At 37.8% G+C, this 68288-nt stretch overlaps 11 protein-coding genes and 1 pseudogene across 12 annotated transcripts in view; 4 read left to right on the top strand and 8 right to left on the bottom strand.

Annotated features, from left to right (window-relative positions):
- LOC130723223 (inactive beta-amylase 9-like) overlaps window positions 1–456 on the top strand; it is a 2985-nt pseudogene extending 2529 nt beyond the window's left edge. Inside the window, exon 3 of the transcript XR_009014225.1 lies at window positions 1–456. This exon is cut by the window's left edge and continues 751 nt beyond it. The product of XR_009014225.1 is annotated as an inactive beta-amylase 9-like (transcript).
- Window positions 457–2238: 1782 nt separating this feature from the next.
- On the bottom strand, window positions 2239–6139 carry LOC130723180 (tubby-like F-box protein 3). Its single transcript, XM_057574136.1, has 6 exons — window positions 5519–6139; window positions 4114–4201; window positions 3842–3971; window positions 3577–3756; window positions 2669–3153; window positions 2239–2570 (listed from the first exon to the last, which is right to left on the bottom strand). Exons 1-5 carry the CDS (start codon window positions 5822–5824, stop codon window positions 2682–2684), a joined length of 1176 nt encoding a protein of 391 aa, XP_057430119.1. The 5' UTR covers window positions 5825–6139; the 3' UTR covers window positions 2239–2570; window positions 2669–2681.
- A 6159-nt stretch (window positions 6140–12298) lies between these two features.
- Window positions 12299–17736, bottom strand: LOC130724725 (uncharacterized). The gene is made up of 11 exons (XM_057576015.1): window positions 17497–17736; window positions 17293–17323; window positions 16382–16439; window positions 16034–16144; window positions 15630–15746; window positions 14851–14962; window positions 14555–14643; window positions 13632–13730; window positions 13311–13525; window positions 12791–12998; window positions 12299–12527 (listed from the first exon to the last, which is right to left on the bottom strand). Exons 2-11 carry the CDS (start codon window positions 17293–17295, stop codon window positions 12475–12477), a joined length of 1065 nt encoding a protein of 354 aa, XP_057431998.1. The 5' UTR covers window positions 17296–17323; window positions 17497–17736; the 3' UTR covers window positions 12299–12474.
- A 2571-nt stretch (window positions 17737–20307) lies between these two features.
- LOC130724646 (ubiquitin-like-conjugating enzyme ATG10) lies at window positions 20308–22345 on the top strand. Its single transcript, XM_057575924.1, has 6 exons — window positions 20308–20582; window positions 20991–21169; window positions 21256–21391; window positions 21482–21574; window positions 21896–21993; window positions 22107–22345. Exons 2-6 carry the CDS (start codon window positions 20993–20995, stop codon window positions 22296–22298), a joined length of 696 nt encoding a protein of 231 aa, XP_057431907.1. The 5' UTR covers window positions 20308–20582; window positions 20991–20992; the 3' UTR covers window positions 22299–22345.
- Window positions 22346–22608: 263 nt separating this feature from the next.
- LOC130725744 (vesicle-associated protein 1-3-like) lies at window positions 22609–26221 on the bottom strand. The gene is made up of 8 exons (XM_057576947.1): window positions 26170–26221; window positions 26014–26084; window positions 25838–25919; window positions 25530–25741; window positions 23648–23729; window positions 23341–23537; window positions 23063–23236; window positions 22609–22650 (listed from the first exon to the last, which is right to left on the bottom strand). Exons 1-8 carry the CDS (start codon window positions 26219–26221, stop codon window positions 22609–22611), a joined length of 912 nt encoding a protein of 303 aa, XP_057432930.1.
- A 607-nt stretch (window positions 26222–26828) lies between these two features.
- Window positions 26829–29962, bottom strand: LOC130725743 (vesicle-associated protein 1-2-like). Its single transcript, XM_057576946.1, has 5 exons — window positions 29824–29962; window positions 29665–29735; window positions 28724–28805; window positions 28306–28577; window positions 26829–27542 (listed from the first exon to the last, which is right to left on the bottom strand). The coding sequence occupies exons 1-5, from the start codon at window positions 29960–29962 to the stop codon at window positions 26829–26831; spliced, it is 1278 nt and encodes a 425-aa protein (XP_057432929.1).
- A 1703-nt stretch (window positions 29963–31665) lies between these two features.
- On the bottom strand, window positions 31666–33682 carry LOC130725742 (uncharacterized). The gene is made up of 6 exons (XM_057576944.1): window positions 33678–33682; window positions 33280–33559; window positions 32628–32709; window positions 32146–32510; window positions 31933–32058; window positions 31666–31830 (listed from the first exon to the last, which is right to left on the bottom strand). Exons 1-6 carry the CDS (start codon window positions 33680–33682, stop codon window positions 31666–31668), a joined length of 1023 nt encoding a protein of 340 aa, XP_057432927.1.
- A 1575-nt stretch (window positions 33683–35257) lies between these two features.
- On the bottom strand, window positions 35258–39142 carry LOC130724644 (uncharacterized). Its single transcript, XM_057575923.1, has 8 exons — window positions 38938–39142; window positions 37603–38649; window positions 37296–37346; window positions 37101–37208; window positions 36097–36192; window positions 35808–35906; window positions 35672–35731; window positions 35258–35573 (listed from the first exon to the last, which is right to left on the bottom strand). The coding sequence occupies exons 2-8, from the start codon at window positions 38623–38625 to the stop codon at window positions 35508–35510; spliced, it is 1503 nt and encodes a 500-aa protein (XP_057431906.1). The 5' UTR covers window positions 38626–38649; window positions 38938–39142; the 3' UTR covers window positions 35258–35507.
- A 2007-nt stretch (window positions 39143–41149) lies between these two features.
- LOC130724648 (acyl carrier protein 1, chloroplastic-like) lies at window positions 41150–43498 on the top strand. The gene is made up of 4 exons (XM_057575926.1): window positions 41150–41439; window positions 41854–41967; window positions 42237–42359; window positions 43203–43498. The coding sequence occupies exons 1-4, from the start codon at window positions 41383–41385 to the stop codon at window positions 43326–43328; spliced, it is 420 nt and encodes a 139-aa protein (XP_057431909.1). The 5' UTR covers window positions 41150–41382; the 3' UTR covers window positions 43329–43498.
- A 1734-nt stretch (window positions 43499–45232) lies between these two features.
- LOC130724647 (classical arabinogalactan protein 26-like) lies at window positions 45233–46071 on the bottom strand. Its single transcript, XM_057575925.1, has one exon. The coding sequence runs from the start codon at window positions 45954–45956 to the stop codon at window positions 45516–45518; it is 441 nt and encodes a 146-aa protein (XP_057431908.1). The 5' UTR covers window positions 45957–46071; the 3' UTR covers window positions 45233–45515.
- A 10816-nt stretch (window positions 46072–56887) lies between these two features.
- Window positions 56888–63184, bottom strand: LOC130723256 (serine/threonine-protein kinase RUNKEL). The gene is made up of 10 exons (XM_057574231.1): window positions 63010–63184; window positions 62812–62901; window positions 62567–62619; window positions 62192–62267; window positions 61855–61916; window positions 61686–61764; window positions 61504–61563; window positions 59728–61377; window positions 58626–59495; window positions 56888–58291 (listed from the first exon to the last, which is right to left on the bottom strand). The coding sequence occupies exons 1-10, from the start codon at window positions 63055–63057 to the stop codon at window positions 57176–57178; spliced, it is 4104 nt and encodes a 1367-aa protein (XP_057430214.1). The 5' UTR covers window positions 63058–63184; the 3' UTR covers window positions 56888–57175.
- Window positions 63185–67199: 4015 nt separating this feature from the next.
- The window catches only part of LOC130722201 (chromatin structure-remodeling complex protein SYD-like), a 21904-nt gene continuing 20815 nt past the window's right edge, over window positions 67200–68288 (top strand). Inside the window, exons 1-3 of the mRNA XM_057572857.1 lie at window positions 67200–67462; window positions 68006–68120; window positions 68227–68288. Coding sequence (XP_057428840.1) covers window positions 68016–68120; window positions 68227–68288 — 167 coding nt within the window. The 5' untranslated portion in view covers window positions 67200–67462; window positions 68006–68015. The remainder of the gene's footprint in view (window positions 67463–68005; window positions 68121–68226) is intronic.

Here is a 68288-nt window from a genome sequence, read left to right as displayed (position 1 = left end):
TCACAGAGTTTGTTCGAAGCCTTAATCAACCGGAACTGCACTCAGATGATCTTCCTACCGTAGAGGAAGAAGGCACTGAATCTGCAGTTAATAGTCAAGAATCAAGCATAAGCATGCAAGCGGCCTAAGTGCATGGTTGGAAATCCCTCTACAATTGATTCTAAGGCCATAATTAATTTTGGGGAGAAGATTCTTTGAGTAGCTTCTGAGTTTCAGAGTTTGTTCTGAAAAATGAGAAGGTGATTCAAACATGTTGTAAATTTGTAATGATAATAATCATGTATATAATAATTAGTTGTGTCCTTGTAATTTGTATGGGACGAGATTGTTGTAGGTCATTATGTAAGCATAGCAAGATGAGGATTCCTATTTCTGGTTAAACCTCAAGCAGAGTTGCATTCCAATTATTCCTTATAATGTATCGAAGTTGTTGGGTAGCAGATAACCTTTTTATCATTTGTGCTTTCAATCTATTTTCATTCCTCTAAAAAAAGTATAAAACTAATCACGGTGAAACTAAGATCGCAGTGGACAGCCACAAACCAAGGGAAGTTGTTTCTATTTAGTGATTTTGTCTCATTGTGTATTAAAACATCCACCAAGTACACAACAATCACCCTCGCGGTTTAACTTTTGGTAGTTACTGATAATAACATATAGCTTCCATGAGAGCAATAGATAAAGTGTGGTGCATAAGACCAAATGAATGGCGATAAACAAAATTTTCAGAACTCAGAAAATATATCTGAAGTTCATTTTAACTTGAACCTGTTTTAACTGCATGATGGACATATTTGACATATAATTTTAGGATAGATAAACTATCTTTTTCTCAGTAGATGGATGGTTTTCAAGTTTGTATACGATGTTCCTCTAAATGTTTCTGCTCACAGCCTTTTGTCTCTTGATGAAAATTTCTTACATTGAACACTCAATTCTCTGTCTGTTTGTTTTTCCTTTTCTCTTGTGGTATCATGTATTTGTCGTTTAATTTAGTACATATATTCATTGACATTCTAACAAGTTCATTTATTTTGCAGTTAACTATATGATATTATTGGCAATTTAGTTGCCCATTTGACTATTTTAGATTATTACTGGCACTTTGCTGAGCCATAGTAATCATAGGATTAGGCTGTTAGTTTACATTATATCACCGTAGGCTGGTGTATCTGTTTCATTGGATAAAGTGTCATGTTTTTCCACCCAATTTTATAAGATTTAGTTCTACATTTTGCCCCTACTTTAGTTTGCACTTATTTCATTCATAATCCAAGTAAAATGTATATCAAAAGTATAAAGAGCTTATGATAGATAGTTGAAAAATCACATTGAAGTATTTAACTGAAGACTTTCTAATGGTGTACATAGTACTTTAATCATGATCTTTATGTTATTTAATTTCTCTAAGAACACATATTAATCCCTATTTATTTATTTTTTTTAAATACTCACTTTAACTGTTGATCATGAGGTATACTTTTTTTTATTTTATTTTATTTTAGCACAAATAAATAAATGTTAAAAAATTGTAGTGAACAACAGAACAAGTATATATACCACAATTATCAAATAAGAATGCCACTTTTTATACAGTTTAAATCACTATTTTATTAATATCTGTGACTTAAATAAAAATATTTTTAGGGAAAATGCTGTGGGGCACGACCTTGGGGCTCGTGCACCACGCACGAAGCATTTTCTGGCGGTTAGAAACCGCCAGAAACCGTAGCTTTTCTTTTTATTTTGACAGTTGTAATTTTGTGGCGGTTTTGAACCGCCAGAAATAGTAGGTTTGCTTTTTTTTTGGCAGTTGTAATTTTGTGGCGGTTTAAAACCGCCACAAAATTACTCTCGTACTATATAGCATTGCTCTATTTTTAGAAGATGAGGGTCAAAAATAATTATTAAAACCAATAACTAAAATTACACATTAGCAATTTTACAAGAAAAAACATAATTTACCCAATAACAATATATAAATGCTGTGTTCTATCCAAACAAATATATAATGGATTTTAATTCTATATGTGGCGCTGGTTATATCTAGTTTTTAAAATTCTTAGTTCACAGTTCACACAAGGCCTACCTTATGTGTTACTGCTTTTGAAAGAGCACGTACTACATTATGTTGAACAAGATTCTGAGCTTGTGTTCATTTCATCGCATGTATTAACATTATTATGTTCTCATGAATGGATAAAGCATGTCACTACTGAATGTTGAGGCTGTCCAAAGTTGAACATTGAAAACATACAAATGTTAAAAGCAGAGAAGATAAACAATGTGAGAGTATTTATGTACAAGGTGACCAGAATAAACAAATTGGGAAGAAGAGGGGATAAAAGATGTTTCAAGTATTTCAAGGATCTTCCCAGAATGGATGAATCATGATTGCAGAAACTAACTAAAACACTCAATGTGCAACACTGTCTTTGTCAGATTCAGTTCACACCATCAATCCACCTTCCCAAGCATTTTCCAAGATTGCTTCCCGACATGACATCCGACCTTCAAACCATGGTTTTCTACCAGCCTTAGAGAAACAGCAATATCATTGTGGATTGAAGCTGGAATGATTAAGAAGCAAATTAATGATAAGCATTTAGCATTGTTACCACACACAGCCATATTAGAAGTTTAGAATAGTGGACATTCAAATGAATACCTGTCTATACACGTCATTCACAAGCAATCTTGGTATCAAAGCTGCTGAGGCAGATTGCAAAAGCCTGAAATGCTGAGATAGGGTACCGGTAATCCATTGTAAACAAATCCTTCCCAATTTTCCCAAATTGTAGGATAATCTTATCATGTTCTGGTCCAGCAGGTCCATTTTCCGCAGAAGCTACCAGCTGAAAGTTTTTCACCGAGGCAACTGTCACCCGTCCATGAAAGTTTAAGCACCAACACTGCAGCTGCTCATGCCACCTGGGAGACTTGTTTTTCAACACGAGTGTCCCGTCTTTTTTATCAGCCAAAGGTCCAGATAAAGAGTTTTCAGCACGACTTGACTTCGACCGGAAAAATGGGAATGGGGGGAACATATCTACGTTGTTAAGAGAAAACTCGGTCTGTGTAGGGGCTACCCCTCCTGGTTCAATTGCAGAGGTCGGAATGGAATCCATGACACAATGCATTCGCCTAGGCCCCCTGCTTGCCATACATAGATGGTAAGAACAGCATATTAGGCATATAAGAAGAGTGCACAGTAAGCTAGAATGTATTCAACAAACACTTTGGCTGCTCAAAGTCAAAACATTATTGTCCACCAAAAGAAAACTATGGATGCAGGACAACATTTATGCATTGACAATTATAGTATATGTTAGATATCTTGTAAATAAGTAGGATATCTTGTATTCATTATAATTAGGTAGCATAATCATTGTAAATAGGGTAGCAATAATTTTGTATATCAATTGCATCTATTATATATAATACATTCCATTGTGTAGTTGAGACACACAGATTCAGTCCAAAACCTCTTGATTCCTTCTCATTTAACAGTATAAATGCAAGTTGTTAATTTCATGCAGGATGATATATTTACAATTTGTATTATCTTAAGATTACCTGGAACCTAGCACATTCAATTCGTATGAGATGTGAGCTATTGGATAGTTTCCTGTTGGGACCTTGGGTGAAACTTGTTTTAGATTCACCAGTCTAGTCGAGCGACTTTTTGTAATCTTTGCCCCAGCATGAGGTGGCTGGCCATCATAGATTGTGAACTTGGTTCCCAGAAAATTTGATCTGAAAAGGGGGAAGAAAAAGGTATAAGTATTCACGCCGATAAAAATAAAACAACAATAATCACAGAAATTGATTAGCAATGCACCTGAGTTTCCCAACATAGGCGTTGCTTCCCCTTGACATATCATCTGCATGTAAAGAGATGATATAATCTGTGCAGGTGGGACGTCTGCATTTGCGTGCAGCGAGAAGGAACTTTCCATCATCACATAGTGCTGAATTGAAGAAGACAATAACAAAAAGGAACACGCTCAATTAGAAGCTTGATGTCAAAAAGGAAAGTAAAGGATGAAAGAAAACAAACAAATTAAAGTTTTTCTAGGAAAAATTAATCACAAAGTTGTATCATACACTCACCACTAGTTAAATTGAGATACAAATAATATGTTTGGGTGGTCCGGTTGCGGCTTATAAAGCACTGGAGGAGATTCTCCCTTGGACCAGGCTGCGAAAATATGCACCAATCATGTTAGGTCATGCCAGAGTGCAGGAAAACAATTACATTGATTACTCAGCAATAAAAAGACAAGCATGACAGTCACATTCAATCATCATGCCCATCCACGAGCAAGGGAATCTTCAGAGGAGTCATACTATGGACAGTAGGAAAATAACATATCAAAGTATTCCACATCAAAGAGGCATCTTCTGAATTCTGATACTCACTAAAAGGGTTGCCTCTACTTTTACTTTTGGGTTTGATATATTATATGTCAACAACAATGTAGCTTCAATCGCCACTAACCAACCATAACAACATATATCCTTGCTAAACCAGTAGAACATAATTGACTTAGAATAAGCTGGCACAAGAAAACACAACTTGGATGTAAGAGACCTAAGCTGCCAATAATAACAGTGATTATACCCAGGTGCTGCATAACCTGGTTATTTACAAAGTCTAGGAGGAAATTACTCCCATGTAAAGTTAACAATCAGCTAAAAATAAATTGACATCAAAATTCGGTCCCATCCTTCTAGGTAATATTGAAAACATAATTCTGGTGAGGTAGGAGAGCTATAAGCATCTAGTATTATGCCAAAACCCCAAACTTCCCAACAAAAAAACAAGGGCCAACGAAAATAACAATTTTCTACAAAGAGAAAAAAGAAAATTTGAGAGGGGTTTTCAAAGGATAAGCAGGAACTAAGCATTTTCTTTTCTCCAGGAGATAGTATAAAAATCACGAATCAAAAGGTAAATGAAAAATAATACAAAGGAACAGATAATTACACCCCAAATAAACGAAGTTAACATTTAATTTAGTTATATCTTGGAAGACTCCAAAAATGGAATGACTAGTTCACCTCTACTACTACTACTCACAGCTAAATGCTCCCTTACCTACATACACATGGTCATGAATAGCTGCTTAATCTGTTAAAATAACCTTGAACACAATTCATTACAACACCAAGCTAAATTGCAATCAATTTTCACACACAAACAAAAAATGACACAGGATTTAAACTAACAAAGAAACAAAATAATATAGGAAATTGGAAAACCTTGTTTCACTCATTCAAGCAATCTTACTAACCAAATTGGGAAGTCAAACCCCAATTAAGCTCAATGCCCAAAACAATTAATCAAAACAAAAATCTTCCCAATAAAAAGCACCCAATCCAGCAGAAAAATACAAAGACAAAATTAGCTTTCAGAAATTCAACTCACACAAGAATTAAACAAACAAACAAGTATATAGCAAAATAAATTTCTATAAAACCCATGTAAAAATTGGAGATGGGATTGGTGAAGAACCTGCTTAACAGAGATGGGGAAGGTTAACTTGGATGAAAATTCAGGTTTCTTAACGATGTCCTTGGTGATCTCCCTCCAGCTCCGGCAAACTCCGGCACACGCCACCACACTCTTCCTCGCCGGCCACTTCTCCTCCGACGCCTCGATTCGGAGAAGCACCTCACGGAGAAGCTCCTGCGGCATGTTAGCCCAGCAGCTCTGCCTCAACCCATCGCCGACCACCACCGCCGCCGCCGCGTCCTCCTCCACCACCACCCTCTGCGACCTCGATCTCATATCCTGAATTAAGCTCCGTATAATCGCCATTCAGATGCGGAATTCACAATGAAAATGCTTCAAGGTTCAGAGGATAAGAGTATTAGTACTAGTTCTAGAGAGAGAAAGAGTAGGTGAGTGGTTTAAGGCTTTAAGCGTTGTGATTGCGTTGATTGAGGGGAAATTTTTAATCTTTTTCTTCTGGGGATGAAGAAAAATTGTTTCTTTCTTGGTGGGTATGAAGGGAAAAAGGTAGAGAGAAAGAGAGAGGTTCTGATAAAAAGGTGAAATGAAATGCAGTGTGATGATTCAGAGAGAGAGAGAAGGTGAAGAGAGAGAGAGACTCAAATAGTGGAAGTCAGGTTCATCATAATTGATGATTAATTGATTGATGATTAATTGATTATCTATCTGGTTGAAATGTTCATTGTACTCCCTCCGTTTCCTATTATAAGTCACATTTTTTGAAAAAAATTTGTTACAAAATATAAGTCACTTTCTAATATCTAGGAAGCATTAAATAATTTTTTCCAAGCTCACCCTCATATTTAATATGAAAGAGATGATAAACTTTAGAAGTATTAACTTGGAGAGAGAAAATCATAGGAAAGTAAATAAGGGTAATCTAGGAAAGTAAATCATTTTTTTACAAATTTATTACTAGTAACTACTTTTCTTAATCTAAGAGAATTAGTTATTTGTGACTTATATATAGGAACGGAGGGAGTAGTATCTATCATGTTTGGTTGGTTGTGTTTCTAGTTTTTACTGGTTTTTGTTATGCTTCCTTTGTCACTGAAAATTAAGATAAAAATTTGGGTGTAATGCACTTAATTAATGTATTCAAACATACATTAATATGGTTTTTGAAAAGTGAAGTGTGTGGTGGTAGGTTTAAATAACAAATTAACAATAATACAATATAATAATATGAAGATATTTTATAGCTGTGATTATGTGTATTAAATCATTAAATTATTTGTATTATAATTTATAAACAACTCTTTCCATTCTGAAATGTCTCTACTCTAATGGAGGTGGCGTGGTCATAGTGACATAGTGGGAATATAGAAATATATGCCAATATATCATCAGGGCCGGTCCTGTACATGTGCAAGCAGGCCCACAGCCCAGGGTCTCCAAAAAGAAGGGGCCTAAAAAAATTTCTCATTAAACTTTCCCCTAAAATAAAATTTAGTTATAATAATTAATGTTCAAGTTATTATTAATGACTTGAGCTGGTTTAGTGGTTAGTAACTGTGTATGTTACTTTTATGTACCGGGTTCGAATCTTGTCTAGGGCCTCCAAAATGTCGGGACCGGCCCTGTATACCATGTTGGATTATTGTTCGAGTTAATATGGATTTACACTGAACTCAACATTGTAAAATTATATTATTAATATTAAGTACGTAAGTTCATTATGAATAATTTTAATTTTCGCGTTGATATATTGAGATACGGTATGTTAACGTTTGCACAAATGTCACTAAAATCAAACATGCGCAAGTGAAAATAAAGGTATATGTTATCTAGTTTTATACCTTTTAAGTAGATTTTTCTTTTTACAATCACCTTGAAATATAAATTATTCATGTAAGTTATTGTATATGTTTGCATTGAGTGCATTGATGGGCTCAAAATGTATTGTGTTCAATATCATTTGAAGTGGATAAGTGTACATAAGTGGACTTCATGGTGATCAACAGAGGCGCTGAGAAACGAGTCACACCTCGTCCAACTTACGACCGAGCAGACATAAGTCTAATATCACGGCAAGATTGTTTATGAGCAATCATCATCTCAGAAGGTTTGCATAAAGACTTCACCAATGCATAATGCTTCGGGTATGATCATTCACTACACCAAAAATGGTCTTTTATATTACCATACCTAATACAGATTTGATCTGATCCTTTATCTATCACATTGTTTTTTCATAACTTTGAGTTTCCCTCTGAATACTCTCATTCTGACTAGAGTGTCAAAGAGCTTTTACTCTCTCCCACCGTGTAAACTCATGACTATCATTCTAGAAACATGTACTATCTCGAGAGACTCATAACATCTTGCAGCTCAAATTTTAGAAGAACCCTTGGGCAAGGGGAGGGGAGGTTTGGGTGAGGTGAGAGAAAGCTTTTATGTGATGGTTGTAGAGGTTGGGTGGTGTTTGAGAGGGGGAAGATAATGACCTAAAGTGATTAAAAATGTTAATAAAAAATATTTTCTGTATAAAAGAGGCAATTACAAGTTAATTTCTTAAACCCTAAACTTTAAACTATATTTCATCCTCATATATTTTCTATCTTTCAATTATTTTTCTATGAAATATCATCTATCATCTCTGTTCTTTTCTTATCCTCGCAACTCTACTAGATCAAATCTAGAATAAGATAATCTATCAAGAATTATACTTTCGGCACGGGCCCATAGCTTTTTCCTTTTCATTTCATACAGTTATATCTTTATTATTTTATGATTTTGATCCAGAATATTCTTCCACATTCAAAATCAAAACTGTTCATCACAAACAAATAGATAACTTCGCCCAATGCATATTATAGTAGCAGCACATAGATTTAACATTCTGCCGTTTTGGGGTATTAATATTAATTAAATCACCACTAATCATAAGCGGGTAGTAGTTGTTAATATATATACTTTTTTTAGTAGTTAATATATATACTTAATAGATGTATATTATCGCATAATTATCATATCTTAATTCAACAATAAACATATTTTCAAAAGAAAAAAGACAACAATAAACATTGAACCTGGACTAAACAAAATAACATTACCATAATCAAGTATCGTGCGACCCACACATAGATACTACGTACACTGGAAAATTACAAACGAAGGTTATCCATTAACAAAAAAACAGTATAATTGTGTGCATGATAAACGAGAAATTTAAATTATATTTTATATTTGTAGTTATGCTACAATCCATAAAATTGAGAGTACAAGTTCGAATTAAAAAAAACATTTGTTAAACGAGACAAATAATTATTCATAAACAAGTTACCATCAGTGTACATTGTATTTACACAAACTTCCAATTAATTTTTGTTAAATTCCATCAAAAATAAATTAATTAGTTTTTGTTAAATCAAAAATATGTATTTGCATTTTAATTAAAATTTAAAATAAATTTAACTATTCTTCTATTGTTTTCCCTTAAATGAATCACAGTAAACCATTTTCCAATCGAGCAAAATCGTTGAATTGAAGGAAAACAAGATGTTCATATTCAATTCAACAGATAAACAAACATTAGAGTTGTAAGCGGTTGGTTAGAGTATAGTCAAAACCGATGGCTCAGATCAATGATAACATTATAGTGAAGAAAAAGAAACTAAACCTTGTGTCCTCATCCAAAAGTGGGTGGATATATAAGCTTAATTTGTGGCACTGTTTAGGCTTCTAACCACAGCTTAGCAGTAGGTAGAGCAGTATTCCTAGTCCCACCATACCAATATCAATACGCAAAAACAATGATTTTCAGTACATTGTTAGGGCCCATTTCAACCAACCACTTAGATTAATTTGCTACCCAATTTTGCTTTTCACACGCTCAAGTTTGTTATAGATATCAATCATCACCTTCCCTTTTATAATTATAGGGTTGAATTCCATTTTTCTATACTCCCATCAATGTACTTATCAACTTCTCATAAGTCATAACACTTCCCATTGAATTAGGCTAATGGAACCAATCAACATGTTCTGCTACTTTTTTCATCTTTTTCCAAATTAATCATACTATATAGTAAAAACTGACCTCACAATTGTAGCGTAGATTAGTTTTACATAGGCATCTAATTATATTTTAATATTTTTTTTATATTATAGTTTAATTAAAATAAAAAGAAAATTTTATTTAGACATTTGTGGGAAACTTACGTATGTGTATAGTTATTAAATTTTTTGATAAATTTACTAGAAATCATATCTAAAATTTTCCAAAGTAGATAAACACAATGTATAAGTCTACATTAAATAAAAAAACTTGAGTGGTTCTAAATGGTACAACAACAAAACGCAAGAAACATAATAATAAAAAAACACTAAGATTCATGGAGTTGCACCCAGATTTAACCAAAAACGTGGGACTTGGGTTGCTGTATTAAATTGAAAAGATATAAAACAAGTTGCATAAGTAAGACGCCATGGCTCATTTCTATGTATACGTACCTGAACAATATAATTTATACTTCCTTTCTCTATGAAAAAAGCTTTTATTGTTTAATCTCTAACATGAATTTCTTATGGTAATCCTAAATTTTATTCGTTACATTTGAAATGTATTTTGAACCTTATCATAATAATAAAAAAATTGAGTTGAGAATTTGAAATCCCTTCAACAAAATCAAGTCGCCGGCTTCAACCGCAATTGTAATACCTTCAAAAAAACATACAAACTAGTTGTCAATTTTAGAAGATACAAACATCCAATAAGACTTACATAGTTTTCATGATTTTATTGATGACCAAAAACATCATTTGTTTTTTAATTGCATAAATTATACTAATTAATACCTTTGACCGACATGTAATTTACCATTGCAAACTCATTCTTTCTCCTTGTTGGAAAATTTCTAGAAAACATTTGACACGTAATTAGCAGAAAAAGAAATTAACATGTTTGTAATGTCCTTATGTCATTAGCAGATATGAACAAATAGAATAGAGACAATTCTTAAAACTTAAAAGACAAAAGGGTTGATTTAAAAAAATGACATAAGTGTTAAAATGATTTAACAATAGAAAGTATCTACTCTTTTTTTGGGTCAAAGAAAGTATCTACTTCAAGTTCATCAGTGCAAGCATTCACATCTGAAGAGAAACAGGGACCTGGCAAAATTCAACACACTATTTGGCATGGCGCCTGGTAACACCGGTGAGAGAGACTACTTGCCTAGTTCTTATGATATCCCATTACAAAATTGCGTATGAAACTTTGTTTTTTACTTTAAAAGCCATTTTTAATAACACTTAGTTTACATTATTTAAAAATAAATATCTTTAGAAAGAAAAAATATTTTATTTTCCAACTAATCTTTTCCTTTTGTTTTTGGTCTAACAAAAGCAGATTGACCTAGTTGGAAATCCATTGTGCCACTACGTGAAATGGAGCAATCAGATATTCAACACATTATTATTGATATTTTATACTCCAGGTGGCATAAAAGGAGAAGCTGCTTTTAGATATTAAAAAAAGATATGAAGCAAGTATCACCAAAAATCCCCCCAGAAGGGACAAAAAGCAGTCATGTCCATGACTAGTATCGAATTAACATATGCGTCCACTTAGAAATTAATCAAATTATAATCTCCGTTGACAACATACACACTCACTTCAATTTTAAAATGCTTGAAACAAATACTCCATTCTTAATTGAATTGGAGCACCCACTTTCCACTTCCATCCAACCTTCGATACGTAAAGGGAATGGTACTCCCTCCGGTCCTATTTATAAGTATGAAAGAGAAGAAAAATCTTGGTCCTTTTTATAAGAACCAAATGAAAGTTTGAGCTATATTAATTAATTTTTTCCAATGATGCCCTTATTAATTCTAACTTGTAAAATGTGTCTCATTAATTATTCTCTCTCTTTTCCACTTTCCAACACTAATAACAAAGGGTAATTTTGGAAGTTCATTTTAATTTAAGACAAATTTAATGTATTTTATCAAGTTTAACTACATTTCTTAAACTATGTGAATTTTTTTTTTGTTGCTTATAAATAGGACCGGAGGGAGTAATTATTTATGGCCTTTATAAATATGCTTTAATGTTCTCCTAACACGTTGAATATTTAACTTTTTCTATAAATTCAAAATATACATTCTGAATTCTACATGTACGTCTCTCACCCTCAATTTATTTTAAGTTGATGTTTGAAAGTCCAAGGAAGAAACGTATGAGTAGGGTTTTGGTTTTATAAATGATTCAAACATGTCAAGCAGCAAAAACGTGCAGGATTTCTGCTAGTCCTAAAAGAATTCTAATCGATATGACAAATAATTATGGGAAGAGTCCTGCCAAATGAATGTAGGGATAGGCGATCAGATTGAACAGTAAATGAGATATACAAACCCATAATTTTGATATGGATGAGAATGAGATATCTGCACATACAAACTGACAATCATTCATCCATACCTTGCACTTACCAGACAAGTAGTGGCCTCAGAACAATCCCAAAAAAAGGCTAACTCGACCTATAATTTCGATCAATTTGACAATCGAGCTCAAAACTCTCCATCAGTAACAGCTAATAACATCTTAACCTTCATGTCCAATTTATAAACATGTTCTTATACTGGGAAACCTTGTAATAGCATGAATGATGCAAATCTATTTTGCAAATGGCTGCGTTCATTAAGGATTATGGAAATTTAACTATTAACTATTTTTTCTAAAAGAAGAGTTTGGTATAGTAGTTAAGAACAGCCAACAGATTAGAGAAAGCACCCTTACCGCAGTTAACCATGAAAGCATGAAATTCGATCAGAGAATTAAAAAAATCTTCATTTCCATCCATTATATAAGAAGTTTTCGTTTACAAAGCAGATGCCAGGATAAAAAATTTGAGTAATTTTCTTTATCAGCTTCAAAAAGGGAGCTTAATCCTAACCTAATGTATTGGTTACCTGTACTTTGCCGAGCCAAAAATTTCCCACCAAGGTTACTAAATAACAGAAACACTCCCGTTTGGTTGTTGTACTGTTCCCAGTGGATTTCCTACAAGAGAAAACACATCAATCAGAAGGAAGGTATCACAGCGACGACTTTGTTTGCTTCTTGTCAAAGCTTGCACTTTAAAACTAGTCATATCACCAGTTAGCATTAAAATGATGTGTGAACCCATTAGCAATATAGTGAAACACTCTTTTATTGATTAATGAATTTTCTTAATTTAGTATATTCCATAGTGGTGCTGATGCACATGCAGCTGAGTGTAAAAGTGAAACCAAAAAGACAACTTAATTAAATCAACAGATTACCTGTGTTGCTTGCAAAAGTATAAGACTTTGGAAGATAGTTGCTTCCTGTTAAACCAACATGAGAGGGTGCAGACCTTGAAACATTATCAACATGAGACTGATTTGACAAGCCACCACTAGGCAGCCCTCTTGCTTTGAGCGAGCAAATTTCTGAGCTCTGTTCAAGACTATGACCAGATTTTTGAGCTGCACTCATCGTTGCCTGGCTCTGATTGTCAAAATAAATAATGGGTCAGTTTTTAATCATTAGCATGGAACTTTGCTTTTCTTTTTGTGGAAAGAGAGTAGCAGGCAACGTTTAGACCTTAGTTTCTCATTATTTTCTTCCTTCTCTGTTTTAAATAAGACCAAAAGAAAAAAAACAAAGTACCTAAACACAAAAACATGCAAAATATTGAATTATGTCCATCTGATGTATACATCTAACAGAATTACATCCAAGCAACATAATTTAGGTCACAAGACTCATTCTATACTACAAATGGTCAGCCTTGGATAATAAGAGTGAAGATTGACATACCTCCTTGTTGAGCACAGTGTCCGTTTGTTCACATGAAAGGTCCCTTTGAGATGAATCTTGTAATGCAACCATCTCTCCAGATGATGTCTTTGGACTTGCAACATCAGTGCCAAATTCCTCACTTGAGTCCTGGAAGTAAAGATGACGAATCGTGGCACGCAATCGATTGGTCCTTTGTGAACAATATATCTTTGTAGCAAGGGGTGCAGGAAAATCTAAAGCAACAAAAACACATAGGTTAGGGTCTTGTTAAAGGGATTCTGATCCAAAACATTGCAAAAAGTGACTTGTTAAACTGAAAATATATATTTATTTTTATACCATTCTTCATCACATGTTGGTGTTGAACATGGACCTGCCCAAGGGTTTTATGGTTAGGGTCTGCATGTTCTGAAGCAGTCCTTTGAAGCAAATCCTCAGCTGAACAGATTCAGGATAAATAATTAGGTTATTTTTTTCCATATACAGCCCCCAAACCAAAGACAAAACAGCATAATAAGGTTTTTTTAAAATTAACCTGCATATAAGGCAAAATCAAATGTGTACTGCACTACTGCGCATACTTACATATAAAAGTCAACACGAAGACAAAGGCAAACAAGAAAATGAGAAAAGGATCAATTCCGTTAATTACATTTCATAATGATGAATATATAACATGGTAAAAAAGATCTGGAAGGCTACATTTACCCAGACTGCCAACAAAGAAGGCCTTAGACCATATTTGGAAGAACACTATGAAATAAGCAACAAGTAGTTTCTCAAAATAAAATTAGATATACTTCATTGCAAGATACAATGGAAGTATGAAATGAATTTTTACATTTGAACACGATTTTTATATCTGATGGTTACATTTACAGGATAACTGTAACTTAGGAGACACACAGAGATGAACAATTACTTGTACTGCATACGAACTTAAATTTAAGAATGCAGAACAACTTGATTTGATTAACTCAATATTTATTTAATTGTAAATAAAAGGAAATTTAGATTTTCATGTTGCCCCTTAATTTAGAATTGATTGATGTTCTGAAACTAAATGTGTGTATGCATGCACGCCCATGTTCTAATGTGCCTAAAACAACTAGATATGAAGGAAAAATGCTAATTCCGTTTGCACATCTAGTACAGCATTTTTTTGTCTACGAAAATCCATTAACCGAATTTTACAAGAGAAAGTTCATCTTGGTAGGTCCTGCGAGAACAAATGACTTCAGCACACATAATGTCACACTTACGAGTAATCCCATCTGTGGAACTCACAGTTCTTATTACTCCAGATTCTGTTTCATTGCTTTCTAGTCCAGGTAGATGTGTGCTTGCCATTCTACAATAGACATTATACGTTCAGAGCAAATTTGAGAGTGATGCTTGAAAGCTACAAGTGGGAAGAAATAGTGAATTCTGAACATGATTTTTTTCACATGAATTAACCTCCAGATAGGATTTTTTACCAACTAACCAAGATTCATACCACAACCAGGCAAGACATATAAATTATAGTTTATCCAGTGGTTAAACTAAGAAAGCATACAATTTGTGACGTTTTGTAGGAGGATGCATTATGGAAGCATGGCGATCCTTATTTCCAGGATTAATTCCAGTACCATCCATCATAGATGCTGCATCTACACAAGTTGAGTTTCCTAAGGAAATCAGAATTAAAATGAAGCAAGTTTTCAAATTGATTAGCACATAAGTATTATGCACAGCAGACATTGGTATCCAAGAAAGTAAAGTACTACTTCCTTGAAGCAAAGTGGTACACCAAACCATACTACCAAGAAAAAGGTTAGAACAAGGATAAAGTCTAGCTTAACAAAACATCAGTAATTAATTGTCTAAATTATCTGTTGTATTAAATATTTGCAAAAATAAGTAAATAACCACATTCACCGATATCACAAGAGATTTTATATTAAATTTTGAAGACAGAAAGTTTACCATGCAGAACAAGGGCATTAATTAATTTTCCAAGAGCATGCAGACAATAATAATGAAGAGGCTAAGTTTTAGTTCCAGAAAAACATCATACGTGACTAAGAGCACAGTTAATGTTATTTGGTTGTGAAGGCAGGTCTGAGTGAAAGCCAACATGAAGTAACAGAAATGGAATCAATTAACTAAAAAATCATACTAACATCAAGATGCCCTTAATTGTCCAACAAATAATTAACAAGTTGATTTAACCATAGAAAGCCTTATTACAAATAATAATTTTGGTTAAAAGAAGTGAAGGGATGAGAAAGACATACATCAACTTTTGTGTGAGAATCGCACAAAATCAGAACTTACAAAAAATAGAGCTTTTACCTTTTACCTCAGTGGAAAAGGAAGTCATTCTAATTTGACTATTCGATTGGGATTGCACCACAATACTGTCAATATTATCCAGAGATTCAGACCTTCTCCGCTCCCCAACTGCAGTAGCTTGATTATGAGGGGTTATGAGGCACAAAAATTAATAACGACAACCTATCATTAAAGTGAAGAATTAAAGGACTCCCTTTAAAGGGACCTTCTCTACTCCCCAACGGCAGTAGCTTGGTTATGACTTATGAGGGTTTACAAGGCACAAAAATTAAACTTTACCACAACCTATCATCAAACTATATTCAGAAAATGATATAGTACTCGACAGTGCAAATATTTGACAGTGCAAACATAGTATTGGAACATGTTTGCAACTGACAAATTAATTTTTGTTTTAAGGATACTTGTACGAGTTGATGACTTCTTCCTTCCTTTCCTAGGAGGTTTTCGATTCCCTTTACTTCCATCAAGCTTCGAGCTAGTTTGCTCAGTGTGCATTAATGATCTACATAGTTCTGACAAGAAGGGGGAAGGGTGACAAAAAAACAAGGAATATTCAATATTAATTCCTTTGAACCAACGGGGGACCTAAAAATAGATGCTGGTAAAAAACCAGCAATGTATGCAGATCAAAATGGAAATTAACAGGGTACTATTGAGATAAAGCCGCATGGTAAATGATCGCCAAACATCAAATATCGCATAAAGAAGGACCAAAAAGTATTAAACATATGGAAAAGAGACCCCCAGACCTGCATGAGCAGCAAATTGGCTGTCCTTGATTCGTTTCTTGCAAATGTTGCAGCATACCTAAAAGAGGATACCAAAAACAATCAGTCAAATGAATTGATTCAGATCATATTTTTCATGCAGATAATGCCAGCATATGTGTTTATAATATGTACATCAACTTCACAATTTAGATATTCGATGCAATAAGCAGAAATGGTTTCTAACTAACAATTAGATGAACCATGTGCCCAAGAGAACAATACACCACATCCTATAAAAATGAACAAAAGTAAAATTTGAAATTCATTTTATATGGACAAATAAAATGAAATAAAAATACAAGTACAAAGAACAACTCTCAACTTTACAAGTGGCAGTTGCATATTAGAGAAAAGAGGAAAAATAAAAATAAAGCAAAAGGTTAAAGAGGCTACAACTCATGTCCCCGTAAGATAGCTCAAGTGGTAAGAGCTGGGTGACATATGGGTTGGGTAGGGAAGGTCCTGAGATCGATTCATGGCAGGTGCAATTTATCTTTCCGGTGTACCAAAAAACAAAGAGGCTACAACTCATAATGCTCGCTTGGCATGTTAAACTAGATAGAGCAATTAAAGACTTCAATCAAGTATTACAATAGTTATATAATATAAGCTCACATAGTTAGAAGATTTTGAAGACTTCAATCAAGGATATATTATGTACTTTGCCTCAATTCATACATTGCATGTGCAACAAAACAGATATATAATCATATTATTCACTGCAAATACCATATAAATGACAGAGAGGATCATATAGTGATGATGAATAGAATTTAAAACAACACCAAATGACAGAAATTAGCAGATTGAAAGACTAGACTGAAAATGTGAAACTATAATGTGCAACTTCCAGCAGACAGAAGAAGCCTTGCCATGACCTCCATCCATACCATTGAGAGAGAGGGGAGGAAAACAGTGTATCTGCAACAATGTCGATCGTGGAATTGTCAATTCTGGTAGAAACTAGCAACACACGAAATATCTATGCAGTAATGCAAATTCAAATCGGTGTTGTGGAATACGAAAGGCGCAGCAAACGGACATTCGCGCCGAAAATGGAAAACGATCGTGAAAAAAAAACAGAGGAAGCTTACCTCGAACGGCAAGTGCGACGATGGAAATCAAGGAATTGGAGTAAGATTGGGGGATGGAGATGATCTGAGAGCAATGCCTGTAGAGAAGAGTGCGAAGGAGCTTGGGGTGAGGTCGACAATGGCAGAAGAGAAAACCCTAGAAGAGACGAAGACGAAGAAGAAGAAGAGAAGGCAAAAATAGGAAAAGCTTTCCACTGTGTTTGTTTGGGTGTAAATTGGAAGGAGAGAAAAGGGAAGGGAGTGGTTATGAGTGGAAAACACTGTTCCACATTGTTTGGATCAAAGTTGAAAAGGGAGAGGATGAAAACGTAAAAGACAACAGTGTCCTTCATTAAAGTAGGGCATTTAGGCAATTTCTTTGGTACCCTTTTAAAAGTGGAATGTTTCATACCTTTTAGTCATGTTTTCTCTATAATAAACTTTTTAAAATTTACAAATACGACATTTGTATGGTAAAAAATGAACTAAAGGGTATTGTGTCTTCTTATTTTTAATGGGTACCGGAGCAATGCCCTTAGTTTTAACACCCCTTTATTAATCTCACACCTTACTTTTTTTTAAATTTCTTTAATACCCTCTCTTATAAACCAATAATTCTAACCCTAAACCTTGTGAAATCAGATATGCCCCCCTCTCTCACCCACACCTTCTCTCACAAACTCTAATCTCCCTCAAGCCAGCCACACACTTCCGCCATCCACAATTGTTTCCGCCGCTGCAAACCACTCACACCTGCCTCCGCCACCAGCAACACTCATTTCACACTAGTGTGAAACACAAATCATTTCACACTGAAGAATATGAATGGACCAACAGTTAAGAATTTTATTTTTTAAATTATAATTTTTCTCACTAGGAATGTGAAATACAATTATGTTTCACAAACACAATTCAATTTCACACTCAAGGAGGCGTTTGTTTCAAGGTTTGAGATCACATTCCCAGGAATAACAGAATATGATTACCGGGTATGCTATTTCTGGGTAAATTTTATAAATGTGTTTGGTAAGTATTTTGTATTCCTGGGAACATTTTAAAATTTTCTTAATTTAAAAATTAAAAAAAAAAAACTTAAAAATAGAGGTAATAATGATAAATTGTGGGAGAAGTGGGAAGTTACATTCATCTTTCCCATGGGAATGTAAGATTCCCAACCTTTTTCATGGGAATCAATATGAAGGAAATCATGGGAATTGTGGAAGTTATTTTATTCCCGGGAATGATTGATACCCAGGAATCATAGTTTCCAATCTTGTAACAAACACAGGAATGTTCATTCCCAACCTTCATATTCTCGGGAAATCTCTTTCCAAATCTTGAAACAAACGCCTCCCAAGAGTATGAAATAGTTGTCCAGTTACTTTTGGGTCCAGAAAACTAGAACTTGGCAAAGAGTAAGAGAAAATTGCACTTTAGAGTGTGAACAAAACAACAATTTCACACTCCAAAGTGTGAACTACGAACTAAATTCGCACTTTAAAGTGTGAAATATGAACGACAATGATAAAATGAAATTTTCACACTACTAACTGTGAACATTTTCACACTCATTAAATGTGCAAATGTATCACACTCACTAAGTGTGAAACGCTTAAACGAAAGGTGAAGAGAGAATGAACATACATCGGTTCACATTTACAAAGTGTGAAACGTAGCAACGAAGAAAACCATGAGATGAGTGTGAAAGTGAAGAGACGACGATGATAAGGTAGTAAAAGGGATATGTTTGGAATGAAAATAAATTTTAAGGATATTTGAGTCATTTTAGTGTAATAAAAGAGGGTGTGAGATTAATAAGGAGGTGTTAAAACTAAAGCTCATTAAAATATCATATAAAATAGCCACGCACTCTCACAAGGGTGTAATTACCATAGAACTAGGTATGTTTAATTAAGTTTAAGAAAACATTTTATGTTTTCGTTTTCTGAAAAAAAAATTCATTTTCATTTTTTTTTAAAATTTAGAAAATATGTTTGTTTTAACTTTATGTTTTTCATTTTCATTGTCGTCATCGCTATTACCACCACATTAACGGTGGTCGCCGCTGCCACCTCCATCGCTACCAATACTGCCACCACCTTTGTCACCACCACCACCAAAACCACTTTCATCTTCTCCTCACCCACCATCGTCGTTGCCACCACCAGCATCGCCATAAGCATAACCAGGGCCGGTCTCGACATTTTGGAGGCCCTGGGTTAATAATAAAAATGGACCCCTAAATTTTTTTTTGAAAAAGTTTAATAGGAACACTAAGCCAAAAAAAAGGCCTTTTACAGTGCTTCGGACCTCTCACCGCTGTTAAATAGTATACAATGGTACGTAGCGCTGTAAAAGATTGACTATTTACAGCGCTTTTTTAAGTAAAAACCCTTTAAAAAGTATTTGAATTTTTTTCTGTGACCCTTCTTTTTTGGAGGCCCTGAGCTGTAGGCCTGCTTGCACAGGCCCAGTGCCGGCCCTGAGCATAACAATCAACCTCCAATATCGCCGCTTTTTCATCTCACTATCCGGTGGTCGTGGCGGGATAAAAACAATTTACTACACCTGCAGAGTTTTCCACCTACACGAGTAATGATATATACACACATTCTTATTTATACACTTCATTTCCACCTATTTTTATTTCTATCTCTCTCCTCTTATCATCTATCACATCTTATACTTTCTCTCTCTTACTTTTTATTTTCTTCCTATCTCTCTCATCCTCCACCTCTTTCCACCTTATTTAAAGGTGTAAACAAATCATTATTGATATTGAAGTGCCTCTTTATTGAGTACATTGTTTATCTTAGAAAACAGAAAAAAACACTTCGTGGACTGTGTTTGTCATATAAAACCAAGTTGGGCCCATTTGTTTCAAGGTGGCAAAACACGCGGCGGGTGCGAGATGATGTGGTCGCGACGGAGCTGAATCCGGTGACCGCGCTCGGAATACTGAAAAATCACGAACCCTAATCTTCGACCAATCTCATCAGCACAGTATTTCTCTCTTTCATTACGCGATTCATTTCGTCTGCACCCAATTCACTCCTCTACTACTTGTTCTGGAAGTTGCAGACTCTATTTTTTGGTGGATTTGAAAGGTACATGATCATTTTTATCCAAACAAAAATCTGTATACTTAATCATCATATGCATTTTTCATTGAGTACTCATATCAAACTTGTATGATTGTCTGTAAATGTTGCTATTTTATACTAGTATTGTAGGATTATGGTGGAGTTTGTTTGCCCATAATTTGAGATTTTTCCTTGATTTGTGTTTTGGAGGAAATGCTTGATGAAATGAAAGGGGTAGAGGGATCAGAGGGAGGGTTTGGAGATACCTAGAGTTCTATTAGGATGAGGGTGATATACATTCATGTAAGTAGGAGTAGGAGGTGTGAGAAGAGTATAAGTTTTTCATTCTTCACTTTGAGAGTTACAGAGGATTGTCTTTCATGGTCATCTGATTTCTACTTGAATCATAAGAAATGCATCTCCTTTTTGTAGGTATGGACTTAAAAGAAGAAGCTGTGAAGGACATAATCTCATGGGATGGGACTCTCTCTTCAAGTGATTTTTCCCTTTCTGCTTCCACATTTTCTGAAAAGTGGAAAATGTTCAATCCTTCCTTTCCTCCATGGCTGTGGATTCCATGTCCGAATCATCATGTAGTTTCTTCTCATAACGTAGGTCTTTTCTCATTAGAGTTTTGATAATTCCACTACCTTATTTATCTGTGCTTAGCAGCTTTTCTGATTTTCATTTATGCCAGGTGGAAGGATACTTATCACTGGAGAACATGTGCCTTGTCAAATCACAGGAAGAAGAGAGTAACAGAACTTTGACATGGAAGGTAGAGAGCAACATTTCACAGAAAGATGAGCCCATTGATTATGCCACTTTAGAATGTATGGTCTAATTGGTATTTCCTAATGTAACTTACTATAGTTTCACTTCTCTTCCTTAGTACTAACAATGTGTTTCCTTCATCCTACTAGGTCCGGAGCATGAAGTGAACTACTATGATTTTCATATTGTCTACAGTCCTTCTTATAGAGTTCCAGTGTTGTATTTCCGTTCATACCATAGTGGTATGTCCACATTTCTATCTATGGGATTTGAATGTGATAGATAGATATCTTATCTGATGAATTTTTATAAATTATACTTTTCATTCTAAAAAACCAAGTTTGAAAACCAAGACTGGTTACTTTGAAGTAATCCATTGATCCCACTACAACTTTCAGTTGTTAGATGTGAATACTAGAAATGTTGGCTTTCCTGATGGTGCTGGCTTTCTAGAATAGAAACGAGTTTAAACTTTGATTGTTCTGTTTATACTTAATGGCTATGAAAAATAACAGTTTCTTTCTGTATGCTGAATGACACTATGATGCTATTTGACTGTGTAGATGGACAACCTTTGCTGTTGAATGAAATTGAAAAGGACCTTCCAGGTCATTCTGCAAAGTTACTATCAGAATCCAAATGGACATTTATCACACAGGAGGTAAATCACTTGTTTTCATCATTTTCTTTTTCTTTATAGTGTTGCTATTTTCATTAATTTTCAAAAGTTTTGTTCATAACCCCTCTTCCATACTGGATGTTCTATCTTTGTAGGAACACCCATATTTGAACAGGCCATGGTTCAAATTGCATCCATGTGGGACGAGTGAGTGGATGAAGCTGCTCTTCCATAGTGATACGTCTTTGAATAAAAATGGGTTAGTTATTGAACAATATCTGGTTTCCTGGTTCTCGGTCATTGGACAAGTAATTGGTCTGAAAATTCCTTTTGGGATGATGGATTAATGAATCCCCTCAAACGAATGAAAGTAATAAAATTGACTAATTCTATCTGGGCAAAGTCATTTTCTATGAGCTTGCACCAAAATTGTTAATCAGAAATTGAAAAATAACATCCATACTTTGAAAGAACAAGGACTGTATTACCTTCCCCTAAGCTAACACAATTAGCTAACTATCATATACCAAGTTACATATGATTAACAAATGTCAGTATAGCCATCATCATGAACAATTATATCCTCTATGAAAAGTGATTTGACTTTGAGACCAACTGCCATTCATTAAGACATTAATTTTTCTTCACTTCCATCCTTCAGCTTGCAAATGATGAGATCGTTCTGTTCTTTGCTTCCATCTGTGAAGGTTGAGAAAAATTAGAAATGTCAAATAGCAATCTAAGGAGAACCCATTGATGAAATCAGTTTTGATTTTTTAGCTCCCCAATAGTACCTACCTACCTTTCATACACTACATTTTTCTTTTATCTATCTTTTTCTATCACACCATATATAATATATATCACTTATCTATTAATTTAGGTTTCTCCTCATACACATGTTATAAGCTAAAATAATGCAGTAACTTGCTCAAATGGAAAAATAAAATTAAAGCAAAGTTATGCATGGGGAAAAAACATGCTTTTGTCTACTCTGGATCATACAAAAATTGGTTTACAAATCAAAAGAGCTTCTTGCAAATTCACTTTAAAAACATGGTTCGTGGATGAGCCAGCTTTGGTTAAACATAGAACTGCCCGAAAAACATACCTCTCTTAGTTTTAAATCCATTACACTCATCTTTGACTTCATTTCTTCAACATCCTTCTTCAGTTCCTCAATATTCTTTGCCAAGCTTAGTTGTTGTGCAGCATTATCATTTTGATGCTTCATGAATAATATCCTTATCGGTTCTATTATCCTCGTCGACCATGTCAAAGGGGACTGCAGTTTTTGTAAACTTTTTTCCATCAGACAAAATGTTAAGAGATAAAATAATTCAGTATTCTTGAATTTGTTTGATTTGGTTTTAAAGTGATCAATTGAACCTGATCTGAACCAATTCGCTTGATTTCATCATATGGTGGAACAAGCAACACTGCCCTCAGCTTCTTCTCCTCAACATGCTTATTGCCGCCACTATTTTTCGAAAAGATGTCATCTGGGGAAGCAACAGTGCTTTGAATGAGGAATTTGTTTTTGAATTGAAAATCAAGCGGAGCTGTATACTGAGCTTGCATGGTTACTGCATCCATCCAACAAAAGAAAATTAGAAACACAGGTATAGAATCTGAGTTAATAGTAATGGCATTAACTAACACAACACTGATTAGGATTTAGATTATGAATCAATACCAGTAACATCACACGTTCCTTGTGGTGCAATGATGCCGATGTTTGGTATGACGCAGAAATTGTTAGGATTCGTTGTTTTAAACTGCAGGATAGATTATGAATTAGTCATTTGGTTTGTTTGTTTGTTTGATTTCTGAGTTGGAATGATTACGGACATGGAAGAATGAAATTATGCGAAAATGAACCTTAAAGGCGACATAGTTGGTGGTCTTGTTTGTAAGATGAAGCGAGCATGAACTCTGTTTCATTAATTCATCTGCAAATGAATGAGTTAGTGAAAATAGAAAATCAAGGAAGAGAAAGAAAAAGAAGTGTGAATGCTTTTGCTTACAGTGAAATCTGAGTTGAGATGGCTCAACTTGGAGAAGCTCTGTATCTTCCATGACCAACATAGAGGGAGTGAGAGGTTCTGTTGTGCGTGCATGGGTGATTGAGAAGTTTGTCACCTTTCGTTTTTTTGGTGTAAGACGGGTGTCCTCCTTCAGAGGCGATCTTGTTCGAGCCGGGAACATCCACATCATGGTGGAGCTAACTCTCTCAGCGAGGTTTTTCTCCATCCACAATACTCGAATCTGATACCTTGTTTAAGGGGAATCAAGCATGTACCACTTGAACCAAGTTTGTCACCCCCCTTCTATAGCTTCTTAGATCTCAAAATTTTATCTCATTTAGATAAGATTTATAATTCACTTCTTAAAGTTAAAAAGTAAAGAGAATTAATCACAATATTTTGTATATCTCAAAAAGATTTTTAATGACTTTATATCTTTAAGATAAGGAAGCTTATTGTTTAAAAAAACCTAAAATTTGAAGTAAATCAATAATTGATCAAATTCATCTTTTATTTTACATTTTAAGAATTGCGTGATAAATCTTATTATAATAAGATAAAAATTCAAAATTTTTGTTTAGATAAATGAACTATTTTAGGATTGATCTTTTAATATTGTATTTTTGACGGGAATCTTTAATATTGTAGTTCAAAATGATCTTTAATATTGAATTTTAAGAAGTGGACTATCATCTCCTTTAGATATTTTCATCTCCTACGGATAAGATTTATAATTCACTTCTTTAAATTCAAAAAGGTAAATCCTAAACTATTTGATTTATCTAAAAAGATTTTTCTAGATTTTTATCTTAAGATAAGATTTATCGTTTAATTTCATAATTTTTTTTATAAAATTAAAAAAAATACAAATATAATTAATTGTTTTTTTAAATTAAATTTTGATTTTTTTTTTATAACGGTAGTTTTCATGATATGATATTGGGAAAAAAAAGAATCTACACAATATTCTGAGGACCTAACAATTAGTTATTCAGTTAAAAAAAACAATTAGTTATTCACTTAAAAAACAATTAGTTATTCCACAAGGGGAGAAGGCAAAAACTGAATAAAATATTATTATCTCAGAACTCATGAATAATAATCAATTCAGACATAATCTAAAAGCTTCGCAAAGCTGTGCTACCCAAAATCGATTTTGGCAACAAGAATGAAGAAAACTGTATTCAACGTGACACAAAATCAAACATCAAAGGAATTATATTTGATGTAATATGTAATTTGCAGTCACATTTGAAACTAGGGATAAATAGAAGCTATATCTTGAGCTAAAATTCTAAACAAATTAAGGTATGGTAATGAAAAGCTAGAATTCAAAACAAATTAAAGGTGGTCATGAAAAGCAAACACATGCAGTTAATTCAAATTGGGTCTATACAATCTGATGTAATTTGCTGTCACATTTGAAAGAAAAAAAATCAATCACGGATACAGATTATCAGTGAGTTTTGGTTAAACAGATGATACTCGTTTGGGAGCAGTCTGACACTGATACTTATCCGTGTGTAGCGGGGCGGGTACAATTACAGATACCCAACCCGTTGTCATCCCTACTTGAATTCGATCATCCTGCTTCAAATCCCGGTTTGGTGGAAGCAATGATACCCTCAACATCTTCTTTTCAACAAGCTTATTGTCACTATTTTTCGATAAGATGTCATCTGACGAAGCAACTGCACTTTGAATGAGGAATTTGTCTTTAAATTGGAAATCAAAGAGAGCCGTGGGCTGAGATTGCATGGTTACTGCACCAAAAGAAACACAACAACATAATTTAAGTTAATAGTAATAGCATTAATTAACACTAATAAGGATTTAATTAGGGGGAATGACATATATACCAGTAACTTCACACGTTCCATGTGGCTTGATGATCCCCTTGTTTGGTTTGACGTAGTATTTCTTAGGTGAATTTGTTAAAACCTGGATTGATCATGAATTAATCACGTGGTTAATTTGTTATTTTTTATTTGGAAAAATTGTGAGCGTAGAAGAATGAAACTAGGCGAAAACAAACCTTAAAGGCAACATAGTCAGTGGTCTTGTTTACAAGATGAACAGAACAAGAACTCTGTTCCTTCAATTGAACTGCAAATGAATGAATGAATGGGTGAATATTGAAAACCAATGAAGAGAAATAAAAATAAGAAGTGTGAATGCTTTGATTGCTTACAGTGAAATCTGAGCAGAGAAGGTTCAATTTGGAGAAGCTCTGTATTTTCCATGAGAGATAGAGAGAGGGGTTATGTTGTGTCTATGTAGGGGTGTGCAATTTGTATGGGTGATGAGAAGTTTGTCACCCTTATATAAATAATTCAATTAGATAAGTGCTTATATTTTAAAACCTCATCGAATAATTTTATCTCCTTTAGATAAGATTTATAATTCACTTCTTAAAATTTTAAATTAAAAGGTAAATCCTAAGATAAGTAATTCAATTAGATAAGTGCTTATATTTTTTTTAGTTTTTTATCTTATTAAGATAAGATTTTATCGTTCAATTTTTAAAATTTAAAATAAAAAAATTGGTCAATTGTTTATTTAAATTAAAATTTGATTTTATTTATTTATTTATTATAAAAGTAATTTTCATGATATAATGAAAGAGGGGAATTATGTAACCAAAAAAAAAAGAGGGGAATTAATAAAAAAAATTAATCTTTTTTTTATCTGTGGGGAATTAATAATCTACACAATATTTGTGAGGACCGACTATTAGTTATTCTAATAAATCTTCAAATATTTGAGGGGCAGATTACACCTGAAATATAAGACAGCAAAAACTCCATACATTGTTGTTTTACTTTCATTCAAGGTTCAACAGAGAGAGAATCATTGATCCTTATTGTGGAGATTACATTCGGTAAAGCCAATTGATATTGCACTTATATTTGACTTCAACTTCTCAACATCCTTCTCCAATTCCTCAATATTCTTTGCCAGGTTCACTTGTGCAACATCATTTGAGTGATTCATGACAAATATTCTCATCCGTTGTATTATCCTCATCCATATCGCCTTTGAGAATTGAAGTGTGAGTTGAACGAGTTGAAGTCTCACATTGGTTAAGAATGGAAGAAGTGAAGACATTATAAGAGATGTGACACATATACTCAATTTCTTAAGTATTTGAGTAAAGATGTCAGGTATGGTTATTGGGGTGTCTTGTTTTCTTGACACATGGACTTCCTTTGTCTCCTCGAAAATCACAGGGTGCACGGTGGACAGGTTTTCACTTTGCATGAGAATTGGGTTGGAATTGGATGGATGCAAGTCCTCCTTCAATTCCTCAATATTATTTGCCAAGTTCGTGGTGTCTTGTTTTCTTGTTACATGAACTCCCTCTGTCTCCCCAACAATCACAGAGTATACACTGTGCCGGTTTTCACTTTGCACATGAAATGAATTGGAATTTGATGAATCCTGATCCTCTTGCATCAGAGTTTGCACATGAGTTAGGTTTAATGGATCCAGTTCCTCCTCCTTCAAAGTTTGCACATCAATTGGATTAGAATTGGATGAGTCATAATCCTCCTGCTTCAAATCCTACATATTCAATTGAGATAGATTAGTTATTTGAAAAAATGTAGCTAATATCATATGGTTAAAATCCTGTATATTCGTAAATAGAGAAATTTGGAAATTGTTCCACAATTATTTATCTCAAAGTCAAAATGGAAAAAGCATGAGATTGATTAGCTTCTAGATGCTAAAACCAATTCCATAAGCTGCTCTAGAGTCCAAACATATTATAAAACTGGTTTGAATTTTGTTTGATTTGGTTTTAAAGTGAGGTGTGCCTAATTCAAACTAATTTGCAAGGTCGGCCCAAGCCCGTGTGGAACCAAGCAAGAACTTTAGGCCCAAAAATAATTTATAAATAAGGTCCCAAATAAAAATTAAGATATTTGTTCGAATAACTATGTCCAATAGTCTTCATGAAAAGAAAAGAAGAAATACTCCATCCCACGTAAAAATTATTTTTATGTAAATTTCTTTAGTAAAAAAAATATTTTTTTTAGTTAAAATGACATCACTTTAAAATTTGTTTTATGCATCATTTAGTGTTAAGCCGATCCAGCCAATTTGATTGGTTTCAATTGCATAACATTGTCAATTGGTCATGTTTATCATAACAACCCCAATGTTTTTTTAATTTATATACTTTATAATTAAGTATAAACTGACATAAAGGCCTCAAAGTCAGAGAGTATAAAAGAAGCGGTCTCAAGAGACACCTCTTAATCCACACTCAGGTGAATGAGTGGGCATTCCTACCATTAAAAAAAACCCCCAATGTTATACTCACATGATTTGGGCTGGAATGGGATGAATCCACCTCCTGCTTCAAATCTTCATTTTGCACATGAATTGGGTTTGGGTTAGAATTGGATGAATCCTCCTCTAGCTCCAAATCTACTTTTGGTGGAAGAAACACTACGTTGAGCTCCTTCTCCTCAACACGCCCACCGCCACTACTTTTCAAAAGGATGTCATCGGGAGAAACAATCCTACTTTGAATAAGGAATTTGTCTTTGCATTCAAAATCAATCGGAGCTGTTCGCGGAGCTTTCGTGGTTACTGCATCAATCCAACACGATTAAGAAAGTAGAAACACACATGTACAACGTACAAAACATAGCAACAAAATCTTACTAAAAATTAATAGCATTAACTAGCATAACACAAATGAGGATTTAAGGTTTATGTCGGGAAGGAATCAATACCAGTAACTTCACATGTTTCCTGTGGTGCGATGATTCCGACATTTGGTATGACACAGTATTTCTTAGGCCTTGTTGTTAAAACCTGGATATATAGATTATAAAATTAATCATTCATGTGGTTTGTGTTGAGTTGTTGGTGATTTTAGAATCATCAATGTATTTTAGTAGTAATGTGATCTACTATAGGCTGATACAATTATGCGTTAGGCTCGGAATCGAGTCAGGTTAGTGCGGAGTGCACGCTCGGTGAGCCAACGCATAATTGACCGCGAATACGAACCGGGGTCCAAGGGGCGGAGCCCCTTTCCCGAACGGGTGTGACCCTAGTTTGAAAAATCGTGACTTATTTTCGAATAGTTGTGATCATTCGTGCAGCCTCCTATATAAGGTGACTTGCAGCCTAAGGTATCGACACAGAAAAACAGAAAACCGAATACAGTAACAGATATTCGAAAACAGAACTCTCTACTTTCTTGATCTGTTCTCTTGTGCCAAGAAGCAGATTGATTGTCAAGTATTATCCCAACAAAGATTTCGTGAACCCAGGCAATCATAGGGTCGAAATAATTTGTTCGGAAAGTGGACGCTCACGATTCTTGATTTTATCCAGGATTATCACACCCAGATTTCTAACATGAGTATGGTTCATAGGTAATGTCAAGTGGACAAGAGGTATTATTGTAATGTGGATCATTAGTATCTCTATATATGCTTGTAACACTGAAACTTTAATGATTGTATTCAGAACGAATCAATAAATTGAACTATAGTTGCACTATAGTCGCAGACGTAGACAATTTGGCTAAACTCTGTGAACAAAACTTTTATGTGTTTCTCTCTACTCTGATATGTATTCGTGTTGCTGTCCCATCAGTTTGTTTGATTTCAAAATGGAAAAATTGCGGACTAGGACGAATGAAATTAGGCGAAAATTAACGAACCTTGAAGGCAACATAGTGAGTGGTCTGGTTTGCAAGTTTAACAGAACATGAACTCAGTTTAGCCAATTCAACTGCAAAGAATGAATGAATGAGTGAAACTTGAAAATTGAGGAAAAGAAAGAAGGATTCACAGGAAGTGAAAATGCTTAGGTAGCTTACGGTGAAATGTGAGTTCAGAGGGTTCAATTTGGAGAAGAAGCTCAGTATCTTCCATCAGAGAGAGGGGTTGTTGTGTGTGTAACTGTTTCTTTTCTTTGGAGAGGACAATCAAATTTTTACAGCGCGCAAACAGTTTCATTTCTTGCTCAATTTTTTTTTAGAAATGTGTATTCTGTAAGCATTTTGGCCTAGGGAGTGCATATCATTTTAAATTAAGGTAAAATTTAATATGTGGCTACATATGACGTGACATTTAACTTTTATAGTTATTAATACTATTAGATTCACACGTGCTATTCATTAACATGACAATAGAGGCTTATATCAGTAATAGAACAGTACATGATAATGTTTGGCTGATTAAGATATGACATAAATAAAACTTATCAATTATATATTGAAAAAAAATTCTCTTATCGCATAAATGTGTTAAATAACCATTGAGAAAGATAAAAAAAATATATTACAAAGATAAAGAGCATATCTAATTGAGGAATGAAGTTTTTTATATGTAAGAGTTAGAGAGATAAATTTTAGCTAATGAATATACATGAAGAATTGAGATTAGAATTTTAAATAAAAATCTCACAGGCTCCTCGCACTGTTTACAAACCCCTATTTTCATTTCTTGCACCAATGCTTTCGCCACTTACATGATGCTTGCTGTATTTGACTCATTTTATAGGGTAAAATAAACATCATAACTATCAATAGTGATATTTACTTTGAAAAAGTTAAGTCAAGAAAATAACTCGATCAATATTCATGGTACTTTACCATCACCCTTTAGAGGAGTTAAACCTCAGTGATCAATGTATCATCATAACGTATCTATCGTAATTATTCTTCAGCGAAAATGGTTGAATTTCATATATATTCAAGAGGAGCCTCATATATACCACTTCAAAAGAAAAAGAAAAACTTCATACATATTTGACCCCGTTTGAAAGAGCTTATTTGAGCTTATCTGATAGGATAAACGCTTATGTTAGTGTTTGAGAGAGCTTATGTAAACAGTTTATGGCCTAGTATAAGTTTTTTTGAGCTTATTTTCATAATCTATTCATGATAGCTTACGAAAAAGAGCTTATGCTTATATATAGTTTATTTTCAATTTACACCATCCGGTCACTATTATAAGCAAAAGTTAGCTTTTTAGATTCATTCAATAAATGATGTATGTAGTCATTAAAATGGTCACATACACCATTTATTGAATGAACCTACAAAACTAACTTTTGCTTATAATAGTGACCGGAGGGTGTATTTCAATAAACTTTCTAAAATAGCTTATGAATAAGCGCTTAAGCGCTTATGATCATAAGCGCTCAATTAAGCTATTTTTTCAAATGGGTCCGTATATATGTTTGGTTACACACAAGTCAAATAAACTTAAAAGTGAAGTTTCTTTTTTCTTAATTCTTTTCAGTTATTATTGTGCATTAGAAAGAGTGCATGAAATGTGATTTTTCACTTCAAATCTTGAACAAACTGCAATCTAGACATATGTGTAGAAAGCATTGTAGAAATTAAATAAAACCCGTCAAATGAATGGAATAACGAAATTGACTTCTGACTGAGCAAAGTAATTTTCCACGGCTATGGTCCAAAAATGTTAATTAGAAACTAGAAACTGAAAAATAACATCCACAATTAGAAAGGATAGGGATTGTATGACCTTCCATAGGCAATTTCAGGCATAACAAATACCTATCAAATACCATGTTACATATGACGAGTTCAGCCATTTGTACCATTAACAATTAATTCTATCCTCTATGAAAAGTGATTTGAGAACATCGATCTGCCACTCATTAAGACATGAATTTTTCTTTACTTCCTTCATTCAAATGATGAGAAGTGTCTGTTATTTGCTTCCATCTTTCTCTTCAATTCCTCGATATCATTGCCCATACCCTCAACAATGTCCATCTCCTCAATATCATTTGGGAAATACGAGGACAATATCTGAATTATATCTATCTGCATCCTCATTTTCTCAGGGAGCTGTTTCAAAGTTTTTTCCTCAGACACATGTTAGAAGATGGAATAATAAGGCAGGCATGCTCAAATATTAAAGGATTCGGGTATGCGAAAAAAGAAACTTACCACACTTAGTTTCAAATCCATTACATTCATCCTTGACTTCAATTCCTCTATTTCCATCATCAACCTCAATTGCTCAGCAAGGGGCCCCGAGAACTTTGTTAGGAAAAAATCCATTATCATAGAGGGCTGTTTGCAAAGTATTTTCCTCAGACATGTATCATAAGATAAAATAATCATAGAGTACAATTCTAGCAAAGTGAAATTAAACCCGACCTCTCTTAGTTTATAATCCATGACACTCAGATTTAACTTCAATTCCTCAACTTCCTTATTTAATTTCTCAATAGCCTTAGGCAAGCTCAGTTGTGCAGCTTCATTTGGGTTGGAATTGGATGGATCCTGATCATCCTGCTTCACATGAATTTGGTTGGAATTGGATGGATGCTGATCCTCCTGCTTCAAATCTTCGTTTGCTAGTGGAAGCAATGCTACCCTCAGCTTCTTCTCCTGAAAGCCACTACTATTTTTGGAAAAGATGTCTCCTAGGGAAGCTCCTAAGGGAGCAATCGTGCTTTGAATGAGGAATTTGTCTTTGCATTGAAAATCAAGAGGAGCTGTCTGCTGAGCTTGCATGCTTACTACATCCATCCAGTCCAACAAAAGAAAATTAGTAACACACATGTACAGAATTGTAGTTAATAGTAATGGCATTAAGTAACAAAACACTGATTAGGATTTAGATTATGAATTAATACCAGTAACATCACACGTTCCTTGTGGCGCGATGATACCAATGTTTGGTATGACGCAGAAATTCTTAGGATTCGTTGTTTTAAACTGCAGGATATATAGATTATGAATTAATCATTCATGTGGTTTGTTTGATTTCGAGTTGTAAAATTTGTGGAGATTGAAGAATGAAAACGAACCCTAAAGCCTAAAGGAAACATAATTGGTCGTTTTATTTGATCACATATATCATTTATTGAATTAATTTAAAAAGCTAACTTTTGCTTATAATAATGATCGGAGGGTGTAGCTAGCTAGCTTTTTCACACTAGGAGTAAAAAATGTAAGCTTACAAATACTGTGGAATCTTCTAGCTAAAGTTCACTTTTTTTTTTTTTTTTGGTAACATGGTGGGGCAGGGCCCCAAAAGTGAAAAAACGCTAACCTACAGGAACACGTATAGAAGCTAATGCCTCATCCGTATCCTGGCTAAGCAAGCTCCTACATTATGCTAGCGGAAAATGCAAAATCTGTGTCCCAAATCCAAATACATGCGTCGTCCTAGCTAGGCAATCCGCGACTGAGTTCGCCTCTCGTAACACATGGTGAAATTTAACCTCCATATGAGCTGGTAGTCCTCGACGAAATAGTGTCAACAAGGTCCATGTACGGATTTACAAGGCTTCCTGAGCTCTCTATCGCTGCAATTGCCTCCTTCGAGTCACTTTCAATCACAACTTTAGGAAAGCTAACAGCCCTCAACGATTCCACTGCTACCCAAATGGCCCAAAGTTCTGCAAGAAGAGCATTTGATGTCCCCAGACGTCTACAGAAACCTTGTAACCACCGGCCAGAGCTATCACGTAGCACCCCGCCACACGCCGCCTCACCAGAAGCCCATACCGAACCATCCACGTTGTATTTAACCCACCCTACCTGCGGCAGTAGCCAAGATGAGCTGTTGCAACTCCGTGGTTCAGTTACTTCATCATGTTCTGCAAGAGTTTATCAGATAGAGAAGAATGCACCCACCATCGAATTTGGTTAACATCCCATTGGGCCTGACTGAACACAACCTCATTGCGCATCCGCCATATGCACCATGAGTGTACAGCGAAGCTCTGAACCCATTCAACCTTCTCAACTGAAGTTCACTTTTCAGTTCTTCATATGCACCCCACGATTTTGCTTAAGTTACGTTGTATTCTCATTAATCCTCAAAAGTAGTACTGAATTTTCTTTGGTTCCGGTTCTTTTGTTTTTGAATAATTAAGGTTGTATTTAGTATTTACAAATTCCAATGGAGTTGCGTTCAACCAAACTGGAATTTGGAAATTAGAAAGTGGAAATAAAAGCACAATAAACGGACGTTGGCTGTAAATAAAAAATATGACATTATCGACAAACTAAATCACATCATCACCATGCAATGCCGAACATTTGATCAGAAATTCTAATTAGAATTTATGATGATAAAATCAGAAACTGTTCATACTTTATAGCATTTTAATTTATTAGAAAAAAACATTAGATGAAGAATAAGATATGATAGGCAATGATTTGAAAGTCAAGAGTTGTTGTGACTTGTGAGAGTAAAAGACAAAATAGCTTGAGGTTTACTGAAAAACACGTACAATAAAGAGAAACTTCTCAAAGTAGCAAACTTCTACAAATAGCTTTGCACTGTCGGAATTGATTCTTAAAAAAAATTAAGTTGAAAAGCGGCCTGGGAAGAATGCCTTGTAAAAGAATACAAACATAAAAGCAAAAGGAAGAACCTTCCTAAATTATTGTTCCTTTTGTGTTTATGAAAGAAAAGTTAAATACAATCATTCAGTCAAAATTCCATACGTCAGGTTCACTGTCTTCTCATTCTTCTTGGTAACACATGAAAAGGAGGACAAAAAGAGATACCATGGATGTAGATAATTTTACTCAGTTTTTAGCTGCGAGTATCCTGCATTTTTTATTATTCTAAAATTATTGTTCCTCTGCATATTCTAATTATTCTTTGAAATCATTCTCCAATTATTCTTGTAGAAGATCTTTTATTTATTTCCTAAACAAATATTTGATTAAGAAATTTTTTTAATTAATTTTGAATCCTTTTATTATTGTATTCTATTTATTTATTATTTTCGGACAAAATTAGGTGTTCAAAAATAAAACATTGAATTTTCTTTGATTCCTTGTTTTATATTTTGAACATTGGAAAGTGTTGGGGAAAAACATTGGAAAGTGGAAATAGAAATACAATAAACGGACATGTGTGTAAATAAAACACACATGAAAAGATATACAGATTAGTTTCAGAAATATTTTTGAAACTTTGCTTAAGTTATCAAGATAAAATATAACGGAGAATTCACTATTGACAAACTAAATTACATCACCATAAATCAATTTTATAAAATAATTAGAATTTATTATGAAAAGATCAAAAACTGTTCTAGCAAAAACATTTGAAGAATAAGAAGATGGACAATGACTCGATACTCAAGCGTTGTTGTGAGAGAAGGAGACGACTGAGGTTAATTGACAAACGCATCAAACAAAATCAATCCTCCTCGGAAGAAACTTATACGAGTAGCTTCTGGGCTCTGGGTGTGATTATGAAGAAAAACAAATTGATCCAAACATGCTAAAAACTAAATAGTAATGGAAAGCGGCTAAAATAATTGCGGGAAGAATGCCTCGCAAAAGAATACAAACATAAAAGCAAAAGGACCCTTCCTAAATTATTGATCCTTTTGTGTTTATGAAAGAAAAGTTAAATACAGACAAAATTCCATACCTAAGGTTCACTGTCTTCTGATTCTTTCTGGTAAGTACACATGAAAGGAGGACAAAAAGATATTTCATGGAAGATAACAAAAAGCACTGAACTCATCACATCTCCATGTCCACTACAAAAGATACTTCTCAACCACAGTCCGGCCAAACTTCTCTTGGACATCCCTTGGCGTTTCAATCTGGAACAAACAAGCAATGCCACATAAAACATCACGGGGAAAAGTTATTTGAAATACTTGAATTTCAACATCAGCAAACAGCAAGATGAGTTACTAACCGCATTAAGCGCTTTGAAGACAGCCTTAACCGTGTTATGAGGGTTTCTGGAACCAACAACCTGTCAAGACAACAGAATATTAGAGCAGATACTAATGTTGCAGGACCATCTTCAACTTCATTGGGCAGTCAGTTACCTTCGACTTGACATTCTTAAAACCAGCTAAATGCAGTATGGTTTGGACTATTCTGCCAGCTTTCATGCCAGTTGCAGTGGGGGCAGGCCAGAGATACACCTGAGGAATAATGTAGACGGCACGAATTCTATAAGACAGACAGTGATACAGGATATATACACGTAGTATAAACTCAATCATTAATCATTGAAGACAATTACAGTAAAACATTGTTACAGTTTTTTATAGAAGAGCGTAATTGATTGACTTAATGGGAGATGTACTAGAAGAAAGATGGGAAATTGATTACCTTGGTCTTTTTATAAGAGGTTTGTATTGCATGTGCAATTGTATGCTCCTCATGACGCTCAACAAAATGCAAATTCTGAAAGCACTTCTCATATGCCTGATCGTAGTCAAATCAATCAACCATTAACACAATATTCTATCAAAAGCCTAAAACATCCAACTGCATTATCCATAATGTACATAGGTACTTTTTTGGAGGGGGGTTGGTGATACTTAGTGTTTCAGCAAAGTTTTATCTGTTTATTCTGGAAATAATATAATGGTAAAACCATTCAAAATATAATTGAAAATCAGATTTTAGATTATAGACTGGGATAATAGATGCACGTAGGATTCAACATTCCAGTCTACTCATTTTGATAAAAATAAATAAAATATATAGTTAGCTGAAAATCCACAATTATACATGACCAAAATTCAGTTATCAGATAGAATAGAAAGAAAACCAGTTAAAACAAATTCTACGACAGAGTTATGAATAATGAAAAATTAACAATGGAAATACTTTAGAATTAGATATGATTTACAAAAATTAACCAATACCTTACTTGAATAAGTTTGAAGCTTGCTTGTTTAAACAAAGAAATTTGAAAGAATTTGTGTGTAACAAACAAGACATGTAAAAGTTTTGTTGAATCATAATGCAGAGGTTTTCTATTTAACATTTCTAATGATGGAATGGGAGTCACAGTGACCAATCCAAGGTATTCCCGCCAATTAAGAACCAAATTACTCAAGGATTAACAATCAACTATGTCAATCTAAGTCTAAAATCACACTGTTCGCCAGAGAACAGTGCAAGAATAACTGCTAACAGAAAAACTCACAAAAGACAAGTCATCAATCAGCTCAAAACTACTAGGAATTGAAACAAAAGTGGATTCATATCTCTTGAGGTGGGAAATGAAGTGAAATTTTTCTACATTGAACACAGAAGCGTGGGATAAAATACACTGCCGAATCATTTTAGGAAAACATGAAAGGCCTAGTAAGATATTTTCGTACCTTCTGGAGGGCAACTGGAACTGCAGGGCCTTTGGCTTTTGCAAAACCGACAACTCCATTATAGTTGCCACAAGCCAGCATAGCAGTGTACTTAACGACTTGTCCACCCTAGATCATGAGGTTAAAAGAAAACATGAGAGAGAGAGAGAGAGTGAGTGGAGAAACCATAGAAAGAGGGACAGCTTTGTAGGTTACCTTTGTGACTTTACAAGTTCGGTTCACATTTATCAACTTTACATCAAAACCCTGGAACCATATACAACAGCCAAAACAAAAACAAAAATGGTATGTCAGCTATTAAAAGTAAAAAATTCATTATAGTGGAGAAACAACAAAATGTACAGAAAACTAAGGTGAGCCTTACTCTAGGGATAGGCTTACTCTAGAAGAACCTTACTCTATATAAACTAAGGTGAGCATGATACTTAATACGGTAAAGCATGAAATGATGCAAAATACCAAGACAGAAACTCAGAGGATTAAGCTTGTAATATGGAACTACCTTCCGGTAAAGAGGCCTTCTTTTCTTCTCGGTTAACTCATTTCTCTCCTCTGCAAGATCTCTGATCTCTTCTTCGAGAACCTTTCCCTTCTTTCCAAATGTATACTCAAGTTCTGCTAGTTTCTCCTCAAGTTTCTTGTCAATCGCATCAAGTTTAGCCAGTATAATGTTGTCTTTTTCTTTCATGTCATCAAACTCTTGTTCATCATCGTCGTCAGCAGCATCTCCTTCTCCTTGTATGGTTTGCTTCTCCTTTTCAAAGCCAGCATGTTGCAGGGCATCTGCAGTAGGTCCCAACTGTTCATGTTGAATGACACCATAATTGTCAGGGTTATCAGGATCAAAAGCCTCCTTCCACTGCACCAATCTCAAGGCCCTATTAAGCTTGTTCTGCAGGATGAACTTATCCTTCTGGTCAGTTACTACTTTGAGACGATTCATGAGCTCCCCAATAACCCTGTATTCAGGACGGAGCCTGAAATGCCTGTTCTCAAACTTGTCAATTCTGTTCATCCACTTGAAAGCATCATCGAGTGTGTCAGCGTCAGTGAAGTTCTTAAGCAAATCTTGGTGCCTCTTGAACTTCCTCTCAAAATCATCAAACTTCTTCTGGCTGGTCTCATACTCATCTTCATCGCTATCAGAGTCAGTTGGCTCTTCATAGCGCATCAATTCAGGACACTCCTTGAGCTTCTCCTTTTCAAGCTTCTCAATGAGAGGGCCAACACCCATGTAGTCCTCTTCACACTCAGCATCAATGTCAGCAGTGTCCAAGCCAGCCCTCATTCTCTCATTTTTCTCTCTAAGCCTATCCTTCTCCACCTGAGCTAGAAGGTCCTGCACTATCCTGGCATCGGAAGACGTCGAATAAAGAGTCTTCCTCGCAAAAGGGGAGTAGTACCACGATAACGCAGCGCCTTCACACCCCAGTTGCGACCTCACGGAGTTTCGGACCACATTGCCGGCACTTTTACATCTTAATATCTGCCTAAAAGTCTGTCCACCGTATCGAAGATAACCCATTCAGACCGAAAGCTCTCTCCGTCTCTGCGTCAAAACTCAAACCAAACCAATTACATTTGTGAAACACTTGTAGTATAGTTATAAACAACATTTTCACACAAAAAATGCAATGATTATCCATTTTCTCAAGTTCAATCATTCCTCAATAGCAAAATTCATGAACCAATATAAAATACACATGTATAGAGCAATGTGATTCACATTTCAAGACAATTAGATCATGTGTATTCAAAAATCATGAGAGGAATCTACTGAAACGCCGGAAAAAAATGGTGGATGCAGTGATACACAGCGTGACGGAAAACGGCTTACCTCGACGAGACGCCGACGGGACAGAGACGTTGTGTGGCGGCCGGTGGCGAGAACTAGAGGAGTGGATCGAACGACGGAGTGTGTGAACTGCGTCTTGTGGCGGGGACCTGCCGAGACGGCGGTAGGCAGCTGTATGCGGCGGCGGAAGGCAAGCAGCAAGCAAGTGCATAGAGAATCAGAGACTCTTTACTGATGCAACAAACGATGTCGTTTTGCAGTTGTTTTTTTTAAAGCTTAATTAAGATTTTGGTCACCGTAAAATGATTTATTTTCACTTTAGTCCTTGTATATATGAGGGCTAATGAAACACCCATGATGAACCCCAATAAGGGAAATGCTCGTTAACACGACCAGTGTGTCGTTCAATTCACACGACCAGTGTAATTTTGTCTTTGCCAAGTAACATAATTTTTTTTCTTTCTCCTCACCCATGATTTCCATAATGTTGATTGGTTATTTTCAATGGTAGTGCATAATCGTGCATTAGTTGGTAGTGTTGTATAGCATTGCTCACCCATATGAAACACGCATGTAACTCATCACCAAACCCCTAATAACCTTATATCTATGTTTGTTTCATAGATGCCCTTGCCTATGTTCCTGCTCTGCCACACCCACCTTCGACCTTCGTTCGATCTCTACATAGTTTGATTGGCCCTCCTTCAACATTCGCTCTCGTTCTCACTCACTCCTAGTAAAGACAAAAGCAAAGGAAATAATGTAGCAGATAGAAAAGGAAAGCAATCTATGTAACTTATTTTGTATTTGGATATTAATTGACTACAACTTAAATGAATTTTCATTGCAATGCATTAGTAGAGTTTTATTCATTTTTTTATCATAAAATGTAAGTTAATATTTATTTTCAGTGATGACAATAGACGCTCAGATCATTTTAAATAATGCGACAAAATTGGATTGAGAAACCCTGTCAACCCCACTTAAGGGCGAGTTGACACGTTGGGTCACCAGAAAACAAAAAAATTATAAATGACACATAGAATTGTAGGAACATTGAAAAAAAAAGGGTTAGCAGGTTGATCCATGGGTTGGCCCATCAAACCCTCCAAGACACTAAAAATATAAAAAATTACATTTACAAAAAGAGGAAGATGGTTTTACATGTTGGCATGTCCATCCCACTGTTGGCCAACAAGTTGGTAGTTTGGGCTAGATGATGACTCTAACCCGACCCACTTCCTTCACATATGAAGTAGTTAACTATCAACACCTAGAGGTATGCATAAAACATGAATGCTGGTTGGGAAAATGGGTGAGCTGGAAAGTGTAGATCATAATAGTACTAGAGAATTTCCGCCCAATGCAAACGGTCTTTGCCGTCCAGTTCCACGCCACAGCTGCACTATAAGGACGTTTTGGAAACCTACCTATATTATGAATCTCATTAGTAGTCTAATCTAAATTACATCATTATTTATTTTGTAAATCGATCTAACACTGTGGACAAGTCATGCATTGCAAAAAACAACAAAATCCCAATTGTTGAAACTTGAAAGAGAGTTAGTGAATCGTGAATCTTGTACATTTTTTTTCATTGTGTGCTAGTTTTGAACTGAGGTTTCGTTGGTGAGGGAAAAATCTCCAAAATATTAAACTTTTAATTTTCAAAATCAAGTAATAATCACCTAACATAATGTCCATTTCCAATAAATGTTTTTTTTTGGTTAACATTTGTTCCATTTCAACAAATGTTTTTCCCGTTAATTTAGAATGCTTAGAGACATCTCTCAACAAATATTTTTCCATACGCACTATCTATAAATTAAACTTTGGATTATATGCTCAAGGAAATCAACTATCTCGACCAGAGTTATAGTACACCTTTTAGTATAGTACATCTCCATATTTAACATTTTTGCAATTAATACTTTTAACAAGACAAAACATGATTAAATATTTTTTAAAAAAAAATGGTAGAATGGAGAGAAAACACCCCGGAACTACTAGGCAGCGCGCCAGTGGCATGTTGAGGAGATCAACGGAGGCTCACTCCTAGAAACAACGTCGGGGGATTTTCCCGATAAGGGTTGTCCACCAACTGAGATTTTACTGATCCGAAAGAGATTCGAACTCTTGACCTATAGGATGTAAGAGTTAAACCTGGAATTAAATAAATTTTGAATTGTAATCTCAAGTCTTTATTATGAAAAAATACAAAAACAAAAGGTTTGGGAGTTGAACCAAACGAAGGAAAGTTGAAACCCAGGGATAGGACGGAGAAAGCAAAGTTAACAAACACCGTTTCGCACGTGCCGAACCTCGAAGGTAACGAAGCGAAACCCCAAAACCCCAACACTTTTGTGGCGTTGTTTCGTCCCTATAAATAGTTACAGTTTCCCATCACACTCGTGTCTTCCATTTCATTTCTGTCTCAAACACACACACTTCGTAGCCTCCGTCGTTCCGATCTCAGATCTCACTCCAATGGCTTCCCTCACCAGAGTCTCCATGTCCCTCTCTTCTCTCCCCAACCAAACCCTGGTATGCTCCTTCACTCCATTTCACTGAATCTGTGTTTTTAGCTAATTTTCTCTATTTTTTTCTGGATTTTAGGGAATATTTTATGATTGCATTTGCTCTGCTTTCAATTTTTTGATTTCTAGACCATTTTCCTACGCAATTTTTATTTATTTCATGGAATTTGAATCCTCTATATTGGATCAACTTAGATTGAACTTGTTTTGAGGAATTTATCTATTTTTTAGGTGGCTTATAAAATAAATCTAATTATTAGTATGATAGTGATTTGTTGAAATTTTGGTTGAAATGCATGATAGTGATTTGTTGATGGAATTGATTTTGTTGTTTAATTTAATGATTGTGAGTAGAAGATTAGGTGTGTTATATTTTGTGGTTGATTTAGACTCATTGAGTTGTTGTTGGATTTGAAAACAGGTTTCTGGTACCAGGTTTGCTAGCCCAAGTACAGTTTCACTTTCAATGAATGGGAGAATTTTCCCATCCATCACAATGCAGCCCAGGGCACCCCGCCTTCAAGTTGCATGTGCGGTAAGATTTGCTGCCATAAACCCTATGTTTGTAATTGCCTTGCCAATGAGATAGGTTTGCTTGATTTAATCAATTCCATCATTTTGAATTCTAAATTCTTAATTTTTCATCCTTATACCATCTCCATGAAAAAAATCTACTATTATATGCTCATAATTATTGGTTGCGTGCTTAGAATTACAAAATAACTAAAATATTTTTGGCCTGAACTGCATTCTGTTATATTTAGGATGTTATAAACTTATAATTAACATGTTTTTTTTCTCCAGGCCAAGCCAGAGACCGTGGAGAAGGTGTGTGCCATAGTCAAGAAGCAATTGGCATTGCCAGAGGATTCAACTGTCACTGGAGAGTCCAAATTTACCACTCTTGGAGCTGATTCTCTTGACACGGTATTTTCATATTTATCTATGAATTATTGTTGTGGTGTCAAATCACAATACTGTAATCACTAAAAAGAACTCCAATTTTTGAGTATTTGTTGTACCTGATTGTTGCATCTATTAACTATTTGTTATTTGAACTGCTCGCATTTCTTGCTGAGATTTTGTTTTCTCTTCCTCATGGTACAATCAAGAGTTTCTTTACAAGTAGAAAGTGGTGATTGATTGCTATAAAACTGAGTGCTTGCAAGCTCTCATATCTGATTATATCATCCCATGATGCATTTCTCCGGATAATTATGAAGATCATCCTTTTAGCGGCTGTTAGTTTCTCTGATATAAGTACATATAACACTATTCTAGATTAATGATACATTGAAGCAAGCTATATTTAGTTCTTACTCTACACTCTCTACTTATTGTTCCCTGATAAAATGCCTCAGGTTTTCTATCTAGTTCTTATTTTACTGTTGTTGTGTCCATGATAATACACTGCAGGCTGTTTTAAGCAATTAGTTGCCTTCTTCCTTCAGCTTCACCCTATGTCATGCTTGACATGATTCTTTTTTTCTTTCTAAAATTTCAATGTTATGTTTCTAATGAAAATTGGATCGAACCTGAGACCTCCATACCTTTACCTTGCATGAGACTTACACACACTCTAGGCTATATGCTTAAATGGAACGCCGAATACACTGTGGGCTGTGGTTTACATTATATGATCTTTTGCTTTGATTATTTAGACTTGCATTTGGTTTTTGACTGAGTGTATTGATGTTTGTGGTCCATATTGCCTTTGATAAGAATTTTGTTGTTTGTTGTATTTAGACTTGCATTTTGAATTTTGTGCAGGTTGAGATTGTGATGGGGCTTGAGGAGGAATTTGGCATTAGTGTGGAAGAAGAAAGTGCCCAGAGCATCGCCACCGTTCAAGATGCTGCTGATATGATTGATAAACTTCTTGAGAGCAAGGCTTAAATTAGCTAAGTGGACATAAAATGTCCAGTTTGGAGTTTAATTGTTTGTTTGATGGAAGGGGATTTTGATGTTTTAATTATATCTTTGGTATTTCAGTTCTATTCTTCAAGTGACTGCTAGATACTTTCTGAACCATATTTGGATTACTATATAGTTTTAATTTTGCAAAATTTGTGTTTCTTATAAAATCACATCCAAATAAGTATTCATTTCGTTCTCTATTTCAAAATTTGCGTCTCAACTTGCTAATAACACTATTCAAGGAAGCATAATAAGTATACACTTGCATGCCCACAAGTGTATCTCACAATTTTGTATGAGTATCACAAATTAAGTTAAATAGCTCTATTTATAATACCTTAGAGTTGTTTTAATAGCGTAATGCCTATAAATTTTGGGGGAAAAGCCTCTTGTCATTATTTCTCTCGCACTGTTTCTAGACTGCCAAATATACTGATCGCAATCAAATGTTTAGTATACTATCTTTTAATGCAAGTGGCATTGAGGTGCCTAGGACTGTTCATGGTTCGGTTCTTTGCTTGAACCGAACCGAACCTGAACCAAAATTTTGGTTCAAGAGAACGGAACCGAACCGATATAGTATGGTTCGAACCGAACCGAACCGGTTTCAAATTTTGGTTAACCAATTCGGTAAAATATGCATATTTTAGATGGTTCGAACCGAACCGAACCGATATACTATGGTTCGAACCGAACCGAACCGAACCTGAATTGGTAGTTGATATTTTGGTTCGGTTACCGAACCGGTTTTTCAATTTAGGTTCGAGTTCGGTTCGGTTCTTAAACGGTTCGGTTTTTGGTTCGATTCTTGGTTAGCTTCGGTTCTCAGAGAACCATGAACAGTCCTAGAGGTGCCTTAGGCTTTTCAATTCAAGCTCATCTGGCCTGTAAAGTGAATGTATCTTTAAGGTAGCTTTTATGTGAACTAAAATATTTTCATAGGCCTCTTAAGAAATTACTATTTTTAAATGCCTAAGCAAAACATTGCTCACATTAGAGAGTGAATGTTTAAACTCGACTAGTCAAGGCAAGGAAGCTCTTTAACCTTTTGTTCATTTTCAACATTATTATGACTTATGAAGAATGTAATCATTATATGTGAGACAATGATCAAGTGTGTGATTGATTAAAAGTTAACTGGCGTTTATCCATTCCAACACATTGGCTCTGTGGCTTTTCCTCGGAATGATGCGAACGGAGGAAATAATGTTTAAACAAACACAGCTGTAATAAGTGTTGCTATTTTGGTAGGAATATTTTCTTGTCAATACATTACTTTTGCACCGAAACTGCAAATTCTTCCCAACATGACTTTACCGCATAAAAAAAATCTAGACAAAAATAATATGCATATACATTTCAAAATTTTCTTTTAAATATTTTTGCACAAAATTTCCGGTATGCAGTAGAAGTAAAACAAAGTAGGGGTTAGGCTCATGAATGAAGGCATGGAATATGTTCTTATGGTATCCAAGGAAAAGACACCAAGACAGCAAAACCAGACAAAACAGGATTACCTAAACATTAATTATAGTATTACTATTGAAACTTGTCATTTCATTGGGCAGCATGTGATCCATAATTGGAAAAAAACAACAATAAAACACCTAATTTCTGATGATTAGGTGTCTGTCACGTGCACTTCAGCTGCAACATGAAAATGCTTCAACAATGTGCCACCATCTCCATGGAGGACATGCAAACCTGCAGGCGGAGCTGGAAGCAACTCTCTTTCACTCCCAGCTATAAGCAGAGTGATGCCGAAATTGCAAAAAAGCTCTTAAAAAGTTCAATCATGGGCCGCTAATTAGAAAGATAAAGGATCCTTTAACATAATGGTAAAGCAAAAGGAAAGGATAACCTCAATTATTGCAACTGGGAAGTGAAATCAACAGTAGATTGAATCATCATAAATAAATAAAAATTGATATTGTTGGAAATTATTCTCAACCCAATTGATAGAGAAACAGGGTTTCATTATGCCATCATATACTACAAGGTAAGAATGAAAAATCAACATACAAGAATGAGAATCTAGTGTACAATATTTGGAATCTTCACCAAGTAGAAGTCTCAGTTTTGAGTCCCTGTGAATGTAGCTGTGTGAATACTTAGTAGGAAAAACTTTGTTGCTCATAATTGGAATCTACCACACCCCAAAATCACTCATACTCTCATATACTGCATAGACAAGCATGTTGCTAAAACTGCAAAAGCAGTGGTGGCTAAGTTACAAAGTAGACTTCTAGGAGCATTGGAGGAAGGCTGAATTGGTCCAAGTGGTGAAAATGCAGAAAGAGGTCCAGGAGCAGTGATATCATCTGGGTTTGGAGGGCTTGGATTGGAAGGAATGTTGGGAATGTCAGAGCCTGCAGGAGTTGGTAATGCCCCACCTGGAGAAGGTAACAGTGGAGAAATGTCTGGGGACAACACTTGGAAAGGAGAGAGTGAAGATGGAGGAGGATCTGATAGTGATGCTGGTGAAGATGAGAGAGTGGGAACTCTGGGAGTGGATTCTGCCTCTGAGTATGATGAAAGCAGAGGTGAGGGCATGAAAGCCATGATGATCAATAGTGCTAGATGAGCACTGAATAATTTTGATGCCATTCAGATGGTGAAGAAATGGATATAAGTGTGTAAGGATTTTATGAAGGAATGGAAAAATGTGAGCTTTAGTGGAAAAACAATGATGACATGCCTTTAAATCTTTTTCTTGCTCTGGAGAGCTCTGAAGGTTACTATATCTCTCCATGTCTACTCCTAACTAAGACTAGGTGGGGCCAAATGGGGGGGGGTACCACGTGGCTAGAGTGTATTGGATGGTGATGAGGAAACATAGTGTTTTTTCTTGGAGGAACAGACAAAGATTGTAAAGGTTGCCATGTGATGCGTTTGGTGAAATAGAATCCTTTTCAGGCCCGTGATATTTGGTGCCATACAGCTCTTTATTTTCTGTTAATTTAAAGCTAATAGTTAATTAGTGGACTGGGCGAGCCCCTAGAGGGGCAACACCCAGCATATAGCCCGCCCCGTGGCGGGGCCCTGGCCTTAAATTGGGCCTTGATCTCGGAGGCCCAATTGGCCCAATAGGTAGTACCCGAGCTCTATAAATAGGAGGTAGTTATCAGTTGTAAGGGACTTTTTGCTCATTTGATGAAATCATACATGAAATTCAGCATTCTCTCTCTAGCGCAATTCTCCACTCTCTAGGTACTATACCTTTCATCAATGTTCATTGCAAGAACATTTGGCGCCGTCTGTGGGAACTGTAAACTTTCTACTCCCATTCACGTGGATTGATTGTGCTGGAAGTTATCTCTGTTTGTGATTAGGCAATTCTCTGGATTTTTGATTTTGATTCTGTAACTGGTGTTCGTTTTCCGATCGAGTTTGCATCGTTCTTGGTTTGGATGGAGACTCGACGCAGGAGGCAGCATCATTCACCGGTGCGACAGCGAATTTCGCCGCCTCGGCGGCCTCATCGTGTGATCCTGGATTCTCCGGTACGAACGGTGGGAGTACAGCCGCCTTCTCCTCCTCCATCACCACCACCTCCTCCATCGCCTTCACAGGTTGGATCTCTGGAGCGCTCACCAGAGAATTCACCTGCTCCGGAGCAACAGCCGGCGGTGACACAGGAGCAATGGCGCCATCTGATGCGCAGCATTGGCAACATCCAACAGAGGAATGAGCATCTACAGGCTCAGTTGGATTTCTACCGTCGCGAGCAGTGGGACGATGGAAGCAGAGAAGCAGATTCCGTGGCTGAGTTCCGTCCGTTCTCGGAGGATGTCGAGAGTGTGGTGATTCCGGATAATATGAAAACGTTAGTTCTGGATTCTTACAGCGGAGATTCCGATCCGAATGATCATCTTCTGTATTTCAATACGAAGATGGTGATAATTGCGGCGTCAGATGCGGTGAAGTGCAGGATGTTTCCATCGACGTTCAAATCGACGACGATGGCGTGGTTCACAACTTTGCCGCGCGGATCGATTTCGAATTTCAGAGACTTCTCATCAAAGTTTCTAGTGCAATTTTCGGCGAATAAGAATCAGCCGGTGACGATCAATGAACTATATAATATTCGCCAGCAAGAAGGAGAGTCACTGAAAGAGTACATGGCAAGGTACAGCGCAGCGTCGGTCAAGGTTGAGGACGAGGAGCCTCGAGCTTGTGCTCTAGCATTTAAAAACGGTTTGCTACCGGGAGGATTGAACAGTAAATTGACACGTAAGCCGGCGCGTTCGATGGAGGAGATGCGTGCTCACGCCAGCACTTATATTCTTGATGAGGAGGACGACGCTTTCAAAAGAAAGCGCGCGAAGCTGGAAAAGGGCGACACGTCGCCCAAGCGCGCGAAAAAAGATAAGAATGGCGAAGATAAGGGGGATGGCAAGCAGCAGAGGCAAGATAAAGGGAAGCCGACATTGAGGCCGACCAAGGAGCAGTTGTATCCACGGCGTGATGACTATGAACAGCGCCGGCCATAGCAATCCAAGTCCCATCGCCAGCGGGAGGAAGCTGACATGGTAATGAATACTGAATTAACGGATATGCTCCGTGAGGCGAGGGGCGCAAATCTAGTGGATGAGCCAGAGGCCCCTAAGTATCAATCACGGGACGCCAATCCCAAGAAGTGGTGTGAATTCCATCGGTCCGCCGGGCACAGCACAGACGACTGCTGGACTTTGCAGCGGGAAATTGATAAGTTGATTCGGGCGGGATATCAAGGAAATCGCCAAGGCCAGTGGCGCAACAACGGCGATCACAACAAAACGCATAAGCGAGAGGAGGAGCGAGTGGACACTAAGGGCAAGAAAAAGCAAGAATCAGCGGCTATCGCCGCAAGAGGAGCTAATGACACGTTCGCTCAACACTCAGGACCGCCCGTCGGGACCATAAACACCATCGCTGGAGGGTTTGGCGGCGGTGGCGACACCCATGCGGCGCGGAAACGCCATGTTCGCGCGGTTAATTCCGTTCGTGAGGTCGCTTTTGGATTCGTACACCCTGATATAACAATCTCGATGGCAGACTTTGAGGGGATAAAGCCTCATAAGGATGACCCGATCGTAGTGCAGTTAAGGATGAACAGTTTCAACGTTAGAAGGGTACTCCTGGATCAGGGTAGTTCGGCTGATATCATCTATGGCGATGCATTCGACAAGTTAGGACTAACTGACAGTGATCTGACTCCATATGCGGGAACCTTGGTAGGTTTCGCGGGGGAGCAAGTGATGGTGCGAGGATACATTGATCTAGACACAATATTCGGGGAAGATGAGTGTGCCAGGGTTTTGAAGGTAAGGTATCTGGTTCTCCAGGTGGTGGCATCTTACAACGTCATCATTGGGCGAAATACATTGAATCGCCTTTGTGCTGTAATTTCAACGGCCCACTTGGCGGTCAAGTATCCGCTAAGCAGTGGAAATGTTGGAAAGCTAAAGGTGGACCAGAAGATGGCGAGGGAGTGTTACAATAATTGCCTTAACTTGTATGGCAAGAAGAGTGCGTTGGTCGGTCATAGATGTTATGAAATTGAAGCTTCGGATGAAAATCTTGACCCACGTGGCGAGGGGCGGGTAAACAGGCCCACGCCAATTGAAGAAACGAAGGCGCTAAAGTTTGGCGATCGCGTTTTGAAGATTGGGACCAGACTGACAGAAGAGCAGGAGACGCGCCTGACAAAGCTGCTTGGGGAGAACTTAGATTTGTTTGCTTGGAGCTGCAAAGACATGCCTGGAATTGATCCAAACTTCATCTGCCATCGACTAGCATTGAATCCAAGTGTCAAGCCTGTTTCACAACTTAGGCGGCGCTTGGGAGGAGACAAGGGAAAGGCGGTTCAACAGGAAGTTGACAAGTTGCTGGCGGCAGAGTTCATCAGGGAAGTGAAGTATCCGACGTGGTTGGCGAACGTCGTAATGGTGAAGAAGGCGAACGGGAAGTGGCGAATGTGTGTAGATTACACAGACTTAAACAAAGCATGTCCAAAAGATTCGTATCCCCTTCCCAGCATTGATAGCCTCGTTGATGGTGCCTCGGGCAACGAACTGCTTAGCTTGATGGACGCTTATTCTGGCTATCATCAGATCCGCATGCACCCGGCAGACGAGGACAAAACGGTTTTCATGACCGCCAGAGTCAATTATTGCTATCGCACCATGCCGTTTGGACTAAAGAACGCTGGGGCGACCTACCAAAGGTTGATGGATAGGGTGTTTGCTGGGCAGGTGGGAAGAAACATGGAGGTTTACGTTGATGATATGATTGTTAAATCGGTACGTGGTTTGGACCATCATCAAGATCTGGGGGAAGCATTTGGCGAGATAAGGAAGCACAATATGCGCCTCAACCCGGAGAAATGCTCTTTTGGTGTTCAGGGTGGCAAGTTTTTGGGATTCATGATCACATCCAGAGGAATAGAGATAAACCCAGATAAATGCAAGGCGATTCAACAGATGAAAAGCCCTTCTAATGTGAAGGAGGTCCAACGTTTAACAGGGCGAATAGCAGCGTTATCTCGGTTTCTTCCTAAGTCTGGTGACAGATCTTTCCCTTTTTTCAAGTGTCTTCGCAAGAATGTCGCATTTGAGTGGACGGCGGAGTGTGAGGAAGCTTTTGTTCGCCTCAAGGAACTCCTATCGTCGCCACCAATCTTGTCGAAGCCAATACAGGGACACCCGCTGCATTTGTATTTTGCTGTGAGCGATAGTGCTCTGAGTTCTGTGATATTGCAGGAGGTTGATGGCGAACATCGAATTGTTTATTTTGTTAGTCACACACTCCAGGGCGCAGAGGTCAGATACCAGAAAATCGAGAAGGCAGCATTAGCGGTCCTCGTCACCGCCCGGCGGTTAAGACCTTACTTTCAGAGTTTTCCAGTAAGGGTGCGGACAAGTGTTACAAAAACCGGATTTGTCAGGCAGATTGGTCGCCTGGTCGGTTGAATTGTCCGAATATGGGTTGCAATATGATAAACGAGGCAAGGTTGGCGCACAGTCGCTGGCTGATTTTGTGGTGGAATTAACCCCAGATCGGTTTGAAAGAGTAGACACACAGTGGACTCTCTTTGTAGATGGATCCTCCAATAGCAGCGGCAGTGGCGCGGGAGTAACGTTGGAGGGACCAGGGGATCTAGTACTGGAACAATCGCTGAAATTTGAGTTCAAAGCCACAAACACAAAGGCAGAGTATGAAGCTCTCATCGCCGGGTTGAAGTTGGCGCGGGAGGTAAAGATCGGGAGCTTGTTGATAAGAACGGACTCGCAGTTGGTGGAGAATCAAGTGAAGGGCACTTTCCAGGTCAAAGATCCTAATCTGATCAAGTACCTGGAGCGAGTGCGATATTTGATGACGCTTTTTCAAGAGGTTGTGGTGGAATATGTTCCTCGGACTGAAAACCAGCGGGCGGACGCGTTGGCCAAATTGGCGAGCACGCGAAAGCCCGGCAACAATAGAAGTGTGATTCAGGAAACGCTAGCGTTCCCCAGCATTGAAGGCGAGCTTATGGCATGTGTGGACAGAGGGGCGACATGGATGGGGCCTATATTGTCTATCTTGGCGGGGGACCCGGCGGAAGTAGAGCAATGCACAAAGGAGCAGCGGCGAGAGGCGAGCCACTACACTCTCATCGACGGACACTTGTATCGCCATGGTTTTTCGGCGCCATTGTTAAAATGCGTGCCGCCAGAAAAGTACGAGGCGGTCATGTCTGAGGTGCACGAGGGAGTGTGCGCAAGCCACATTGGAGGGAGATCTTTGGCTTGCAAGGTGTTGAGGGCGGGATTCTACTGGCCCACCCTCAGGAAAGATTGCATGGACTTTGTGAAAAAATGCAAAAAATGTCAAGTGTTTGCTGATTTATCTAAGGCACCGCCAAAGGAGCTGGTAACGATGAGCGCCCCGTGGCCTTTCGCCATGTGGGGCGTGGACTTGGTCGGACCTTTTCCGATCGCCAAGTCGCAAATGAAGTTTATATTGATGGCGGTGGATTATTTCACTAAGTGGATTGAGGCCGAGCCCCTGGCCAAAATAACCTCTGCAAAAATAGTCAACTTCTACTGGAGGCGAATTGTTTGCAGGTTCGGGATCCCAAGGGCGATCGTATCCGACAACGGGACCCAGTTTTCAAGCAATCAAACTAGAGAATTTTGCAAGGAAATGGGCATACAGATGAGGTTTGCCTCTGTGGAACATCCGCAAGCAAACGGGCAAGTGGAATCTGCAAACAGGGTAATCCTGCGTGGATTAAGGCGACGGCTCAAGGAGGCTAAGGGAGCATGGCTGGAGGAACTCCCGGTGGTGCTATGGTCATACAACACCACTGTGCAATCCACTACAAGGGAAACCCCCTTTAGAATGACCTATGGGGTTGATGCTATGTTGCCAGTGGAGATTGACAACTTCACATGGCGAACCCAGCCAGATTTTGAAGGGGAGAATCAGGCCAATATGGCGGCGGAGTTGGACCTTTTGTCGGAAACGCGTGACGAGGCGCACATTCGGGAAACAACGATGAAGCAGCGCGTGGCGGCAAAGTTCAACAGCAGGGTCCGCGTCCGAGATATGCAGGTCGGCGACCTGGTCCTCAAGTGGCGATCGGGAGCCCCGGGAAATAAGCTTACTCCTAACTGGGAGGGGCCCTACCGCATTATTAAAGTTCTTGGTAATGGGGCCTATCATTTAGAAGAGCTTGATGGAAGGCGGCTACCTCGGTCGTTCAATGGTTTGAGCTTGCGCTACTATTATAGTTGATCGCAGGCGAGAAAGCGAGCAAGGCGGAGTCGCCGGAGCCAGATATCTTTAAAATTTTCTGAAAAGTGTTTCCAAATTCTCCAATATATTACAATAACAAAGCGTGCTCTTTTTCTCCGAAAGGAGTTTTTTAATGAGGCGCTCCATCAATAAAATAAAACGAAAATTCACGAAATTCGTGTCCAAAAATTCCAGGGATTCCCTGACGATCGAAATTGCCGATCGACTTAAAGAATTACGGCGATCACTAAGTGGGACAAGCTTGATCCCCAAAGGGGCTTGCTGGAACCCTGAAGGTGGCGGCGATTCCACAAATGGCCTTTGACGGGAATCACCCCCCGGAAAGTCTGACGTGATTGCCGGTCCCGTAAACGATGTGCTGGGTAAGTCTCGCCAGAATACGACGAGCGCCGTTAACTAGGCAAAAGTCTTGGGACCCCCAAATGGCCATTGGGATCAAAGCATTGTAAGCCCCGAGCGGGCAAAGCCCTCGAGAATGGAGGCCGTTTTCTTTCTTTGGGGAAAACGTCTAAAGTCTTGGTGGTGGAATACCAAGCAACAAGTCCTAGTTAAAATTAATGCACGAAATCGTTAGGCGTAATTCAATCATATGACGCGTGAAAAACAACGCAAGATATAAGGTCGGCGAGTGAATAAGGTGGAAGGCGAGTGCTTGGTCACTCAGGATGTTGAGTATTTTACTACTCCGGCGTGTTGGGGGGTTAAACTATGAAACTCGTTCTTAAATTTTTTAAGCAATAAGAATACGGCGACCAAAAAATGTACGGCGAAGAGCATTCCAACATGGTTTACAAAATATCCAACGGCGATATAAAAAGCTATGGCAAGGTGGCGAGGTTGCTTAAACATAGATGCATGGCGGAAAAGTACACTACAAGGTGGCAGTAAAAGCTAAAGTAATGTTAAAATTACATTATTCATTGTTTTCTTTCTCTTTCTCTTGTTCTTCTTCTTCCTCTTCTTCTTCAGTCGCTGTCCAGAGGTGTTGGTCAATCAGGGGAGGATCGTCGGGACCAACCAGTCCTTCAGCGATTATCTCTTTCATTACTCCCATGGCGCTAAAGTCAAAGTTCGGGTACAAATGTTGGGTCTGATCTTTGGCGAGATAGAAGTCGCGCTCGCGGTTGTCGAGGGCGATGTCAGCGGCTTATTCCCTCGCCTCAGTGGCTTTGGTTTTCTCCGTCGCCAGCTCGTCCCCGAGCACTTTGATTTTTGCCAGTTGTGAAGCAATCTCGGCATCTTTCGAGGCGAGGGCCTCGGCGTGAGCACCAGTTGTTTTCTTGATTTCCTCAGCTGTGGCTTGCATCACCGCCTCCATGTCAGACCTCGCCAGGGCCAGGGACTCGGCAGATTTTTTCTCTTGCTCCGCCAGCGCCTTCTTCACTAACTCCAGCTCAGTGCGCAATATTGCGAGCTCCGACTCCTTAGCAACCAGCGCCTCGCTTCTGGCGATCAAGTCTTTCTCAGCTTGCTCTTTTTCCTTTTTGCAAGTTTGAAGGCTTGCATCAAGACCATCCGCTTCCTCCTTCATCAGCGCCAGCTGATCCTCCAGTTCGCCGATTTTAATCCCCGTCGTGCCAATCATCTTGTCGGCATAGACCTTGTCTTTTCCTGCCTGCGTCGCCAGTTTGTCGAAACGCTTTTCCCAAGCAGCGGCGGCTTCTTGATGCTTAGCACTCTCGGCCTTCAATCGCTCAGCTTCGATGGTGGCGACGTTGAACTTTTCAAACGCGTGGGCAAAGATGCACCCAGCGCGTAGGAGGCAAGCGAGAGTTTCCTCCTTGGTTTCATTGATACCCCGGCTCAAAACCTCTTTCTCTATGACTTCGCGGTTGAGGCCGGTAAGCAAGAATTCTGAAGGTTCAATGGCGTTAGGAAGCATGTTGAAGTAGCTGGAGGAACCGCTCTCTTTACCAGGAGTTTGCTCAATCTGGGTTGCGGCGACATTAGAAGATCCCTCTTCGCGGCGAGGTGGAGGAGACGCAGGGCACCCATCATTTGTTGGGGGCGGGCTAGGAGGTGTGTCCTGGCGAGGAGGAGACTGGGGGGTTTCATTTTCTTTCCTTTTCTCCCCGGCAAGAGCATCAGAAGACGTGGCGGCTGTTGTGGCATTGACGGTGACAGATTTCTCAGCAGCTGAAGGTTGGGAGATGTTGGCGGTCGAATCAGCAGTTGGTGACGGATCAGCAGAGGTAGTTGTGGCACCAGCAGAGGTAGTTGTGGCATCGGTGGAGGCAGCTGTGTCACCTACAGTAGTGGACTTGGTGGCGGCTGTAGAGGCCACGTCCGCGGTAGCGGATTTGGGGGCCGGGACAGTGGTTGTCTCGGTAGCTGCGGCGGCGGAGGCTTTAGCAACACTTTTACCTTTAGACGCAGCGGCGGTGGTGGGTTGAGCGCCAGGGTTGGAGGTGCCGGCGACGGAGGAGGCTTTGACCAATTTTCTCCTTTTGGGAGCGTTGGCGCCCTCACCTTGGTTCTCGGCACCGCCCCGCTTTTTCACATCGCCCTCAGTGTTGAACTTTGGGGAAAAGCGGGCCATTCTCCTCTCACGAGCCTTCAGGAGCTCGGCGTTTGTAAAGTTCATATCTTCTGCAACAAAGAAAAATATCAGTAACAACATAAGAGGCGAGAAAGAAGATGTCGATAATAGAAGTAAGCCATGGACGACCTAGGTATTTGGGAGTCCTTGAGGAGCCAGCGCCCTCAAGGACTGTTGAGCAGTCAAGGATGGGGAGTGGGGCAAGGAGATGCAGAAAAGCTTTGTCGTTAGCGGACAAGGATTCCTCGGAAGGATCAGTAATCCCATTAGGCTTCTCCGTCCAGTGAAGGGGGAAAAGGGCGGTCCCGTCTCTAAGGGTGAAGGCCTCTGGGTAGGCGGGATGAACCGCTACACGGAAGTACTTCCGTGCAAAGGAAGACTTCGCATTACTTTTGTGGGGATGCAAGCACTTCCGGCCGGCCCGGGCCTTCAAGGAAATCCATCCTTTGTTTTTGATGGACTTGGGGTCGACGTCGTAGAGGTAGAAGAAACTGGTGGGGGATGGGGCGATGCCAACAGCGGCGCTTAAGATTTCAAAGCACCGAATGAAGGCCCAGGCGTTGGGGTGGAGTTGGCAGGGAGCCGCGTTGATGTCGCGGAGGACGGTTTGAACAAAAGGCGAGAAGGGAAGCCTGATTCCAAGCTCGCTAAACATGTATTCATATGCAAAGAAAAAATGGGATCTCTTTACGTCGCCGTCTGGCTTATGAAGCCAGGGGCGATCCCCAGGACTGCAAATCCAGATCCTGAGTTTGGCGTTAAACTCATCGTCATTAGACAAACCACCCAAGGAGTTTACGAACTGCACGATGAGATCGCTATCCTGGAAAATAGAAGGTTGGTCTATAGCCTCGTGAGTGGGGGCTATTTGGACTGGAAGGGGCAGAGTGGCGTAGGTTTTTAGTCGGTAAGGAGGGATCTCCGGGACCTCTAAACGGAGGCCGCCGGCAGCGGTGGCGTCGGGGTCGCTTCCGGAAGAGGATGAGGAGTGATTAGGGGAGGTAGGGTTTGAAGCCATTTTTAGAAGGCAGCAAAGTGAAAGAAAGGAAAAGATGAGTATGTGAATGATGCAGAGATAAGGACAGTGGGACTCACCGGAGTAAGATGTGAAGAGTGGGTAGCGGAAGGGGTGATAAGCGATGGCTCCGGAACGGAAGTTGGCAGAAGGAGTCTGGTAAGCGATTAGGGAGGTGAAGAGGGGTTTCGGAAAGGGATGATTGTAGGGAAGAAGGGTTTTTATAGGGAAAGGAGGGAGTCTGGAAGGGTGACGCGTGTTGGACGCGTGTGGAAGGTTAGAAGTCATGATGGTTTTGGGAATGTGGGTCGCGTGTAATGGGGAGTTACTGCGCACGATGGGACGGTTATGAAAAGTGAAGTGACGGTTCCGGAGAAAGAGGGAAATTGATGTAACTGACACATCACGTGGGGCAGTCACGTGGGGCAGTTAGGGATTTGAAAGAGTTTTGAAATAAGGGAAAGCGCGAAAGGCCTCGCCACTGAAGAAACCAAACGCCATCGCCTGACAGGTGATGCCAGCAACAAAGTTTAGTCGCTCCAGAATGATGCCCGCCGGCGAACGGTCATGTACCTGCTCCAGCTAATCGCCAGCACGGAGCAATCGCTCTCGCCGCTTGTGGACTTGTGGGCTTGCCGGCTCGGGTTGCTCGCCAAGTCAGTGGACTGGGTGGCTAAAGATGTTAGTTTCCTTTTGCTCACGCCATGTTGGCGATATAGTTTACCACACTTTTCTCAAGTCATGTTGACAGCTTAGATCCCAGTGTACAATAGGACACATGTAAAGGCATTTAAAAGACACACTTAGCTCTCATACTTCGAGCTCGGTGTCTTGTGGACTAGTGGACTGGGCGAGCCCCTAGAGGGGCAACACCCAGCATATAGCCCGCCCCGTGGCGGGGCCCTGGCCTTAAATTGGGCCTTGATCTCGGAGGCCCAATTGGCCCAATAGGTAGTACCCGAGCTCTATAAATAGGAGGTAGTTATCAGTTGTAAGGGACTTTTTGCTCATTTGATGAAATCATACATGAAATTCAGCATTCTCTCTAGCGCAATTCTCCACTCTCTAGGTACTATACCTTTCATCAATGTTCATTGCAAGAACAATAGCAAAAGTGAAAATACACTAGTATTGCATTACAAAGTTCATAATTATGGTGCCTGAGGTGATTCAAAATCACCCCCTCAAAACAAAAAGACAGAATGATTCAAATTTTACTGCATATATTTGTCTCTTGTGAAAGCAAATGCATTCCCCTAGTCATTTTGATTTATGGCAAAATCTAGGGTGGTTGGCTTACATTTTAAATTTTAATGTTCAAGAAGATACTGAGTACACATGTTTTTTACATAGAAGTACAGTGAAGCCTGAGTGGAATTCTCCAAAATGCTCAACCTTTATCTTGAATTTAAGACATGAACAATAAAGGTAGAAGATGCAGATGCAGCGAGGCAGCCGAATACTGGACAACAGAATACTGACAACAATTATTCAAATGCAGCGAGGCAGCCGCTGCAATTCCAAGGCTGCCAACCCAGCAGTTTTGGCTAAAGCAGGAACACCTGAACTTTTCAGATCAGAAACTATCACTTCAATCCTTGAAATCTCTGGAATAGATATTGATAGTATCATTGCATGCAACAAGTACTGTTTGCAAGCATAACCTAAAGCATGAAGCATTCTCTGCACCATTAAGTGAGGGGTGCCTTTGCTCCAGGACTCCAGGATCACACTGACCTTAGGGAGATTGGTTAGTAGACCAGTGGTGCCTTCTCTAGGAGCTGCCTTGAGCAACAAAACTACACATTCAGAAGCTATATCAGCAATACTGGTTTCTGCATAGGAACTCAACTCTAGCAAGACACCAACATTGCTTCCAAAGTCTGCTATATCTTTAATGCATTGCTGGGGATCAACCGCACCACTCGCCTCGGCAGAAGAGTCGCCTAAGAGAGTTGGTTCTGTTGTGTAGGTGAAACCTTTTGTATAGCTGACTGAACGTGCTAGAAAAGCCCTGCACAGCCCGAGAGTTGGTTCAAGCAAATCTTCCATACCCTTTGCATAGACAAACTCAAGAAAGTTACCAGTCCTCCGTACAACTTTCAGTTGAGAGAGTAACTTGGACTCCATTTCAGGAGCAGAAGCCAGAGCAAGGCACAGCTTAACGTTATTTACATTTGCATTTGAAAGATCACCAAGCAAGAACTCAAAGCATTGAGAAATTGTCTTCAGATGTAGAATGTCTGGAATTGTGATAAAACTGAACTCTAGTAGCATGACAAGAAGCTTCTGTGCAAAGATAGGAATAGGATCTTCATCTTCGATCAATGTTGGGTAGAGAGGAAGAAAACGTGTGTTTGATATGAATTTCAGATCGTTCAATCTTTGCTCTTCTTCAATTGGTTCACTGAGAAGAATGATCATCACATCAAAAAAGATTTTAAGGCATAAAAATCTGGCATCACCATCCTTGTTACCCTTGTACAGAACTGTCAAGCTGGGGAGGATTTCGCGTATGAAAATATCCGGATTGCCAAGAATCACAGGAGTTTCCTCGGTGAGAGACTCCAATATCCGAAGAAGGGTTATTTGGAAGTCATCTCTTCCCTGAAAGACAATCAACAAAGACAACATTATCATTAGAGTTTAGACATCAATTGTTACTTAAAATATATCTTGTTCAGCTGAAGGTGCCATTTTCCATCCAACTATTATATATTCCTACAACCTAAAAATATTATTTCCTTAGAAATTAATTTTGTATAGAACAAGTTCTTAAGGAAAAAGAAATTCATATTTTCATTACTAAAATATATCCAACCATTATATCACAGTACTACTAATATCTAACGAAATTTTGCAGCTCCACTCTTGTTAACATCATTAAAACAAGAGAATATGCCACTAAAAGAAAACAAGATGTAATGGCTCAGTCACGTACCTGAAATGGTGTCTCGACGAATTTAATTAAATTCGCTAACTGCCGCAGTACTTGAGGCGTCACCACTTTGTGCTTAAAAGTTGAACTTCCAAGAAGATGAAGGACAACAGGAAACAAATGAATGTTAGTTTTTGGTGCAGATCTGCTGTTAAGGGCAGAGATATGCCCATGGCGCCTTCCTCCCATCATTTGCTGGATATCGCTTGTTATTACATCCAATAAACCTGGAACAGTAGATGCCACAATATGCACAAATGCATCTAAACACTGTCTCACATAGGCATCCTTCTCTTTTCCTAGCCTGTCCACCACGGAGAGTAACTTTTGACCACAAAAGAAGTGTGGAAGCCACCTCCTACCGTGCTTACAGAGGAGAGCCACAAAGATAATTGACTTTCCTTTTATAACTTCACTACCCTGCTCAAGAAGAGCCCAAAGACTTGGGATCAGATTCTTATCCTCTGCAAGTGGTAGAAGATTTCTTCCAATATTTGTGAACATGTGACTTCCAAGCATTGCCATGTTAAGAAGATTTAAGCTGATTTGCTGCTCTCGTGGACTGCCCTTGATAAGAGCAGAAGCTAGCTCCTTGAAAGAAAGTTTCTCCATAACCGGGTGAATGCTTGGAGGGTTAAAACGAGCTAAGCGCACCAAACAGGATCCTGCAGTAAGCCTCATGCTCTCTTGTTTCCCTGCCGCTCTATAGATATAGCAGAGATTATTAATAACATCTTGACTGGTCAAACGTCCCACCCACAACCCTCCTTGACTGCAAATATTCTCAATTGTTCTCAACGCATACAGTTGAGTTAGATCATCCTCACCCTTCCTCAACATTGATGACACAAGAGAAATTAACGAATTTGGAACCTGCAGACAGGTGGAAAAACTTTAACCGTGAAAAATATGCACTTGAAAAACTGGCAAAGAAAGTTAAAAATACTTGCAGGATACAAAATTGACATGAAAATTCTTGCAAGCAACATACCTAAATAATTGTGAATTTTAATATACTAGAGCTAGAGAAGCCAAACGAATGACTTCAAATGATCTAGGCAGATGGACAACAACAACAACATAAGAAATAAGCTTAGAAGCTAACCTGCCAGCCTGATGCAGTCCTATTGTCCTTTGATGGAGATTCAAGTTGATTGTTATCCCTGCAGTCTGCATTTTGAGTGGATATGTAAAATAGCAATTCACCCAAAGCAGCCATGGAAAACCTCCTCACTTTTTCCTGCCTGTCTCTGAGGCCATCTGTCAGTGAACCTAAAATTCCAGAATTAGCCAAACTGTCATCAACAAACGTAGAGTGCCTAATCAACAGACCAATCAGTGAAGCAAGTTGGACACGCAAAGCTGAAGCCTTAGATTGACGTAGTAATTTTACAAGCATGAGCATCACTGGCCCATTGGTCAAGATATTGGCAGCATCAGCATTAGTGCTCAACATCTCCAGGTACCTAATAACATTCTGCTTCTCTCCAATGCTGGTATTCCCGTTCAAAATGGCTATAATTCGGTTGTGGATTGCCTCCAGTTGCTCTTTAGGAATCTTGACAAAATCAGATGCTTGCAACACCTCAAAAGGAAGTGAAGGAATGACTTCTGAGACTTTGTCAACTTTTCTGCTGGGCATGACGGGTCTGACTGAGAGATCAGATGGATGCCAAAGAACCTGCGAAACATTGTTAGACGACCTTGAAGACTCAGAGTCAAGGCCAGATCCTAAGTCTTCTTTAGGTCTATGCTTCTTCACTTGAGGACTCACACTGGGAGAAATACCAGATATGTCAGAACGGTCAGGAGTTGACTCCTGATCAAATGACCTTGGATTCTTTGAGACAGGAGTATTAACAACAGATGGGGTGTCCAACTGGTGTATATTATTTTCACTCTCATCTGCTTTTCCCTGATTTTGAAAATGACTTTCCATCTTCTCATCAGGCACAGAAGCTGTATGTTCAGAGCCATCAGTTTCTTCTTGTGTCTCCTCTTCACTATTCTCATTAAAATCAAGTTCCATATCAGTGTTCTCTATTTTAACTTCAGAATCATTCTCAGAACTATTGGGCAAGGGGCGTCGATAGTTTTCTTTCTCATTTTCTTTCTGTAAATTTGATTTTGCTATTCTTGACAGTCTCAAAAGATTCACACCCTTGGAAGGATTTTTCTGCTTCCCCTCAACTGTTCGGCCGGAACCCTTTGTTTGAGTTCTGTGACCATTTGGGGTTGCCCTTGTTGGTGTCTCAATGCCTCTAGATCCTAAAACAGAATTCTCATCCTTCTTTAGCCCCCCTTTGACATCTTTTTCACGATATTTGGGAGGGGTCCTGTTATGAGAAGATTTGTCTCCATTACGTTCTGATAAGCATGGTTTTGCATGTAGCACTATCATATCATCAAATGCAGGTTGAGGAGGCAGAGGCACCAGAGTCAAATTGGCTTTCCAAAAGGCATGTCCACAAAGCTCAGGCCATTGTATTCTTTCAGCTGGATCTTTTACCAACAGAGAATTAATTAAATTGACAAAAGGCCGACTTGGATTGCCAGGGAGAGACGGAGTAGGATCTGAAATGATGGATTTGACAAGCTGAGTGAATTCTCTTCCCACAAAAGGAGGCCTCCCAGCATAACATTCATACAATACACAACCAAGGGCCCAGAAATCAGAAGCATATGAATGGACTCCACCATCCTCAAAAAGCTCTGGAGCCATGTAAGAGGGTGTTCCACGTTTTGCTGGAGGCAACTAAAGTGTATAGAAACATAATATTATTAACAGATTGTTTAATTTGCATAGAAAATTTACAAATATTGTTGAGTAAAAGTCCATCCAGACATGCATAGAAATTTTACAAAATTAAGTCAATCATACCGAGGAAGAAGGAACTTTTGATATTTCTTTCAGCCTTCTAGCCAATCCAAAGTCACATAGCTGCATCAATCAAGTAGAAAAAACACGCTCCATCTCATTAACAAGAGATATTAAAAATATAAACTAAAACTCCTCAACCAACAATCAGAGAGAGAGAGAGAGAGCACAAAATAAATAGGTACCTTCGCACGTCCATTTTCATCTAGTAGGATATTTGATGGTTTCAGATCACCATAAATTATTCCATTTGAATGTAAAAACCTGAATGCATATCCAATTTTAGTGCATATAAGAGTAAATACAGCTACATATTGGGAAAACAGGAGGTAAGATTTAGACTCGTGAACATACTGCAAAGCTTTTACTAGGTCAGAAGCAAGCTCAAGAACTGAATCTTCAGGAAGCTTACTATCCTGCAATTCATCTAAGCAATCAACGCTAAACGGGAAGGTAATATATAACAACACAGCACGAAGTTCCCAAAAACAGAAGATTGCAATTTACAACTACTAATTTAGATATCAACAGTTTAGAACTAGATGGAAAAAATATACACATATCCAGAACATGTAAACACCCCAAAACCAAAAGTCAATCACTTCACTTTTTTAAAAATCTATGTAACAATAAGCTTGATCTCACAGTCAGAAAGAATGAAGCTACAAGAAACGATGAAATTGCTTAGTACCTGCCGTAATATGGAAAGCAGGTCCCCTCCCACACAATACTCCAAAACCAACCATAGGTGAGCAGAAGTTTCATACCTAAATAGCATAAGTGAACAACACCTCAGAAATATGAGAAAATAATAATAATGCTAACCCTAATTAAGAAAGAAACATTTGTTTGGTACAATTCCTAAACAGGAAGAGTTCATCCATAGTAACTAAGAACCAATTCAATATTCATTACACAAAGTGTAGCACTTATTCAAGGAATTCACTTTATTGTAATTCTCCCTATTTATAGCAGAACTTTTTTCTTCATGGTAAGCATATTCAAAGGGATTTCTTCATTTTCGGATCCTCTCGCCCCCGTCTATTTCTGGAAAATCAATACTTACCAGGAATAAAACTTGAGCACATTTTGGTGATCTAAGGAGTGAAGAATCCTGACCTGCAGAATTTGAAATCAGTGAATTCAGTGTTAGTGCACATGATACAGCTGGGGGAACTGCTAAAAAACTATGAAAACTACATCATCGTCATCGACATCGCTATCGATGATGATAGTTAACAATAATAGTAGCAAATTAAATGAAGTATGATGCTCTGGTAATGGAAATTCCGAGAATGAGGAGGGGCTTACTTCTTGAAGAACCTTGTTCTTATGCGATTTGTCGACGCTTTTGATGGCGAAATACTCGATCGTCTTCTTCTTCCTGCCTTTGTACACAGTCTGCACATACACAAAGAAAAAACAGAGAAAAGAGCGATTGGAGATTGAAAATGGCATGGAGGAGAAATCAAATTGAAGAAAGGAAATCGAAGGAGGAGGTGAAGTTACCGAGTATCTTCCGCGACCAATGGCTTCGTAGATGTGGTACTGGTTCATCTTGGATTGGATTTCTAGGGTTCGCAGATTTCAAATGGTGATCGAGATGAACAAGAGAGAGAAAGAGAAGAGAGAGAGGAAATGTGACTGTTGGAACGGGCGGGGTATTTGAAAAATTGAAAACTAGTGATAATGCTATTTTTGCATCCAAACAGGGACCAGAGAAAACGTTTATAAGTTGCAGTAGTGAAAATACGTAGATACCCCTATTATCTTTTTGTATAAACAAAGTTGGCTCACATGTGTAATTTTTAATCAAAATTTTATTTTCACCTGCATAATTAATAATCAAAAAATACTAATGAAAATTACCAAAACCATATATTCGTTAATTATATTTTCTAATCCTAATTTTAAAATTATAGTTTCTAGTCTTTTATCTTCTTCATCGACATCTTTACTCTAATCTTAACAACAACTTTACCCTCTCACACTTCCAACTAGGAATTGTCGAGAATAGGCAACACCCAACAATCAGCCAAATTTCCATTATCTTCCTTCTATACACTCTTCATGTCTCACATACAAAAGACACTAAGCTCCACCTGTACCACAAGAGTCGCACCTCCCTTACACAACCATCGAGATCCACATCTTATACCACTAAAGTCGCACCACCTTTACCAACCACCAAGGCACCCCTGCTCTCCATCAAAACCTCATGCACCTCCGTCAAAACTCACATCCAAACCACTCATCATGGTAAGCATTTTAGTTGCAAGACAATAATCTCAACCTATATCAAAGTTGTGCCCTTTTCTCAACCTAGGTCGCACCTCCTTTTGTCATTTCTCTCTTTCTCGATCAAAACCTGTGTTAGGATACAGGTGGAGTGGGGGTTCCGGTGCAAAGGGTGAGGGAGTGAAGGGTTGCAGATGGAGGGGTGTGGCAAGGGGTTGTCGGGGAAGGGAGTGAGGTATGCATAACTTCGATTGTGGGGTGGGAAGCAAATAACCACGTACAAATTATAGTTGAGTTCAAAGAACACTTCACAAAGTTTGTCAACATGAAAGATCACTGAGATTTTCATGCACGACCAGATTGGATCACAATTATAGACTTGGAGATTAACAAAATGCCTGACAAGAAGGGAAACATCACAACCCTCTTTAAGGTCTTAGGGCAGATGCTATGAGCTATTGTATGTCTTTAATTACATGTGTGTTTAGATCAGCGTTAACAGAATTAGATCTGGTAAACGTGAATTTGAGTGACGCGATTTATGTTTGGATACATTTATTAAGAATTAATTTTCGTAACAAATTTTCATTTGGATAACTTTGGTTATAATTGATTTTGATTATGTAATGATTAAAATGGGTACAACTATCATAATGATAGTAAATGCATAATACTTAAATTGGTTTCATCATATTAATAATGTATGAACGTATGCTATTAATGAACTTATTAATTTAAGTACATTAAATTAATTACAATATATTGAAAAATTGAATCTTACAATTCAAGTGTAGTTTAGTTGGGCTATGTGCCGAAAAAAAAGTGTAGTTTAGTTGGGCTATATTGTTTCAAAAATAAAATAGTTGGGCTATATTAATGGGCTTAGATTATAATGTGCCACTGCCACTAGTATTGGGCCACTTACACTATGTTTGGTAGGGGGAGATTTGAGTAGAGAGATGGGGAAGAGAGAGTTAGAGGGAGAAATGAGGAATAATGTGTGTTTGTTTGTTGGAGTGAGGAGGGAAGAGAGAGTTTTAGAGGTGAGACCCACGCCTTTATTGGGTCTCCCCAATTTGGAGAGAAAAGAAACAGTGACAAGTGCGAGCATGTGCCCGTTTTTTTTGTTATTTCTTATTTTTTTGGGTTAAAATCGCAACAAAACTAAAAAAATTATTATTTAGAATAAAAAATAATTTTTTCTCTTTCCTCCACCTCATTCCCTCTTCTCTATCTCCTTTATATTTTTATTATACCAAACAACCTCTAAATCCACTATATTTCTCTCTACTCAACTTATCACTTCCCTACTCTCTCTTCTCTATACCTATCTTCTCTACCAAACAAAGTGTTAGTTAGCAGATGCAAAAAGCATTGGCAACTTGCCACTTGCCATAGTGGCAGGTTTAGTTTTTAAATACAATTTGTTCTAACAACGGACATCTCATTTCTTATCTTCTCATCTCTTCTTCCCATTATGATCAGAAACAGATGTAAGGTGCAAGGAGAAAAATGGTATAAAAGGAATAGATTTTTTGGAGTTACACAAATCTGAAACGAAACTGATTCTCTCTAACTTCTCCAAAGAGTCTCCAACACATGTTAATTTGCAGAGGGTCCACGGTGGGGGGCCTTGATCCGATTTTGGAATGACCAGAGGCAGAACCAAACACACCCTACAACTTCGTCATGATTCATGAACTATATTATGTGAGGTCGTTTGAATATTTATGAAAATAGATACAAATACAATATTTCTCTTCATATTATCATGTGCATGTCACATAACGTATTATAATGTGACAATTAAATTGTCATTAAAGTCTGAATCGCTAGGGAAAAGGAAAACAAACTTCCCTTCAATCTGTTAAGCAAATGAGTTGACAATATTTGGTGAGTGGTCAATTGATTAGTATAATTGCCCAAGTCATATTAGGCTTCGCTTGGATTGATGGAGGGGGAGGGAATGGAGCGGAAGGGAGGGGAGGGATGAACAGGTCCACTGTTTGGATTATTTTAAAATAGATGGAAAGGAATGGAATCCAGTGGTACACATTCCATTATATACCACTCTTTACCCTCACTTTTGCTCCCCTCAATTTGGGAGGAATGGGATGGAGCAAAAAAGTGTTGAAGCATTAAAATTTTGAAATTACTGGATTACCCTCACCAAACCATCATGCATGAAGTAACTTCTTACCTTGATGTCAAACTGCCCACCCACGGTGCTTGCTAATCTGTTAATTTTTTCTTAATATTGCCGGACTCATCTTCAACAATTTCACTGCTCTAACTTGCCTTTCATCATCAATATACAGAACGTATATGTCAATTAGTGAAGTGATTGTTGGAAAACCATTCCCTATTAATTTGTAGGACTACCTATTCAATGTATGGTACCCAGCAATAATTTGTAGAACGTATATCTTATGAACTTAGAAACAATTGAATGTAATTCGGAATTTCTGTAGAAACAAAAACATAAAAACAAAAACAAAATGAATGAGTAAATAAAAAAATTGGGTAGTAAATTAGCGCTGCAATTCTATTCACTTGTTTCAATTCTATACATTTAGGCTTCGTTCGGAGCATCTCCATGACACCCAATATATTAGTTTCATGTTTACTTTGGAAGTCCTTTAGAACTAACTGCCTGGTGAGTTAGTAATATATAAAGTACAATTAATAAGGGTAGTATAGGAATAAAAAAAATATAATTCATTCCGCTCCACCCATTATTCATATAATGGAGTGGTAACTTTGTTCCGCTCCGTCATAAAATACCCAAACAATGGATTGAAATTTTTATTCCATTTTGTTCCGCTCCATTCCGTTCCATTATATTTCATTCCGCTCCGCTCCATTATATTCCATCAATCCAAACATAGTCTTAGAGAAACTCATAAAACGTTTGTGGCCGTTTGGTTGAATTAAAACATTGAGTTTCTGTTTAGGAATAGTGAGTTATTTACACTAGAATGAATGTTGAAGTGTTTGGGGGGTTTTATCCAACACATAAAACATGTTTTTTGCAACTTTGGAACTCAAGTTTACTTTAGGTAAGTAAAGAGTTACTACCTAGTTAAGAAAACTTCTCTTAAGTGTCATTTTACAATATTATCCTTTTATAATTCATCTTCATACTATATAATTTATTATCATACGTTCATTTTAGAAATTTAACTTAAGTAATTTTTCTTCATTACCCTCAAATAACATTATTTTTTTAAACTTAATCATATAAAAGTATAGTGCACAAAAGGCTAACTAATGAAACCATATTTTGTTAAAATTTTAAATATGCATGAAACAGAAATATGTCGTTGTAAATTAGAAATAAGAGAGAGTTTATATAAAAAAATGTAAATATAAGAGGTAGAGTAGGTAGTATTGTAATTTTATTTTCGTTCGTCTTACGTTGACTCAGTAAATAAGATTGTTGCTCTTCTTTTCCGATGAAACAAAGATTGTTGCTCGGTTAAGAGAGAGAGAGAGAGAAGCAACACGGTGAAGAAACGTTGTTGAATTCATTCATTCAGCTTCACGCGCGACGCAGAGGAGCGTGTAGAGAGTGTGATGCAATTGCAATTGCAATTGCAAAGGGAAAGAGTGGGGTTAGGTTTCAATTCAATTTCATCGCTATTCTCTCTTTCTATTTCTAGCTGACTTCAGCTCACTTCACCTCTCTATCTTCGCTTCGCTTGTTCTCTTGATCTTCCATCAGGTATTGTCAATCAAATTCCCCACTTTTTTTTTTAAAGAAATTTGTTTCCTTTATTAGTTTGCACTCTCGACAATGAAGTTTCTATGGAAATTTGTGGTTCAAAAGACTGATTTTTTCTCTGTAAGTTGATTATTGTTTTCTTAAAAGGAAATGGGGTTAATGCATGTGTAAATAAATAACTTGATAAGCAATTAACTTTTGGGTTTGTGGAGTTTAAGCTACAAAGTTGGGAGCTTTCATGAAATTTTATTTTTTGTGTGGTAATATTCCTTGATGATATATTGCTATATATAGTTTTTGATTGTAGTCTTAGCCTATTAGGGGCTAAAGTGATGCAGTGATATTTATCTCTTAAGCTTCTATTAATACTTTTCCTTTTATTTTCTGCAAACATGGTGAGGTCTATGCACCGAGCTTGGTCGTACCGTCATTGTAATTGGTTTGGATAGTTAGCTTATATTTACAGTTAGACTATCCGAAAGATTCTAGCAAGTCCGAGATTGTCTTGATATGACGATATCGTCTTTTTCACATGTTCTACAGGTCAAATGAGATGGATTCTTCACAGAATGTTGAGATGGAGGCAGCGAAGTTTCTGCACAAACTCATCCAAGATTCTAAAGATGAGCCAGCCAAGTTGGCTACTAAACTCCATGTGGTGTGTGTAGTTTTCTCGTAGCTGAATTTATGTAATTGTTCTTTTTACTCCGTAATTCCTTTTGTAGTGCCAGTCATGGTTGTGATTAACTTGATGAATGTTTCAGATACTGCAACACATGAAATTAAGTGGGAAGGAGCATACAATGCCATATCAAGTGATATCAAG

Source organism: Lotus japonicus, chromosome 6 (assembly GCF_012489685.1).
Source record: "Lotus japonicus ecotype B-129 chromosome 6, LjGifu_v1.2".
Lineage (NCBI taxonomy): Eukaryota > Viridiplantae > Streptophyta > Magnoliopsida > Fabales > Fabaceae > Lotus > Lotus japonicus.
The sequence above is the reverse complement of the archived record's forward strand: the minus strand, read 5'-3'. Positions and strand labels throughout refer to the sequence as shown.

Excerpts from the sequence above, each read along its gene's own strand:
- LOC130723180 (XM_057574136.1), bottom strand. The coding sequence starts at position 5,824 with ATGGCGATTATACGGAGCTTAATTCAGGATATGAGATCGAGGTCGCAG. Across the intron at positions 4,202-5,518 it reads TCCCCATCTCTGTTAAGCAG|CCTGGTCCAAGGGAGAATCT; the intron begins GTTCTTCACCAA and ends ATATTTTCGCAG. Across the intron at positions 3,757-3,841 it reads GCCTATGTTGGGAAACTCAG|ATCAAATTTTCTGGGAACCA; the intron begins GTGCATTGCTAA and ends CCCCCTTTTCAG.
- LOC130724725 (XM_057576015.1), bottom strand. Across the intron at positions 16,145-16,381 it reads CCAATTTGCTGCTCATGCAG|AACTATGTAGATCATTAATG; the intron begins GTCTGGGGGTCT and ends CCTTCTTGTCAG. Across the intron at positions 12,999-13,310 it reads ACACTGTGCTCAACAAGGAG|AGCCAGGCAACGATGAGTGC; the intron begins GTATGTCAATCT and ends TTTGACAATCAG.
- LOC130724646 (XM_057575924.1), top strand. The coding sequence starts at position 20,993 with ATGGACTTAAAAGAAGAAGCTGTGAAGGACATAATCTCATGGGATGGG. Across the intron at positions 21,170-21,255 it reads ATGTAGTTTCTTCTCATAAC|GTGGAAGGATACTTATCACT; the intron begins GTAGGTCTTTTC and ends CATTTATGCCAG. Across the intron at positions 21,392-21,481 it reads TGATTATGCCACTTTAGAAT|GTCCGGAGCATGAAGTGAAC; the intron begins GTATGGTCTAAT and ends TCATCCTACTAG.
- LOC130725744 (XM_057576947.1), bottom strand. The coding sequence starts at position 26,221 with ATGGAAAATACAGAGCTTCTCCAAATTGAACCTTCTCTGCTCAGATTT. Across the intron at positions 25,742-25,837 it reads TGGAACGTGTGAAGTTACTG|TAACCATGCAATCTCAGCCC; the intron begins GTATATATGTCA and ends CTTTTGGTGCAG. Across the intron at positions 23,237-23,340 it reads AGCGAATTGGTTCAGATCAG|TCCCCTTTGACATGGTCGAC; the intron begins GTTCAATTGATC and ends CAAAAACTGCAG.
- LOC130725743 (XM_057576946.1), bottom strand. The coding sequence starts at position 29,962 with ATGAAACTGTTTGCGCGCTGTAAAAATTTGATTGTCCTCTCCAAAGAA. Across the intron at positions 28,578-28,723 it reads GGAAACATGTGAAGTTACTG|TAACCACGAAAGCTCCGCGA; the intron begins GTATTGATTCCT and ends GGATTGATGCAG. Across the intron at positions 27,543-28,305 it reads CCCATTCCAGCCCAAATCAT|GATTTGAAGCAGGAGGATTA; the intron begins GTGAGTATAACA and ends TTGAATATGTAG.
- LOC130725742 (XM_057576944.1), bottom strand. Across the intron at positions 32,059-32,145 it reads TGGATTATAAACTAAGAGAG|CCCTCTATGATAATGGATTT; the intron begins GTCGGGTTTAAT and ends CTTTGCAAACAG. Across the intron at positions 31,831-31,932 it reads TGGATTTGAAACTAAGTGTG|CTCCCTGAGAAAATGAGGAT; the intron begins GTAAGTTTCTTT and ends ACTTTGAAACAG.
- LOC130724644 (XM_057575923.1), bottom strand. The coding sequence starts at position 38,625 with ATGGGTTATCTTCGATACGGTGGACAGACTTTTAGGCAGATATTAAGA. Across the intron at positions 36,193-37,100 it reads TTCCAGTTGCCCTCCAGAAG|GCATATGAGAAGTGCTTTCA; the intron begins GTACGAAAATAT and ends GACTACGATCAG. Across the intron at positions 35,732-35,807 it reads TTAAGAATGTCAAGTCGAAG|GTTGTTGGTTCCAGAAACCC; the intron begins GTAACTGACTGC and ends TTGTCTTGACAG.
- LOC130724648 (XM_057575926.1), top strand. The coding sequence starts at position 41,383 with ATGGCTTCCCTCACCAGAGTCTCCATGTCCCTCTCTTCTCTCCCCAAC. Across the intron at positions 41,440-41,853 it reads CTCTCCCCAACCAAACCCTG|GTTTCTGGTACCAGGTTTGC; the intron begins GTATGCTCCTTC and ends ATTTGAAAACAG. Across the intron at positions 41,968-42,236 it reads GCCTTCAAGTTGCATGTGCG|GCCAAGCCAGAGACCGTGGA; the intron begins GTAAGATTTGCT and ends TTTTTTCTCCAG.
- LOC130724647 (XM_057575925.1), bottom strand. The coding sequence starts at position 45,956 with ATGGCATCAAAATTATTCAGTGCTCATCTAGCACTATTGATCATCATG.
- LOC130723256 (XM_057574231.1), bottom strand. The coding sequence starts at position 63,057 with ATGAACCAGTACCACATCTACGAAGCCATTGGTCGCGGAAGATACTCG. Across the intron at positions 62,268-62,566 it reads GTGCTCAAGTTTTATTCCTG|GTATGAAACTTCTGCTCACC; the intron begins GTAAGTATTGAT and ends TATGCTATTTAG. Across the intron at positions 61,378-61,503 it reads CAAAAGTTCCTTCTTCCTCG|TTGCCTCCAGCAAAACGTGG; the intron begins GTATGATTGACT and ends TATACACTTTAG.